At 29.8% G+C, this 66,222-nt stretch overlaps 4 protein-coding genes, 1 long non-coding RNA gene and 2 pseudogenes across 6 annotated transcripts; all 7 read left to right on the top strand.

Annotated features, from left to right (window-relative positions):
* The first annotated feature begins 13,678 nt into the window (after positions 1-13,678).
* LOC129316719 (ent-kaurene synthase, chloroplastic-like) lies at positions 13,679-18,630 on the top strand. The gene is made up of 15 exons (XM_054961112.1): positions 13,679-13,771; positions 13,926-13,981; positions 14,085-14,370; positions 14,697-14,877; positions 14,968-15,188; positions 15,290-15,410; positions 15,507-15,604; positions 15,706-15,932; positions 16,349-16,461; positions 16,562-16,659; positions 16,759-16,789; positions 16,827-17,042; positions 17,141-17,282; positions 17,365-17,607; positions 18,114-18,630. Exons 1-15 carry the CDS (start codon positions 13,717-13,719, stop codon positions 18,423-18,425), a joined length of 2,400 nt encoding a protein of 799 aa, XP_054817087.1. The 5' UTR covers positions 13,679-13,716; the 3' UTR covers positions 18,426-18,630.
* An 896-nt stretch (positions 18,631-19,526) lies between these two features.
* LOC129314873 (cytochrome P450 71D10-like) lies at positions 19,527-21,286 on the top strand (annotated as a pseudogene).
* A 5,483-nt stretch (positions 21,287-26,769) lies between these two features.
* LOC129316348 (cytochrome P450 71D10-like) lies at positions 26,770-29,349 on the top strand (annotated as a pseudogene).
* Positions 29,350-32,376: 3,027 nt separating this feature from the next.
* On the top strand, positions 32,377-38,674 carry LOC129316718 (ent-kaurene synthase 5, chloroplastic-like). The gene is made up of 4 exons (XM_054961111.1): positions 32,377-32,426; positions 32,581-32,636; positions 32,740-33,025; positions 38,520-38,674. Exons 1-4 carry the CDS (start codon positions 32,384-32,386, stop codon positions 38,672-38,674), a joined length of 540 nt encoding a protein of 179 aa, XP_054817086.1. The 5' UTR covers positions 32,377-32,383.
* A 1,004-nt stretch (positions 38,675-39,678) lies between these two features.
* Positions 39,679-43,019, top strand: LOC129315662 (uncharacterized). The gene is made up of 8 exons (XR_008594553.1): positions 39,679-39,798; positions 39,895-39,992; positions 40,094-40,322; positions 40,811-40,923; positions 41,024-41,122; positions 41,290-41,506; positions 41,605-42,071; positions 42,579-43,019. It is a non-coding gene; the product is annotated as an uncharacterized LOC129315662 (long non-coding RNA).
* Positions 43,020-44,299: 1,280 nt separating this feature from the next.
* Positions 44,300-48,006, top strand: LOC129315660 (cytochrome P450 71D10-like). Of its 2 annotated transcripts, none has more exons than XM_054959546.1 (3): positions 44,300-45,236; positions 45,328-45,911; positions 47,855-48,006. In XM_054959546.1, exons 1-3 carry the CDS (start codon positions 44,358-44,360, stop codon positions 47,865-47,867), a joined length of 1,476 nt encoding a protein of 491 aa, XP_054815521.1. In that variant the 5' UTR covers positions 44,300-44,357; the 3' UTR covers positions 47,868-48,006. The 2 variants fall into 2 exon arrangements, with proteins under 2 accessions (XP_054815521.1, XP_054815520.1); XM_054959545.1 differs by lacking the exon at positions 47,855-48,006 and adding an exon at positions 46,279-47,020.
* A 12,630-nt stretch (positions 48,007-60,636) lies between these two features.
* On the top strand, positions 60,637-63,332 carry LOC129315661 (cytochrome P450 71D10-like). The gene is made up of 2 exons (XM_054959547.1): positions 60,637-61,578; positions 62,471-63,332. The coding sequence occupies exons 1-2, from the start codon at positions 60,682-60,684 to the stop codon at positions 63,080-63,082; spliced, it is 1,509 nt and encodes a 502-aa protein (XP_054815522.1). The 5' UTR covers positions 60,637-60,681; the 3' UTR covers positions 63,083-63,332.
* Positions 63,333-66,222: the final 2,890 nt, after the last annotated feature.

The following is a 66,222-nucleotide window of genomic DNA, read 5'->3' as shown; positions in this document are numbered from 1 at the left end:
GGAGGATTAGATTGATAAATGATGGATTATCATGTAATAGAACAAAACGTCATCCGCCTCGATTAAATTAATTTGAATCCAATCAGTTGATGGTGGTAAAAAAAAAAAATGCAACCAGTTGATATGTGATTTAATTTTATGATTTAGTCAAAGTTTATCACAATGGCAAGTGATATGAATTTTTGTACTTTATGATTGTTTTAATCAAACTACTAATAAGTTTTTTGTTTTGGCTAGACATGTTTTTATATTAATTTTAAGGAATGAGTTGTATTATTCATTGTTTAGGTACCTAATTTTTCTCCTTCAAAATTGAATATTGATGCATTGATTTTGATTAAATGTGTTGTCTATTACAATTAACTATAACATTTAATAATCAACGTGATTTGACCTATTTAAGAAATGAAAGAGTCCATATGATCGACTTGGTACAGTTCAATGGAATTGGAATAAATAACATTGACCTTAAAATTACTAAATTTCACATGGCCAACTAGCCATATCATAATTACTAAATTTCACATGGCCAACTAGCCATATCATCCTCATCATGCTTATTGTCAGTGGAATTAGCTTAGTTTATAAAGTTAGATAAGATTTCTACACTAGTACTTGAAATGGAGTAGTTATATAATAGGGGTAAAATTTCAATAAAAACTCCTTCACTATTAGAGTGTAAAAAAAGTTCCACATCTAAAAAATTAAAAAATTGATCATGATATATAAAGCTTAGAAAGCATATAATCAAATGGCTTAAGCTATTTTTATAAAGTATACTATCCTTAAGCATACTTAATATAATAAATCTAACGTAGTATCATGAGCCATTTGATTGGGGACCAAAAAGAAAGAAAGAAAGAAAGAAAAAGGAAAAAAATAAAAGAAATGAAAGATGGCAAAAAATACAACAAGAAGTTTTAAAAAAAAAAGAAAAGAAAAGAGAGAAGAAGAAGAAAAAAGGAAAAGAAATTGAATAGACCTAAGACTAAAAAAGTACAAGCCTAGACAAGAAGAAAAAAATAAAAAAAATAGAGAGAAAAAACAAAAAAAAACAGAGAGAAAAAAATAGTAGAGAGAATATTAGAGTATAAAAAAAAATCTCATATCTAAAAGATTAAAAAATAAATTATGATATATAAAGCTTAGAAAGTATATAATCAAATGGCTTAAACTATTTTAGTAGAGTATACCATCCCTATGCATACTTAATATAATAAAGCTAACATTCACCACACTTATTTAAATTCAAAATTTTTAAATTTTTAAAATTACATTGCAATTTACAGGTATTGATTTCATATTAAATTTTTAAGAGAAATAATAAAATTACCTCTCATTTAGATTAATATCAAAATTTTTCTACTTCACTTGTTCATTGTCCTATTTCACTTATTAATTTACTTATGAAATGTTGTTAATTGCCTTACTTAAGTTGTTTTCATTTAGATTTTTAAATCATCTTAAAACAACTTGTAGATTCTTATACTATAGTATATGGTATTCATTTACTTATAGATTATTATTTATTATCCTACTTTACTTGTTCGTTATCTCATTTTACTTGTTCATTACCAGACTTTCACTTGCTTTTCTTCTAAAAAAATAAACAAGCGAAGTAGGACAATTAATAATATTTTATAAATAAATAAATAATGAAGTAGGTCAATTAACAAGTGAAGTAGGATAGTTTTAATATTAATTTAAATAAAGGCAATTCTGTCATTTTTTAAAAAAAATTTAAGATCAAATTAATACCTTTATATTGCAATGAAATTTTCAAAAATTTAAAAAATTTAAATTTAAATAAGTGTGATTAAGGAGTCTTTATTAAAATTATCCCTATAATAGATGTGTTAATTATTTTTACACAAGTTATTTAACTGGCATTATAAAAAGGATCACACTTGCCTTTTCTACAAGGAATTCTCCCCCCCCCCTCTCTATACACACTTTATATACCTCCATACCGCAATAATAATATAAGATATTTTTTTAAATTCTCCTAAATTTCAAATATAGGACATTAAATAATTATTATAATTATTTTCTAACTGTATTCCTACTTTATTTATTATTCTTTTTGAAAATATATTGCATTAAAATATTTCAATTGTCATTATAAAAGTATTTATATAAAACATTTAATGAGGATATAATTCAAAAGATATAAAAAAATTTAAGAAATTAAGGTTTTATTTAACTTTTTTTGAAAACTATAATATAGTTATTGATGTCTTATACTGTGATCCAGTTTAGGGTATATGTTTATCATCATAAATCATTCTTCTATAATTTTCAGGAAATAAACCTTTTTGTTACATCGAAAGGGTTTAAGCTTTATCCACGATCACACACTTGTCACGTATAGAATAACTTTTTGACATATACTAAAAAGTTTGGTAAGGTGAGGTAGGTACATTATACAAGACTAATGTTGTTAGCTAGGTTTATATATTAACCATTGACCTTCATTTTATCCCTTAAACATGATTTAAACATGTTTTATTAAATGAAAATATATTGCAGAAATATTTATATCAATGTTTGTATCACTATAATCATTCAGGTTTAAGATAGATTTTTCGGAGATCAGATCTTGCTTTTGTAAACACGTCTTAGATTTGAACACAATTTTCAATGCTTAAATTGTTATGTATAATTACATTTTTTTAAAAAATTATGCATTTAGTAGTAATTATAATTTTGACTGTGACTAAACTTAAAAAATTATTTATCATATTAAAATTTTGCATTTAGCCATGGTCATAGTTTTATTAAAGTTGTCAAAACTCGTAAGTTTAGATAAATTTACAAAGTAAAATAGAATCGTAACACATAGACTCATGACATAAAATTATAGCTTTTTAAATTTTATTATTAAAATAATTATCTAAATTTATGGTTTGGTCTTGTCTAGGGCAGGAATTAGACTTATTTTTTTTAATAAAAAAAATTATAGGTGGAATTTGAAAATGATTCTTCGATGTTATTAAAGTTGGTATTACTATAATCATACTATATTTAAGATGTAGATATTTGATGATGTGGTCTTGCTATGATAAATAGGATAGGTTTGAACACGATTTTTAACACTTACAACGCTTAAAAAAATATTATACGTGCCATTTTGTCGCGGGTATGATTTTGACCTTAGTCGCGGTTATGATTTTGACCAAGTCTAAGTTTACTAAAAAATTATGCATTTGGCCGTGGTCATGATTTTGAGTTTTTGACAACATATTTGGATTTTTTTAAAAAATACATTTAAACAATATTATATCAAAATCATTCTCTATATATCGAAACCGTAACAGAGAGGGGCCTCTCGGCAGATGAATGTTAATGTCTTTTAATAAAAAGATCAATTAATTAAAATGAAAACAACTTACAAAGCATAAGTATGAGGAATCATAAACGGGAAAGGATTTTTTTTTTTTTTTGGAAACATTAAAGAAAACGGCACCAAAATTAGTAAACTGATGTCAATCACGAAAGACGGGGTGAAATGATGATTTTACAAGAGACAATTGCATAGCTTAGTTTTGTAGCAGACAAAAAAAAAAATCACAATGATCACAACAATCGATAATTCTTTAAATTAAACTGTGATATTCCTTAGATCAACAAGGTTCTAATGTAGACTAAAATGAAAGAGTTAGGCTAGATGGACAAAGGGATTACAAGTAAAGCTTGTGATAGAATTTGAATTGATATATAAGATAACAGTATAATAAGCGCTAAAGCTAGAAAAACAGGCTAGTCAGGGTTGAGCCTAAAAAGCTTGTTTACTCTTTAAGACCATCAATTTTAAAGCCCGGCCATCAAACATGAAGTTGGCCCTGCAAATTTCGAGCCCTTTTATCTAATTTTAATCTCCTCCTTTTAAGGTTTTATTTTAAACCCATTTCAATCCAGAGTCCACCAACTCAAAGTCTCAAATCAATGAAATTTCAGCAAAACATAGTAAATTATTACAAACTAAACATCTAAATAAACTAAAACAAACACAAATGAAATGGCAGCAAGCAAATAATTGTGAAACATTTTAGATTTAGATTTATTGTATACAATTTTGAAGTAAATCTTCCTTAAAACTTAAAAAAAAAAAACAATCCAAAAAATTAGACAAAGCGTACGCGTGTGTATATAGCAAGAACTGTTTCTCTACACTCAGAATATGAATTAATTACTTAATTATATTTAACTTCTGCAATCGTACAACGAGCAAACAGAAGCCCCAATATGGATTTGAATTTAGTAAGTATTATAAATCCACTCATTCAATGAGTGTCTCAATTACAGATATTAGATTTCATCAATAGTTAAAATATCAAGATATATTTTTTTAAAAATTCAAAATAATTAACATTATTAGAACACTCCTTATTTGTGACGTCCCCTCAAAAAATTTGATATTTGATGTTTTTTTAGTATTATATGACAAAAATAATTGATAATTATTCGATTAAATCAAACTATTGTTACTATGTTACATAAGACAATCATTGAGTGAGAAATTAGATTTTATTATAAAGATGTAATAGTTATATAATTAATTTGTTAGTTATTCAATATATAATTACGATTTTTAGGGTTCTTCACGATAAATTTTAATCCATTTAATTAAGGCATTACTTTTTAGTATAACTTTTACTAATAATGATATAGTAGCTATCTTAAAGATAATTATATAACTTAAAAAATTATTTATTATATAGAAAATTCATCCATTGAGCTGTGATCATGCTTTTGAGTTTTGACTAAAGTTGAATGCGTTTAAAATTTGAGGAAAATTCATTATAATTCACATCAATACTGTGGTACCATGTTTCCCACTTCTTTTTCTTTATAGGTGAGGTTGTGGGATCAAACCCAAGGGGTGCACATTACACTAAACCCTTGAGAATTCAATCATTAGGAAGGTTGTATTACCAACGTATCCTATCTTGAGTAAATTAAGTTTAAAAGAGTCTCACTCTTTGCACCATTAAGAAAAACCTAGGGGTAAACTTTGAGAAGAGGGAAGGCAAACAGTCTCACGTTGCACGAGTAGATTTATGTATGTCTAGATAGAGGTAGATTAATTATAATTAATCCATACACAATATATATATATATATATATATATTTTTAACTAAGATTAAAGTCATGAATTTGGAACTTGATTGGCCGCATCAAACAAGTCAGGCATTAAAGATTGGATCTAATTAAATATTAGACTATTAATGAAGAAGTGCATTGATGATCTCAGTATGAAAATATAAGATATTTTAATAAAAATAAAGTTGTATTAATGATGCTTTTCTAATATTATCAATCCCCTTATATTATCTCTCTCTTTAATATTTTTTATAAATGAACTATTAAATGAACAGTATTTTTTGAAAATTTATATTTTTACTTTGGAAAAATATTCAATGAATTTTATTAATATATGGGTAAGATGATTCCTAGAATCTTGCAGTATTTAACAAATTACATTAAATATTGAATGTGATTATGAACTCCACATGTGATTAGGAGATTAGCAGAATTTAAATGTTGGAGTCAGCATGGAAACCACACCGGCAGATCTACTTGTATAGGTAATATGGTGATTCAATATATACATATACATATAATATATGTGTGTATGCATAATGTCACATTTAATAATTTCATTCAAATTTCTGGTAATGACCTAACAAAACAACGAAGAAAACCCAAAAAACAAAAAAAAAAAAACCAACAAACAAAGAAAGAAAGAGAAAACTTATAAGCAGCTGACGCGATGATATTATTAATTATATTGGGTGTGACATTGCCACACAATAATGTTAAACAAAACATACGCACTTATGACTTACTCCCACGCGTCTCATTTATAAAAAATATTTTAAAAAGTTTATTTAATATTATTTATAAGTTATGATATAATTTTTTATATAATATTTAAAAAATATTTTTAAAATTATCCTTTATTAAAAAAAAGTTACATGACATCACTTTTTAAATTTATTACAGAAAATTATGTTTAAAATTTTATATATTTTTATTTATTATATTTTTTATATTAATATTACTAAAATTGATAGAAATGACTTAGGATCAAAGGAGTATGGACTGTGGTATCGTGTAGGAGCATTCGCTCTGTACTAGGCGCCTTTATGGTGGAAGCTGACTCGAAGGAGAAAATTGTTATTATAACTTTTTGGGGCCAAAAAGCATCGAATTAAAGTAATTGAGCCGAACCAGTCAATCGTTGAATAGCAAATTATTATTATATTTTTATTATTGTCTTATTAGAATAAAGAGAACTACTTGACTAAAGAGAATTAGAGCAATTGTATATTAGTCATGGTAGAGAGAGGATGCTACATGACATGACGTCCTTCAGTGATTCAACTCTTTGGCGCTATATTGGTGCTCTGCATTTTCACCCACCTAAAATAAAAAAAAATTAAATTATACAAAACTTTTCTTAACTTTAAACTATATAATAACCCTTTTAACATTTAAAATTTAATAATAAACTTTCTTGAACTTTTAATTTTATACAAATAACATCTGGTCATCAATTATATACCTTCTTAGATTTTATTTTTTGTGCATTTAATTCTCTCAAACTTTCATTGATATATAAATAACCCCATTAAATTTTAAGTTATTTGTAAATAATTAATGTATAAAATTAATTATATAGAATTATATGCATCAATATAGGAGTTGATGAGGTTGATTGTAAAGTTTTAAAGATTAAGAAGGTTATATATTCATGATTCAAAGTTTCAAGGAATAATGTATAATTTAGCAACCAAAAAAAACTATATTATGGGCCCTCTTGTTTTTATGAAAAAAATTGCTAATTTTTTTATGAAAATTTACTTTGTTAGTTTTCATGATATTTTTTAAAATTTTTGAAAATAATTAGAATCCAAAAGGTAAATTTTTGATTATTTGAAAAAGTTGCTTTGAGTAACTTGTGATACTGCAATAGTTAAAAGAGGGTACTTTAAAAAGGTAGAATACATAAAAATATAATAAAATTTTAAATAATATAATAATAAATTATTTTTATAAAATAAAAATCAAGCAAGACATTATAAAATTTAAAAATAAAAAAGTAATAATTATTTTTTATTATCGTATCCAATCATAAAATAATGTTTACTTTTTATACAATTTTTATAAAAAAATGTCTTTTTATAAAATTTTTAAACCATCTAAAAATTATTAATTTTTCATTTTAAACAAATGAGCCCTATATACTTTTAATCTAGATTCTTTATAATTAAATTGTAACTCCACCTGATATATAATTATAAGATATTTTACAAAAATAAAAAAGTGTTCCTATTTAGAGGATGTTAAACAAAAAGAAAAAAATAATTTTTTCAGTTTTATCATTTAATTTGAGAAAACAGTTGCACGAATAACAAATTGACTCATTATATCTTCATTTAATAATAAGAGTAAAATTGAATTGAGGTATTTTTTTTTTCAACAAATGATATAATAACTTTTGTTAAAAAGTATATCAAACAGCTTGGAAGTAAAACAAGTGGCAATATATGTATTATATATAAAGGTTGACATGAATGGGCAACAAAAGTAATGCTCCCTCTGTTCTTCACCTCAATTTATAAAAAAAAAATATTTTTAAATAATTTAATATTTTAAAATATAAGACATTTTAATATAAATAAATTTTAATCAATCATACTTTTCTTTACCTTGAATTTTAATCAATCACACTTATTTTAATATTACTTTTCTCTTCTTATTAAATTTTCACTCTTAACTTGTTGTTGACACATGAAGTTGCCCAATGATTATTAAGTCAAGGATTGCTGGAGGAATTTATTCACAGATAAGTACCAAATGATTATGAAATTATATATGCTACAGGATCAAAAAACTAAAATGTAATTAATTTTTAGTGTGAGAAGACAAAACTACCCTCAATTTTTTTTTTAAAATAAACTCTTTAACCACTGACCAACAAGGGAGGTAGACTATTTTTTTTTTTTTAAGGTGGCCAAGGTAGGATTTGAATCTACATTCTCTTGACTACTAAAATGATTGCTAGCCACTAGGTTAACAAATTCTTTCAATTATATAATACAAATTTTTATATATATACTGAACTCTATTTTTATTTTTCATACCAACATTTATCAAAAGCTCAATAATTATTTGTCATTTTATAGTTGACCACTTGTTAAACTACTAATAAAACTTGTTAAAAAATTTGATATGCATTGATTTTTATAAATTTTTACTTATTTTTATTACCAGAAATGACAAGTTTTTATTAGTAATTTAACAAGTAACCATTTGTGAAATGACAAATCCTGTTTCTAACTTTGAAAATTTCTCTTGATAACTTGACAAAAAAATTTTAGCAAAATAATAAGTTCCTATGAGCTTTTGACATGTAAGCTTTTGATAATAAAAACAAGTAAACATTTATAAGAAAACACCATATTATATTTCTTTGACAAGTCTCTATTAATAATTTAACAAGTAACCATTTGTAAAATGATAAATTTCGTTACTATCTTTAAAAATTTCTCTTGGTAACTTGACAAGAAAATTTTAGCATAATAACAAGTTCTCATGAGCTTTTAACATGTAAAATTTTAGTAATAAAAATAAGTAAATTTATAAAAAATACTCCATATTAAATTTCTTTATAAAGAGAAATTTTTTTGTCAAGTTATCAAAAGAATTTTTTAAAGTCAGTAATGGAACTTATTATCTCACAAATTATTACTTGTTAAATTAGTAATGGGACCTTGTCATTCCTGATAATAAAAATAAGTAAACATTTATAAAAATCAATGATTGAATTTTATAACAAATCCTATTAGTAATTCAATAAGTAGTCATTTATAAAATGATAAGTAACTATTGAGCTTTTAGTAAATGTTAGTATAGAAAGTAAAAACAGAGTTAAATATATATATATATATATATATATTTGCATTATATTGGTGGCCAAGAAGATGTAGATTTAAACTTCACCTTAGACACTTAAAAAAAAAAAAACAGTTTGCCTCTCTCACCAGTCCAGTGATCAACGCCAGAGCTCTGGCGATGGTCTGGCTATCATTGTTGAAGCTTAGATGACCACTCCGATGAGGTGCTCCGACCACCGACATCGGAGCTCCGACTGTCGATAGTTGAGAAGTTTTTCTTTTTTTAAAAAAAAATTGAGAGATAGTTTATCTTTTCATACTAAAAATTAATTATATTTTAATTCCTTATTCTTCCAACAGTTCTTGACTGTAATTTTCCCTTATGTTTTTGCCCCCGGTGACGGAGGAGAGCAGGAGAGACACCTGATCCCGTTTTCGGGATCACTGATAGATATGCTCAACTCTAAATGGGAAAATGTTAAAAAGTTCTGAAAGTCTATGATTGAATGTCATTACTTGTTTTATTTTATTTTATCATGCAGAGCAGTCAAAGATGGCGGCTCTTTGATTACTTTATATTTTTGAAACCCGCGACTAATTGGACACGATTCATTGTATTTTAATTCGTCTGCTTCCCATGAAATATCAATTAACTACTCTTGTAATTATAGCAATGTATACATACTTTCATCCTCCCAATTTATACGCCGTTTTTAAAATAAAAAATATAAAATATTTTAATAAAAATAAAATTTTATCAACAAATTTTTTTAATATTAGCATTTACATTATATTCTCTCTCTTTGATATTTTTTATAAATGAAGTATTAATAAAAAAATTTAATTTTAATTTTAAAAAATAAAATACATTTAATGAGTTTTATTAGTATGTACAATTTTATCTAAAAATATTTTATAATTTGAAATGGAGGATGTTATTAAAGCTTAATCTTATAATTGAAAAATTATTATCATAATAAATATAAGTAACATGGTGCAGTTATATAATAATACAAGTGTTATAAAAAAATAATAATATAAGTTTCAGAAAACAATATAAAATGCATTAAATTAGTCCAATAACCATGAAAAATACAATTCTCATAAATTATGAATAAGGTTTTTGAATATTTTGAAATATGATTCATTCACAAAATTAATTAGAGGTGATTTTTTTCTTTTTATCTATAGAAAAAATATATTATTAAAATACTTTGCGTAAACTGATCCACAAATATATTTCCTATAACTAACTAAATAATTTTAACCTTTACTTAATTGAATCAAATCCATACACATACATCCATCATATCTCTCCCCCTTTCATAATAATTCCTTTCCTTTCTTGGTGGGTAGAGAAATCAAGATGATATTTACATATTGCTTTTTTGTTATCCTAACAAGTGTGCTTTTTTGTAAGAGACATTTCAACATGGTTAGTTCAATTTCGTATCTTTGCAAACAAGTCTTTATTACTAGGGTTTCTTGCACGAAGTGAATGTAAACCCAAACTTTTATTGTAGAGGAGTATTTGATTCTTTATGATATCCAAAAAAATTTATAGCATATGTTTGATCTGTTTTGAGCAAATAATTATATTTTTTTTCATGTTTTTATCCACAATAGTATATCAATGATATACAATTGTATTTCACTAATAAACCATATTAATAAAAACTTATCAACACCATGTAACCTTTAAGATATAAGGATGTTTAATCTTGTTATTTCTTATGATGAAAAATAAAATTTATTAATTTAGGTATTTGATTTTTGTTATAACCTAAGATGTCCAGTTTATGAATTGTGTTTGATATGTTTTGAACAAATGATTATATTTTTTTTATATTACTAATCTACGATAGTATATCAGTTATCTACACACTGATAAACCATATTAATGAAAACTTATCAACACCATTTGATTTTGTAGATATGCGAATGCTTAATCTTATTTTTTTTTTTTGGAAAGAGGGTCAAATGAAGCTCTCTTCCATCTTTGAGTTTTTAAAAGAAGGATTTTGTGCAAAAAAATGTATTTTTAAAAAAGTCATATTATTTGTAAAGAGAATAGTTTTATCATATAAAGCTTAATTAAATATTAGAATGATCATAATACAAAATATAACAAATATTAAGCTATTGATTATGTTTAGTTCTATAAAATAGGTTAACCCCTGTAAAATGTGATAAATAATTATTTTTAAATAAACTAGCAATTTAATAATTACATCAATAATAAAAAAAAAGTAAAATAATTCACTTATTTTGCTTTGATGGGCCCCACCCCTATATGGCTATTTTATCTTCCCTGTGACATCCATTACGCTGCTATTACTAGGGGTGAGCAAAACCGAATCGAAATTGAAAATTGAACTGAATCAAATCAAATTTTGTTTATTTGATTCAGTCTATTCGGTTTTTTAGTTTGATTCAGTTTTTTTTTAATGAAAATTTTGGTTGATCGGTTCGATTTGATCTGAGAATTTAAGAATCAAATAAACCGAACTAACTGAATTATTCATATTTTTTCTTTCATATTTTTAAAAATATGAATTAATTCTCATCTAGGTGAGTAAGAAACATCTTTCTACTACTTGCAGTAATAGTATTTTTTGACTTAATGTGATGTTCTAATTTTTTATTTCTATAATTTAGTTTTTAGTGCAATAGTACTGAGTCTTATGGTACTGATGTTCTAATTTTTTATTTCTATAAATTATGGTATAAGATTATTATTATGTTGTTGGGCTTTCAACATCAAGAAACAAAAATTAGATAGAAGAATATATGAACAACTAAATTTCATAGACCCAAATCAAAGCCCATAAATCAAATAGACCGATCAAATTGAATTATTAAAATTTGGTTTAATTATATATTTCGATTTGATTCAATTCAATCCAAATTTTTTATATAATTTGGTCTATTGGTTTTAAAAAAATTAAAACTGAACCGACCAAATTGACCAAATGCTTATCCCTAGCTATTACCATAGAACGCAGGCGGTGCCTGTATAGTGCACACCCCGGCAGTTAATTTTATGAATAAAACTAACAATTTTTAGGGCCATTGGAACTTTGATTTGATCATGTCATGGTTAAACGGCACAAAATATGAACTGATATATATATATATATATATATATAATGTCATGAGTTAAACGGCACTCCTTTTTCGAACCCAAAAAAGTACTATCTTTTCCATTAAAAAACCATAATCTATAATTTAATTTGGAAAAAATTAATTTGCAGGTTCTTGTAGTTTTTTTACAATTTTAAATTAGATCCTATAGCTTATTTGTTTTAGTCAAGCCCTTATAGCTTGACTAATTAAATACACTAATCTCTAAATGTTAAAATTATTAATGAATAATTAACTTTTCTATAACAAGAACACTTTTAAAACTTATAAAATGTTTGATTTAATATTTCTGCTAAAAAGTAAAAATAAATTTTTATTTAATACCATTCTTACACTTTTATTAAATTTCTTATAAAAATTCTATATGCATAATCAAATTATTTATAAAATATAACCTAATTATATACATTTTGATTTATAAAAATTATTTAATTAATTCTAAAGTTTTGTAATATTTTATTAAATGTATAAAAGTTCTTAATTTCATTTTTAAAAAGAAATATTTTAGTATTTTAATCTTTAGGGATTAATATATTTAATTAATCAAATTATAAAGGGCTTGATTAAAATAAAATAAATTACAGCAATCTAAGTTAAAATAAAATAAAATTAAAATTGAGAAAATCTATTAAGACTTGAAGACTAATTCTCCCATCTAATTTTTATCACAAAATATGAATTAGATGAATGTTACCATCATTTAATATATATATATATATATATATTATGAATTGTTTTGTGTGTGTGTGAGATAAATAGATTTTGAGCATAATATATTTTCTTAGGAGAATTTTAGTTAAGGACTAGGAAAAATATTTAATTTCAAGTGGGTTTAAGAATATTTTGAAATTTTAATTTAGTTTAGAGGAGAAAAGTCAAAAAAATTTTAATGGTGAAAATATCAAAATACCCTTAACGTATTATGTAAAATTATTAATTGTTAATTTTTTTACTACACTTATTAATTTATCATTATTATTTATAAATTGCATCCATTTATCAGACAATCAGTAATATCAGTTGTAAATTTACTTATTAATTTATTAACATTAATTGTAAATTATAAGACCTGTCAGTAATTTACAATTGATGTTAGTAAATTAAAAGATCTATCAGTAATTCACAACTGATATTAGTAAATTAACAAGTAAAGTTAGCAATTTAGCAACTGATATTGTTGTTTATAATTGAAAAATTGATATCAAGTTTTATATAATTATTAACATGTCAACTTATATAATTTATAACTCAAATTTATAAATTAAAAAATAAAGTAAGAAAATTAACAACTAATAATTTTGCATAATAAATGAAGGGTATTTTAATTTTTTCACTGTCAAGGTTTTTTTAACTCTTTTTCTCTAGATTAAAGTGAAATTTTAGAATTTTTTTAAACTCATATAAAATTAAGTCTCTTTCTTGATTCTTAATTAAAATTCTCCGTAGTTTCTTCAAATCAAACACGTACGACTCGTTACGTAACAATAACCAACCATTTTTTAACCTAGCAAGTTGGCCATATAATATCATACGAACTAGATTTTACAGATAAATTTAAAAAAACATGAAAAAGTCAACAAGACAGCGAACACTTTTCACGGAAAATTAACACTATCATCTCTTTTATATCAAATGATGCTTTTGGCTGTAAGCTCCATAGCTCATAGGCATGAACACCACGATGTCTCTTTCACATCCCCTCTTTCAGACTTCCGTCGCCCCAGGTATGAATCTCTGTGCTTTCGTGTTCATGCTCAGATTAATTATTGAACTCTCTTCTTTCTTTCTGCATGACTTCAATTCTTTTCAACCTCCACTGCACTTTCTCGTGCTTTCTGCAATTTTGCATATTAATCTCTTTATGTTTTGTTGTTGCAGCAACCGCGGCTGTACTCACCAACGCAGAGAATAAAGTTCAGAGCAAACCAAATATTGTATATATCCACTTTTAACTTCTCTTTCGTAATTATTATTAATATCTGTGAATATATTTCTTATGACAGCAACGAGAACTTCAATAAAAAAAAATAATTGCAGGTGTTTGAGGTTAAGAAAGAGAGAATAAAAAAGATGTTCAATAAAGTCAACCTTTCTGTATCAACTTATGATACAGCTTGGGTGGCAATGATCCCATCACCTTCTTCTCCAGAAGCTCCTTTGTTTCCTCAGTCTTTGAACTGGTTATTAGAGAATCAACAGAATGATGGATCATGGAGTCTTCCTCATCGTCACGAGTTGCTCACCAAAGATTCTCTTCTATCTACCTTGGCCTGTGTCCTTGCTCTTAAGCGATGGGGTGTCGGCGAACAGCAAACTAATAAAGGTACTATTTGTATATGATTCATCTAGATTTGATTGGCTCACCAAAGAATCGCCGAAGAGTGTTTGAACTTTGAATTTTATCGAGAAATATTTCATGTTAAACTCAGAGAGATAAGAAGATAAGTGTGGGCTCCGGTACTCTTGAGGGACCCACCACCACTTTGTCCCCAGCCCTCCCTAACTTCAATTGCCTCTCATCAGCAGTATTTATCTTTTGTAGATTACGTTTGTTTAAATTGGTTTTACGTAATTTGCTAGTTAATATATATCAGTTGAACCCGTTTGAGTTAATTAAGTAACTAGAGACTGTTTTGCGTGTTGTTGAAGGACTTGAATATATTGAGTCAAACATTGGTTCAGCTTACGACGGTAAACAATATTCTCCAATTGGATTTGATATTATATTCTCTTACTTGATTGAGGAAGCCCAAAAATTGGACCTCAATCTTTCTCTTGGAGGGGAACGTCTAGAACCACTCATCCAAAAGAGAGAACTGGAACTTATAAGGTGTGTGGGTGGGTGGGGGTGTGTGCGTGTGTAAGCTCTCAGAAATTATATGTTTATGAATTAGTATGCTTCTTTGAACTCAACATGTAGGGGCTGGGCTGGAAGCAATTCAGAAGGATGGAAAGCATATTTAACTTATATTTCAGAAGGATTGGGAAGGTTTCAAGATTGGGAAATGGCTATGAAATATCAAAGAAAGAATGGGTCGTTATTTAACTCGCCAGCTGCTACTGCAACTGCTTTTATTCATCTTAATAATACACAATGTTTTGATTATCTACTTTCATTGGTAGATAAATTTGGAAATGCTGGTTTGTCTTTTTTCAATACTATTATGATTTTTTTTTCTCATCAATCCTATCCATACTAATGCATGTTGTGCGTATGTGTATAAATTTATAAATTTTCTCAGTTCCAACGTTGTATCCTTTTGATGTGCACGCCCGAATCTATATGGTTGATAGTCTAGAAAAATTAGGGATTGATTTTCATTTCCAAGAGGAAATCCAGACAGTATTGGATCAAACATACAGGTAATAATTAAGCATATCTGAATATCAGATGTTTATATAAATTATAAGCTTGATAAAATTTAAGTTATATATTTCTATTTTGTTTACTACAAGCAGATTGTGGCAGCAGCAGGAGGATGATATATTTTTGGAACCCACCACATGTGCTATGGCATTTCGCTTACTACGCTTGCATGGATATGATATTTCTTCAGGTTTCGTGATATTTCTAACATATCAATGCTATGTATGGAGGAAAATTATTTGAGAGAGAAATAATCTGATAATTAATTCATCAATTATTTGTTTTGATTAGAGGCACTAAGTCGATTTTCAGAAGACAAATTCTGTAACACCCTACAAGGATATTTGAGGGATGTTGATTCTGTTTTGGAGTTACATAAGGCTTCCCAGATTGTTCTTCATTCCACAAATGATTCAGTTCTGCACGAGCTATACTCTTGGACCAGACTCTTCCTGGACAAATATTGGTCCTCGTCATCAACAACTGATCATAAACGTTTTAATTATATTGACCATGAGGTATAGTAATTAATAATATCTCAAAATCAATTTTGGTAAATCCAAATCTCCATGAGTGCTTAAGTCATCTTATTAAATGAGTATCTCAATTATAATTATTAAATTTCATCAAAATTTAAAAATTATGAAGACATATTTTCTTTTAAAATTTAAAACAATCTTCATGATCAAATTAAAGCACTCCTTATATATATTATCTCTTTCAAAATTTGAGGTTCATTATATTAAAAAAAATTTCATATTATTCGATTTAATTTAAATGATTATTATTTTATCACGTAAGAAACTCATTGAATAAATAGGCTTAAGCCACTTATCACAAGGGCTAAACTTGGACCTCTACCCACTATCTATATATTTATATATATGTATATGTGTATTATCCTGAATTCAAAATTTTGTGTTTGATATTGCAGTTACCTTTTGCGGTGCGGTATCCGCATCATACGTATTTGGATTGTATATTAAACCAAAGATCTATAAAGCATTACAATGTGGATCAGAAGAGAACTCTGAAAACTTCTTACAGGTAAAATTTTTCTGGCGTTCTTCCTTAATTACTCTCAATTCCCCTTTCTCTCCCTGTTATAACTGGTCCACTTCGAATTATTTGGCTGTTGTTTTCTCAGTTGTTTGAATCTAGCAAATAAGGAATTTCTCGAGTTAGCAGTGGAGAACTTCAATCACTGCCAATCGGTATTCATGAAGAATTCAAGCAATATCAGAGGTGATCACATAGATTTCCATCCTCAATAACTGCTGCTATTCATGAAAATTACACCATGAATCGCTTATCGAACTTGTAATCTCACTTACCTTATAAGAGTCCCTTGCATGACAAATTTCTTTCATTTTCCGTTCCAAGTTGAGCTAACAAAACATAATAACAATCAGGTGGTTTAGGGAGAGTGGGATGGACAAATTAGAGTTTCCGAGAGCAAAAGTAGCGTATTGCTACATAGTAGCCCTTGTAGGAAATGGCTCGCCTGAACTGAGCAAGGCTCGTCTATCATGGGCAAAGAGCGGACTCGCCTTAGGAATTGTTGATGATTTCTTTGATGTTTGGGGCTCTCAAGAGGAACAGATCAACCTTTTACACCTCATGGAGAAGTAATGCGATTCGTTCTCATTTTTCAATCTGTATTAAGCCCATTGATTATCTCTGCAAATATAAGATTACATATGTAACTATTATCATTGATCAACAGATGGGACGTAGATGTGAGCACAGAATGTTGTTCTGAGACTGTTAAGATATTATTCTTAGCACTGAAGGGAATCATTTGTGAGGTTGCAGACCAAGCATTTAAGGTTCAAGGACGAAGTGTGTTGTGCCACGTGATTCAGCTTGTAAGACAATTTATCATCAATCATATAAATTTGCTATTGTACATGTTGTAATTTGAATCATAAGAGTTGATGCTTGTTGCAGTGGGCGGAAGTGTTGAGAACATTTTCAAAGGAAGCAGAGTGGGGGAGAACCAATCACGTGCCAACGTTGGAGGAATATTTGCCCAATTCAATAAAATCATTTGCTATTGGAATACTCATCCCAGGACTGTATCTTGTGGGACCTAAACTTTCGGAAGAGATCATTCAAAGTGCTGAGTTTAATCAACTCTTCGAGGCCCTTAGCCTTGCTGGGCGTCTCCTCAATGATATCAATGGCTACCAAGTGAGTCTCTTCTTCTTTTCCTCTGCGTCCTAATAATGTCACTGGTCATAACTTGAAAAAAAGCTGGTATTGAAATTCGGTAAGTGCCCCTAATCATCTCACACCAAGTGTTCCACGTAGCGCTGTACCAACCGTCAATTCAATCCAGTGGTTGTCAGAAATGTAAGCATAACATACAGGAAAAACACCAGATTACAATTCAATCTGTAATTTAGATGACTGAATGGAAATAATTGAAATGCATATTTACAAAACCATTATTTGAGTCACCATGTTATTTATTTTTTGTCAAACATGAATTTTCAAGTGTATGCTGACAAAATCCTATGGTTACAGTGTGAACACTCACGGAATATGAAGATTTGAGACATTGATAAAATCCAAATTCAAAAAGTTGCAAGTTAAAATTGGATAAAGTTGAGCTAACAGAAGTCAATAACATACTGGGGAATTCAATATATCCAGGGCACTTTTAAGACAAATTCTCAAATAAACTTTTTTCGCAGAGGGAAAAAGAACAAGGAAAGTTCAACTCAATAACGGTTGAACTCATGCATGGGTCGGGGACTATGGGTGAAGAAGAGATCATAGAGAAGCTGCAGAGAATGGTGGATGAGAAGAGAAAAGAACTGTTGAGATTAGTTGTGAAGGAAGAAGGAAGCATAGTGCCAAGAAATGTGAAGCATTTGTTTTGGAATTGGTGCAAATTGTTTCACCTGTTTTACAAGAAGGACGATGTAGTGCATGCCACCGAGCTAGCAGACGAGTTTTCCACCATCAATGATCTATTAATGGGCAATCCCATTCTTCTGAAATAAGTCAATTTTTTCCTTTCCTTCAAGGAAACGAACTGAATCTGAGGTCGAATTTTATCAATGAACAACTTTATTTATGTTATTAGGTGATCAATTGGATCCCAAAAACTTTTCAGGATATGGGGATACTTCTAGGCTTTTAACAAAATACTTACAAATTATGGATCAAATTCTTATTAATTAAATCAATATTTATTGCTGGACTTCATTTATGTCATTAAATATGAATGACTTGAATATGTTACTTATTTAGAGACTCATGACTCGTAAAAATTTGATGGATCATGGCCTTTCATTTTCACTGGGCTTGGGCTTTAGATATTGTGTGCTGGATGATCAACTTTAATTTTGGGCTAGACTGTGGTGAGTCATAGATTTGAATGACGAATAATTGTATTAGCCTTTAAAAGTACAGTAACCTCAACTTGATACCAACAAAAATAAAAAAAGAGAAACCTCAGAGTCAACAAAAGAGATTATTACCTGTGCAAATATACCCAAAAAAAAAAGTCATGTTAACAAATAATTAAATAATAATATTTAATTTATTACTTATATATATTGATGATTATTGATTTATTTATTTGTTTAGATTAATATCATATATTGGAAAAAATTATTCTTTTTCCTTCATTTTTATCTCAAGTTAGTTTAGATGGCTCTTATCCCAGTTAATTAGTGTACCTAATCAATTAATTGAACTAACTCATTGTACATTTTCAAAAAATGGAAATTTTATTGAATATTTAACCAGAAAATTTTGAAAAAATAATCGAGGATCAGAAATATATTTATAATGAATTGAGCATACGATGACGGAATTTTTCATTTATAACACCGTTTATTAATTATTGTCGAGTCAAATACTCAACTCTATAGAATAGAAATTCGAAAAGAAAACAAATGTGTATAATAGAAAACTAGATTATACGTGGCCATGCTAATTTTTTCAGTAACTTATTTTAATGGTTTAGTCAAATTCCTTTGCATCCTCCACCAATTTTAAAATATATATATATTTTTTTCATTTGGTCGATGGATTATCATTATTATGAAAGATTCTCTTCCACAAGCATGCACGACAAGCATTCTAATTGAATTTTCTTCCTGCACAGAAGGTTGGGATTGAACTTCCAACAATAAAGCATTCTAATAACCTAGACGAAAAACTAACATCGCACTTCTGTACGTAACCATGGAGATTCAGATCTTCTTCTTCACTTTGTTTTGCTTCCTTCTTATGATATACAGGGGATCAAATCCCAAGAAATCCTTCAAAAACCTAACCCTACCTCCACGGCCATGGAAGTTACCTCTTATAGGGAACATCCACCAAATTGTAGGGTCACTGCCCCATCACTCCTTGTGAAATTTGGCAAACAAATACGGACCCTTAATGCACCTTCAGCTTGGAGAGACATCTAATATCATTGTCTCTTCCTCTGAAATTGCCAAACAGATCTTCACAACACACGACCTTATCTTCTCCAATAGACCCCGTCTTCTTGCTGCTGAGATCATCACTTACGGTAGCATAGACATTGGATTTTCCCCCCATGGAAACCACTGGAGGCAACTTCGAAAAATCTGTACTTTAGAGCTTTTAACTGCAAAGCGTGTTCGGTCCTTCAGGTTCATAAGGGAAGAGGAAGTATCTGCACTTGTCAAAGACATATGCTCTAATGAAGGGTCAATCATAAATCTGAGTGAGAAAATTTTCACAACCACTGATTCCATAATTGCAAGAGCAGCTTTTGGTAACAAATCTAGACGTCAAGAAGCTTTCATATCTGCTCTGAAGGAAATAATGAAGGTGACTGGTGGTTTCTCAATTGTTGATCTCTTTCCTTCCGTCAAAGTGCTTCAAGTGATTACTGGGATGAGAGCTAAAGTTGAAAGGGTCCACAAGTTTGAATGATGGAATATTGGAGGAAATCATCAAGGATCACAAAGAAAGAAAAGAGACAAGTAGTGGGAATAATAAGGAGAATCTGCTCGATGTTCTTCTCAAGATTCAACAGGAAAATGATTTAGAACTTCCCTTAACTCACAAGCACATTAAAGCTCATTCTGGTGAGTGCGTGCCATTTTTTTTATTTATTATATGCTTCTTAAAATTGTACAGTTTTTTCAATTTGTTTAAAGATATTTTAACCCATTTTTAGGATGTGTTCATTGCTGGATTTGAGTTATCATCAACTACTCTAAAATGGGCCATGACAGAATTGATGAAGAAAGCTCAAGCTGAGGTTAGAAGAATCTTCCATGGAAAAGCATGTGTGCATGAAAGTGAGATTCACCAATTAAAATACTTAAACTTAGTTGTGAGAGAAACCCCAAGATTGCACCCTCCTGGGGTGTTGTTACTTCAACAAGAAAACATTGAGAGAGGTGTGATCAATGAATATAAGATACTTGAAAAGACTAAAATCATTGTCAATGGATGGGCACAATAGGAAGAGATCCCAAGTTTTGGGATGAAGCAGAGACCTTCAAGCCAAAGAGATTTGTGGATAATCCAATTGATTTTAGAGGAACAAATAATTTTGATTATATATCATTTGGTGCTGGAAGGACAATTTGTCCTGGAATTAACTTTGCTATACCGAACATTGATCTTCCACTTGCTAATTTGCTGTATCATTTTGACTGGAAGCTGCCAAATGGAATGACTCATGAAGAATTTGAGATGTCTGAGACATTTGGCGCTGGCGTGAGAAGAAAGGAGAATCTTAGGTTAATCCCTGTTAGTTATCAGTGCTAGTACCTGTTATTTTTGCTTCCATGATTTGTCTCATCACTTCGATCTTGTTAACTAGTTGTGATGTGAACATCCATATTTTCAGTTAATGGTGTAATGTTATAAAAACGATAATTGCTTTTGTTAATTTAATCGCTCATTTCCTAGAGCCAATATTCAAAGTTAATGTGAATTGGGTCCAAATGATAGATGTTTGAACTTTTATAATCATTATTTGCGCTATTAACTTGTTAACAATTGAGAAATTATATTGATTATAATATTAAGAAAACTTAGAGAGTTAAAACTTGGATATTTAGCATCATTATTTCTAATCAAGCCAAAAATTAATTAGTCACTTATTTTGATTTGATTGAAAAATATATTCACTACAAAAAATTACTAAAATAGAGATGAAAATTAAAGATAGCCTAATTATCATCTCTAATAGAGACTAATTATATTTTTAGAGACAAATTTAATTTTAAAATATAATGAGAAATTTAGAGATGACTTATATACATCTTTAAAAAAAAGTGTCACAAATCCATCTTGGCTTCTGTTATTATTCATTGAAAATTTAATTTTTAAAGATTAAAATTTTAAAGACAAGTTTAGAGATGAATAAATTCATCCATAAATTAACCATCTCCAAGTTTGTCTCTAATATTAATTTTACATTTTTTTAAATTTAGAAATTGAATTTGAAACAGATTTTTTTTTTATGAATTTAGAGTCAAAAATTTAACCATCTCTAATTCCCTCTCTATATTTTTTAAAATTTCATAATTTTATTTTTATTAATTTAGAGATGGCATTAGAGATAACTGAAATAAATATATTAGAGATAAAATTATTTTTATTTCTTAATGCATCTATAATTCAAAGTAAAGATAGATTTAGAAATAGAGTCATATTTTTAATTTTGAATTATCAATTATTTTAGTACATGTTTGAAATATATTAAGATGAATATTAATTTTAAAAAATTAGAAAATTTTTTTATCATTGTTTAATGAGCTTCCCATTCAATGAAAACAATGAAAATTCAATGTTTGTGTTGAAAAACATTTATCTTCAAAATTTATAAAGTGTTTGAAAGTATTTTGCATGTCATTTAAATCTTTCTCTTCTCTTTTCCCTTTTCCTTTAAGTTTAACTATTCTTATTTTCTAAATTTCTATTTAATATTTATTAATTTATTCTACAACCATAATTGATTGAATTTTTTTATCTTTTTTGTGTTATTCATATTTTTCTTCAATAATTTTAAATTTTTACTAAATAACAAAATTGTCTTGAAAGAAGTCACAAACAATATTTTATAACAACATATTAAAAAAATAAAATAAAATCAAAGCTCCAAAAAATTTATGAAATTGAATATAAAGAATAATTAATAAAAATATATTTAAAATGATTATAATTAATAATATTGGTACGACTAGAATTAATTATCTTTGTACAAAATATAATTTTTGATACTCTCTATATGTGTGTGTGTGTGTGTGTGTGTGTGTGTGTGTGTGAATAATGTTCATTTTTAGCATAGGAAGGAGAAAAGAAAAATAAATTTTGAAGTGTAAAAGAAAATAATTATTTTATTGATATATAGTGTAACTTAAAATTATATAAATAAAATAATACTTAATTTATGATAAATAGAATAAAATATTAACATATTTATATTATATTTATAAGATTTTAAATTTGTTCCATATTACATAAATTTCATAAAAAATAATTTTTTAAAAATAAATTTTAAATAAAAAATCATAAAATATATTTAAATTAAATATTTAATTTAAATATTTTGTATTTTAAAAGTTATCAGTATTCATTAAAAAATTAAAAAAATTCAAAATGATAATTAACAAAATTTATATGATCAAAATTACTTTTTATTAAAATAATTTTAAAAATATTTAAAAAATTGTAGATAAAATTTATTTGTACGACAAGAATGTGAAACATTGAATATTTATTCATTAATTTTTGAGAATAATATGGAGAAAATAAAAGTAAAAGATATTTAATATAAACTAAAACAATAAATATTTTTAAATAAATTATATTCTTAATTTTTTTATTTTAAAAATAATATTTTTATATCAAAAATTTGCTTCATTTTAACTTTATTTTCCTAAAAAAATAATATTTTACTAAAAAATAATATAAATAGTCATATAAATAAATTTATCATATTAATAATTGAAAATAAAATATAATATATGTATATCTTTTTAATAATATATTATTATATATATGTGTATGTAATTAAATAACATAAATTTAATTTCATATATAATAATTATAGGTGTATTTTATTTTAATTGGTAAATAAAAAAGATTTAAAGCTTAGAAGGTAGGAGGTTAAGAGATTAAATTTTTACTTTTGACATATTTTATAACAAATATGTAATGCATCATGTGATGACAGCTAACATGGCATGAGGTGGTGACACAATGTGTGACGTGGCACACATGAGCAATGAGTTGGCATGTGTAGTTGCACACGTAGTTGATCAGGTGTCAAGTGACATGGCATCTAATGAAATATATGATAAAGGTCTATAAAAAAACTTGAATAAAGTACAGGATTTAAAGTTATATTTTCCTCTATTGTATCAAACTATATGGTTCTAGGTTTAAAGAAATTGTATAAAAGTTCTTAAAAAACTTTTCATAAACAAAGTTTTAAGTTATTTTCATACAAGATTTGAATTTATGACTTGGTTGATTATGAAGCAAACCTTATCAATTATATCAATCTTTATAAGTCAACTTGGTACCTTTTCTACTAGGCTATACTCCCTCCTATACCCTGTTTAATTTATAAGATATTAAACCAAATCAAATGAATTAAGAAAATTAATTAAAGTCAATTGATATACCTCTTTATTCTCCCCCCCCCCCCCCGAACCCATCAGATAATATAGTTAAAAAAAACTTATTTTATAAGTCATGCTGGAGTTATAAGGATGGTATATATAATTAAACAAGAAAGTTCTCTTATTTGATTGAAGCAGCACTTAAATCACGAAATTGACTAATTTGATCTTTTGAAGGGAACATTTGAGGCTCTGAGCAGCTTCAATTTGACTTATCATATAAATAATTCAAAAGCTCGTTGAATTCAATCAGTCATTTGTCCACTGTGAAATAAATAAGTCACTAGACTCATACAAGTAATTCACTATTTTCATGTTTGAAGGAGACATTTGAACAGCTTCATCAGCTTGACTAGCCAATTAATTAATTCAAAACTGAAACTTCCAAGATTTCAATTCAATCAGTGTTTAAAGCATTAATTGTCTTAGTAAAAACAATATTCAATTCAATACTCCATCCACATGATATGGCCCACAAGTTAAGGCATCGTTTTTTCCTTTAATATTAATAAGTCAACAGTCAACTAAAAGACATGAGGCATCTATAATCAATGTTGAATAACAAATAAAATAAAATAATTTAAAAGTAAACTATTTCGAGGAACTTGGACCTACAACAATAAAATTAAACCATATATATACTTTCAATCAATTCAATTTTTTTTGTATGAATAAAAAATTCAAAATTAAATTTTGCCTTTTCATTACGCCAAGACCAAGAGAATCCATCAATACAACAATCAGTGACAATAGACAATAGATTAAGTCTATTTTTGAAGGAAAAAAATTAAATCGTTCTAAAATGGCGGACTATGTGAAAGAAATTTGACTAGACTCCCAAAAATAAGAACAAATTGGGAGAAAATATTTTTAAGCCATGGAATTAGTTTCCCTAGCTATCTCTAAAAAATTTCACTAAATCAAAAGCCCATCAACAAAATTAGAGGAATTTTGAAAAGAAACGGGGGAAAAAAAAATCCGATCACACATGTCGTAAGAAGAATTGGCTTGCACTGAGTTCGCATATGTGTCTAGGGATATATATGGTATTTCACATCTTAAAAGTACATCTTTTCGCAATTTAATCCCTTTTTTGGTAGAATTTTTAACCCCTTTTCCATTTTCCTTTCTATACTGAAATAGTAAAATCCGAACCATATGCTAGTTGGGCCTTATAACTTGGGCCCAAGATAAAGAACAACAAAATTACAACAGAGCAACCCACTGAAAACAATTGGGCCTCACATAACAGGCCTGGTAGCTCATTATCCTAATTGGGCTCGTGTGATGAGGATCTATTATATGTATAGACAATGACGTTTCAAGTTTCAAATGTTGTGACAAATGGAGGTTGGTCTGAGTGATAAGTGGCTTCATTTTACTTAAACAAGTTTCAAATTGGAGTCTTGTATATGCAGAAACCCCCTTGAGAGACTCACCCACCATGGCAGGGTGCGCGACACGAGTTGAATCTAGATTAGTCAGGGCGAAGCTCTAAATACTAGGCGGGCAACTAAAAAAAATGTTGTGTATAGTGGTCTGTCATGATTGGAGTATAAAACAATAATATCTTAACAAGAAGCAATTTTTCAAACAATGCTATGTGTAGACTTGGAAAAATATAATGGTTACATACATGCCAATGGTGATAACAACAAATAACTGTATATAGACTGCATTACTCTTAGTCAGTGATTTATTCATACCATAGCCAACAGATTTAAAGTGATCTCATGATTTTAATGTTGTGGAGGGCGTATTTTTCTTCCTGGAGGTTATATACTTTATATTTATATTTTAATATTAACCTACTCTTGAAAAATTGAATTAAGTTAACAGATAACTGATAGCAAGGTTATGTTGCTGAAGGTTCCAACTTGAGACTTTTTCGTTGGTGCACGTCACATGATGGATCGATAAGATTGACTAAAGCTCATATGCTGAACAATAATCAAATATACTTCTTCGGCCACTTTATATAAGATAAGAATAAAAAAATATAACATTTTCTAAAAATCTTGCTTGATAAAAAAAATATAGGAAATTTAGTAGGTTTATATATATTTTTTTAATTATATCCTTAATTTATTATATTTCACTCAAATAATTATTGAGAGTATTTTTGAATAAGTTAACTAATATATTTATTCTGCTCAAAGGTGCATGATTAGAAAGACTTGAATTTTTTTTTAAATTCTCATTTTACCCCTCGTCTTTATTAACTTAGATTCTTGCAAGTTGTGACTATAAATTTATGACTCTCTTTTTTCACTCATTACGAATTAAAACTAGAGGTGAAAAAGGAAAAAAAATATTTTTATAGAAATAAGAATTTTATCGATATGCAAATTATCGTTAAAAAATGTTTATATTTTAAATTAAAGGAAGTATATTGTGATTCTAATTAACTTCACGTTTATTCAGCGATGTTAGTTATATTATAGTCTTACAATTGTTTAAAAAAAAGGTAACTTTCTAATCTTACCATCCTTTACAATTAATAACTATAAACAATACACATTATTGATTACCAGAATTTCGGAATGCTGACCCACAATATTACTACTTACGAGCACGTCACGTTCAGTTGAAAAGAAAAGAAGCTATATTAAACAATGTATTTGAAAATCATTCCTGTCATGTTAATGCAGATTCTATAAATCTAAGTAGATATACGCGGCACCGATATATATCTAAATCCATCTACCCTGGAAAACATGTTAACATCTCACTTCTCTGTAAATCATGGAGATTCTTCAGATCTTCCTCTACATCACCTTGTTTTGCTTGCTTCTTCTGATATACAAGCGATCCAATTCTGAGAAGAGACCAGAAAAAACCCTACCCCTACCCCCAGGGCCATGGAAGTTACCCCTTATAGGGAACGTCCATCAAATTGTAGGAGCTCTACCCCATCATGCCTTCAGAAAATTGTCTGACAAATATGGACCCTTAATGCACCTTCAGCTTGGAGAGACATCCAATGTTATTGTCTCTTCCTCAGAAATAGCCAAAGAGATTTTCAAAACCCATGACCTTATCATGTCCAATAGGCCTGATATTCTCGCTGCCCAGATCATCACTTACAATAACATAGACATTGGATTTTCCCCACATGGAAGCCATTGGAGGAACCTTCGAAAAATATGTACTTTAGAGCTTTTAACAGCAAAGCGTGTTCGATCGTTCAGGTTCATAAGGGAAGAGGAGGTATCTGTGCTTGTCAAAGATGTATTGTCTGCTTCAGGGTCAGTCATAAATCTGAGTGAGAAAATTTTCTCAACCATAACTTCTATAGTTGCAAGAGCAGCTTTTGGTAGGAAGTCTGGAAATGGAGATCAAGAGGCTTTCTTATCTACACTGGACGATGTGACGAAAATGGTGGGAGGTTTTTCAATTGTTGATCTCTTTCCTTCTATCGAAGTGCTTCAAAGGATTACAGGAATGAAAGCTAGGCTTGGAAGGGTTCACAAATTGAATGATCAAGTACTGGAAAACATCATTAGGAGTCACAAAGAAAGCAAAGCCAGTGGCGATGAGAATAATGAAGAGAATCTTGTTGATGTTCTTCTAAAGATTCAAGAGGGAAAAGATGATCAAGAATTTCGCTTGACTCACGACCACGTCAAAGCCGTCATTCTGGTAAGGAGCATGCATAAAAGTTTATTATATGAGCATTCATGATTTTTTTTTTCTGGCTAGTATGAATTTTTTGTCTTCTATGGAGTTTCTAAAATTAGTCGTTTACAAGAGTTTACAATAATATATAAGAATATAGATTTACTAATGGGGTCAGTGTTAATCTTTTTCGAATTCGAGCCCAATTATGCACAGACTTGTTCATGTTCTGTCTGAGTCTTACGGGTCAAAACATTTTTTTAGGCCTTAGTCTTATATTTGGTCCCAGACCTTGCTGCAGGTAGGCCTTTTTTGTTTCTTTGTTTATTCTTGCTGCTCTAATACCATGTTGACTTTATGAGCTTGAGATTGTGCATATATATCCATTTCACCAACATGCTTATGCTTTTTAGCCAGTTGCAAGATGGCTTCTCTGTCATTCATTACTTTTTTAATCATTTTTTGTTATGGGACTTTTATCATTATTTTATTCACTAATGAATAACCATAAGAAAAAGACTGATCTCCACTTTCATTATCATTATTAGAATAAAATTCTTATAACCAAAAAAGTTTTTCCATTGTTGGAAGTAATCAGTCATACAGAACTGAAAGTTAAGATACATCTTGTCATATGATTATATCTATATATATATATATATATAGATATCGTTAGGTTTTGAACACTTTATCGGTTTTAAGGTTATGAACCGAAGGGATGAAAACTTCATATACTTGCCCCGTACAAGATCGAACTACCTATTACAGATAATCAATAGAGAAAATATTGCTTCTCAAAGTGAGCATCTGACGGTAATACATCATATAATATGTATACTCCTAAAAACCTATTTTCAGGATATGTTCATTGGTGGATCTGAGACATCGTCAACTACCCTAGAGTGGGCAATGGCTGAATTGATGAAGAATCCACAAGTGATGGAAAAGGCTCAAGCTGAGATCAGAATGCTGTACAAGGGAAAAGACTTTGTGGATGAAAGTGAAATTCGCCAATTGAAATATTTAAATTCAATTGTGAAAGAAACCTTAAGGCTTCACCCTCCTGGAGTTTTGCTACTTCCAAGGGAAAGCACTGAGAGATGCGTGATTAATGGATGAGATACCTAAAAAAACTAGAATCATGGTCAATGGATGGGCAATAGGAAGGGATCCTAAATATTGAGATGAGGCTGAGACATTCAAGCCAGAACGGTTTTTGGATAACCCAATTGATTTCAGAGGAGCAAACATGGATTATATACCATTTGGTGCTGGAAGGAGAATCTGTCCTGGAATGAACTTTGCTATATCCAGCATTGAGCTCCCACTTGCTAATTTGTTGTATCAGTTTGATTGGAAGCTGCCAAATGGAATGACTCCTGAAAAGTTTGACATGTCTGAGACATTTGCGGCAAGTGTGAGAAGAACCGAGAATCTCCAGCTTATCCCAATTAGTCATCAACCCTAGTTCTATATAATTGCCTCAATGATGTCTCACGTTGCCTCTTAATCCATTTACCCTAAATAAAAGTGCTTGAGCTACTTGTTCCGCCTTTTTTGTTTAGTTCATGTTTGCTGTAAACTTTCCTGATGGCAAAGAATAAATGGTATGGTCCAATGTTCAGATATTGAACTTGTGGTTTGTTGAAGCTTTATACAAGAAGCTTTTTTTTTTTTTTTTTTTGGTGGGGGGGAGGGTGGGAACTGCAACTTGTTTCCTTCGTAGAATCAGCTGTAAATGAATGATGTAATATGTAACCTAGTGAAAGAGTCATACAGTTTGTCTTAATTACATCTATCTCTCTTATATTTTTATAATCTTTGTGAATTTTCCTTATAGTTACAAAATACAAATATCTTTTCTATTTCTAAATTTTATTTTTATCTACCTGACTATTAGTTTCACCGCTAAATTATATGTTTTGGACCAAAATACTTATCTTTAAATATTGTCTAATTAGCCAAAAAAATTAATGCATATATTTTTGCTTTTTGAATTTTTTGTTATGCAAATGGATTCATTTAGTATTAAAAAAAATAAATGCATAAATTGATTAAAATAATATTTCAAACAAGTAGTTAAAAAAATAATGAAATAAGAATTTTTTTGCCAAAAATAAAACAATAATTTAATTAATAAATTACTTAATATAATTTGTGATGATTTTTCTTTAAATTTTATTAATTTTAATACAAAAATTTTAAATTGTTTATTTAAATATTTTAATTATTTAAAGTTTTTAAAATTAAGGAAGAGAGAGTAGAATATTAGATTATAAAGACAAATTACTAATGCCAACCTTAAAATATATTATTTTATTTTTACTTTTCATGCAAATATTTATTAGGAGCTTACTTGTTAAAAAATTTAAAATACACTGATTTTTATAAGTGTTTATTTTTTTTTTATGATCAAAGTTTACATGTGAAAATCTTATATGAACTTGTTATTTCACTAAAATTTACTTGTCAAATTATTAAGAGAAACTTTCAAAGCTAGTAACAAGATATTTCACAAATAATTACTTATTAAATTATTAATAAAGACTTATTTGTCAAATTATCAAGAGAAATTTTTAAAGCTAATAACATGACTTGTCATTTCATAAATAATTACTTGTTAAATTATTAATGGAGACTTATTAAAGAAATTTAATATGGAGTAATTTTTATAAATGTTTACTTTTTTTATTACTAAAATTTTATATGTCAAAAGCTTATGTGAACTTATTATTTTGCTAAAATTTACTTATCAAATTATTAAGAGAAATTTTTGAATCTAGTAATGGGACTTGTAAAAGAAATTTAATATGGAGTGATTTTTATGAACGTTTATTTATTTTTATTATTAAAATTTTAAATGTTAAAAGCTTATATGAATGTGCTATTTTTTTAAAATTTACTTGTCAAATTATTAAGAGAAATTTAAGCTAGTAATAGGACTTATCACTTCACAAATAATTACTTGTTAAATTATTAATAGAGATTTGTTTATCAAATTATCAAAAAATTTTTAAAGCTAGTAGTAAAATTTATCATTTCACAAATAGTTACTTATTAAAAAATATTTATAAAAACCAGTTTTTATTAAATATTTTAACAAATCCAATCAGTAATTTAACAAATAATCACTTATAAAATGATAAGTAATCATTAAGCTTCCAATAGGTATTGACATGGAAAATAAAAAATATTGACATGGAAAATAAAAAACAAAGTTAAAAATATATATAAAAATTTGTATTATATAATTAAAAAAATTATTAACCTAGTGACTAACTATCTTTTTGGCCTCAAAGGGCTTGGCCACCTTAAAAAAATTTAATTTGTGTCCCTCATAGAATTGGTGGCCGGATTGCTTGCCTAAACTCTAGCAGGATGGTCTGGTCATAGGTACCAAAGCTCTAGTAGCCAGTGATAGTTGGAGGATTTTATTTCTAATGAGAGATAGTTATATCTTTTTATACTAAAAATTAATTATATTTTAATTCCTTGATCTTACATAGTAAATTTAGATTTGTTTTTTAATCTTTCTTCGTAAATAAAATGCTTTAGAGATCTGTCACTATAACTTTCTCATTTCTTTTTAATTTTTACTAAGTAATGATAACGATAGATATGGTGGTACTGGTAGTGGTACTAGAGAGTAGAGACTACGTTGGCCCAAAAAAAGAAAAAGAGAGAGTAGAGACTATGGAAAGGTATGCGTGGGTGCATAGGACCCATATCATACTTCCATTAATTTGAGCAGGGATTATCGTGCAATTATTATCATTTTTTTCCGTACCTTCAGTACCCAAATTTATTTTTTTTCATATAAAAAAAATTGGACTTCAAAATCCAAAATATAATATCCTAAAAAATTTAACTTAAGATTAATTGAGTTATTAAATATAAATTAGATAGTTGAGAGTTAACTTGAAATTAAAAGATAATGTATGGATAGCTAATGGGTCTATTAAATCCTAATTAGAGCTTAAAATTAGACCATAGATGGTATTGAGTCACATTTGAGCCAAGTTAGATGGGCCATGTTCACAACCTTAATTTTTGGTCTTTGACTATAGCCAAAAGTTTCTTGATTGCGATCAAAACTCAATTTTTAAATATTTAAATTCACATTTCAACTCAAAAAATTAGAAAATTAAGTGGGAGTTTGAAGGTGAATAAGGAGAGCTCTATTAGAATTTGTTGTGAGTGTACAATTGAGTCTATTTATAGCTTATAATCACTTTAATAAGTGTCTACAACCTCTTCTCTTTCTCTCTTATACATTTCCATCACTGTTTGTGAGTAGTTTTTTGGAAGTTTGAAAATGAATTGTGGTTTTGCTTAAAATTCTGACTTTAATGAGATTAATAGGTGTTAATTTAAATATCTAATCTTTGGATTATGATGTTATCGATGTTTTAGGATTTAATAGTAGGGTTTGGAGTAAATACTAAAGCTAATTAGTTAAGCTAAGGAGGTTCTGAGTTACTAGTATTGTTAATTAGACTAATTAGAGTCTAAATGAACTAATAAAATTTAAAAATGAATTTGGTTGTGGGTAGAAGACCACAATGTGATTTTTGAATTGAAGGTTTAATTAGAGTTAATTAAAGATAATTAGTAATATTAAACTATGTAATTTATATTAACACTATCATCTCTTTTATATCAAATGATGCTTTTGGCTGTAAACTCCATAGCTCATAGGCATGAACACCACGATGTCTCTTTCACATCCCCTCTTTCAGACTTCCGTCGCCCCAGGTATGAATCTCTGTGCTTTCGTGTTCATGCTCAGATTAATTATTGAACTCTCTTCTTTCTTTCTGCATGACTTCAATTCTTTTCAACCTCCACTGCACTTTCTCGTGCTTTCTGCAATTTTGCATATTAATCTCTTTATGTTTTGTTGTTGCAGCAACCGCGGCTGTACTCACCAACGCAGAGAATAAAGTTCAGAGCAAACCAAATATTGTATATATCCACTTTTAACTTCTCTTTCGTAATTATTATTAATATCTGTGAATATATTTCTTATGACAGCAACGAGAACTTCAATAAAAAAAAATAATTGCAGGTGTTTGAGGTTAAGAAAGAGAGAATAAAAAAGATGTTCAATAAAGTCAACCTTTCTGTATCAACTTATAATACAGCTTGGGTGGTAATGATCCCATCACCTTCTTCTCCAGAAGCTCCTTTGTTTCCTCGGTCTCTGAACTGGTTATTAGAGAATCAACAGAATGATGGATCATGGAGTCTTCCTCATCGTCACGAGTTACTCACCAAAGATTCTCTTCTATCTACCTTGGCCTGTGTCCTTGCTCTTAAGCGATGGGGTGTCGGCGAACAGCAAACTAATAAAGGTACTATTTATATATGATTCATCTAGATTTGATTGTCTCACCAAAGAATCGCTGAAGAGTGTTTGAACTTTAAATTTTATCGAGAAATATTTCATGTTAAACTCAGAGATAAGAAGATAAGTGTGGGCTCCGATACTCCCGAGGGAACCACCACCACTTTGTACCCAGCCCTCTCTAACTTCAATTGCCTCTCATCAGTAGTATTTATCTTTTGTAGATTAGGTGTCATGCTCTAAAAATAAAAGATAACTAATATAAAATGTGAACTATATCATATATTTTTTAAGTTTTAAATTAACAAAATCTTTTCATTAATAAAATATAATTATGTTTATATTGATTTATAATATGCACGATCATTTACTTATTAATCAAAACTTCATTATTTTATTTTATTATTTTTTTAAAATTTTGACAGAACATTCTCTATAAATATAATCTTCCTAAATTTTGCAATATAATATTTCAAGCACATTATTTAAATCAATCAGGAGCTCAGTCCCCTTTCAATCAGAAGACAGAACATATAGCAAATTAAAGGTTCTAGCCATAACTTATGTTTCCAAAGCATAATACACAGACTTTAGAATTTACTTCACAAAAAAAGGCAGTTCCAAAATAAGTATTCACCAAGCATAGCTATCAATCCCTCTATGATCGGTAGGAAGTTTATGTAATGACCTAAATTTTTTTAAAGGTAATGTAAATTAATTTTTCTCTCAATTGATATTTTATTTAAGTTAGTTTTATAATAAGTAAAGAGCAGTAATTTAAAGGAATTTATCTTAAATTTTTAAAGATCAAAGTTTGAATTTTACTAAAAAAAAATATAGTTCTATTTTGTTTTAAATTATGAAAAAAGTTTGTACCTTTTCTTATAATTGTTTCTTGTGTCATTTCCCATAGTTTTTCCAATTATTATTATTATTATTATTATCATTATTTTGCTCAGAATTTATATCACTTACGCGAAAACAGAGCACTCGTCCAATCCATTTCCTTCTTCTCGTTCACCGACACGAACGCTCTGTGCTTGTGTTTTGGCTAAATTGTGGACTTTATTTTCCTTTAACCATGTGAAATGCATAGATAAGAATTGGGACTTATCTGTGGTTGAGATTAATTTTCTATTAAAGCATTTATATATATAGGAGTTTGAAGGATTTAAATATTTTCATTGTAAATTTTGGGAGTTAGAATTGATGAGGGAAAAGTTGGTAAGACTTGATGTCTATGAAGTGTTCAATAAAATGCTTGTTAGAAAGAATTTTATTTGAATATGTATTTTGGAATTTAACTAACTCACATATAAGACGTATATTTAATTTAATGTTAATGATTTTTGAACCTAACTTGAATATTGTAAAGAAATTTAACAATGAAGCATGGCGGAGATATGTGTGTAGTTAGTTGAATGTTGAAAAAGTTTATTGTGTGGTTTGGAAATAATGTACACTGGGTGTCCTAAAAAAAATTTAATTTAATGGAGTAATTAGTAATGGCTATTGAGCAATTTTTATGTGTAAAGTCTTAGTTCAAAAATTTCAAATCTATTATAGTTGGGGTTGATAATGTTGGAAAAAAATTCTTGAACTTATTCAGTGTCAATGAAGACTTTGATATATTTTATAGGGTATTTAAAAAAGAGAAAATTCAGTTGAAGTTATATGAGGTGAACTTTGAATCTTGAAAACATTTCAGGTAAGTGAATAATGTTCCAGTCAATTTATGTATCAGAATTTTTTTTATCAAAATATTATTTTTAATAATTTAAAAATATTTATATATTTTTCTTGCTTTAGCTACTTTTGTTAATTAAATTGCTTTACTTCTTGGAGTCATGACTTTTATGTTTCAGAATAACGAAAATACTTTTACAAATTCTAGTAATCCTTTAATTGATAAAATCAACTATAAAAATTAGTCAACGATTTATGATATATTAATTATGACTTTTTATATTCAAATAAATTTATGTTCTTATACATTTTATGTCAGTTTGATAATTGGAAGAGAAATTACATTTTTAAAAGTGATAATTTTCTTGCATATTTGAAAATGAATTTAAAAAGGGATTGTATATAAAACACTGGTTACTAATGACAATTTCCTTAGCCTTTGGCGTGCCATGATCAATGATTAGCTAGTTTGACTTTCGTGAGTTCTATTCTCATGTTTGATATTCATGGGTCTCGTACCTACGTCTGTTTCGTGACTTCCACCACGTCTGATTACTTATCCTCATAGATTGTGTATCCACATTTGTTTTATAACTTCGACCACATTTGGTTACTTACTCTCGTGGATTGTGTGTCTACATTTATTAATTGTTCTGACAAATCCTTATAAATATGAATTTGATTATTTAATGATTTTATATCCCATTGATTTTAATTAATAATCTATTTTTAATTACTTATTTTGTTTAACTGCTTCCTTGAAATTAAGTGATAAGAATAGTTGTTATGGTAACTTAATGGTTTAAGATTTTATTTAAAGTTATATTAAATCTTTTATTCTAATTTTATTTGAATTTTTATGGATTGTTGTCTTTTTAATTTACATAATTATTTTTAAATTTTTTATTCATATTTAATTATTTGTTATTGGGACATTATTTATTGAAAATAATTTTGATCCAAATAGTGTAACCAATGCTGAACCTTTTGTTTATGAGTGTTGAGGGAATTTATTATTGACCAGAATTGAAGAACCTAAAGTTGAAGTTTTTTATGTAAAATTAAAATTTGAGTTATGGAATTTTGTTTTTTGTAAATTTATATTTAGGTATTTTACATAATCTATAACTAAGTTTTTTATTTTGTTGCTTATTTTGTTTCCTGACTGGAAAGAGTTGAGCTCTTGATTAAAATAATTTTTTGTACAAAATATTGTGTTGTAGAGTTTTTGAGAGACCTTATTTACAGGAAAGGTTCTACCCAAATTTTTACAAAAATATTAAAAATTTTATTAAGATGAAAATGATCATACATGTTATAAATCAATATAAATATAACTATGTTTTAGTAAATAGAAAAAAAATCTTTCAATTTAAGGCTTGAGGGATGTGCGATATGGTTTACATCTCGTGCCAGTCACCCTCAATTTTTGAGACGTGACAGTTTAGCTTCAACTAATATATTTGAGATTAAAATAATTTTTTAATAAATAACATCCCCAATGATATAGTTTAAAAGAAAAAAATAATAAACTTGCTATTATATAAAATAATTGAAAGAAAAATAATTCAATATAATAACTTATTAAATCTATAGATAATTATGTAAATGAATTAAAATTACTTAATTCTAATATGTAAAGGAGAACAATTTACTCTTTGAATAAAAGTAGTACACTTACTAACTGAAACCATTAAAATTTTTAAATAAACAAGCTGATTAAAAATTTAAAATTTAACAGAACAAGAAACAAACGTGGACATACAATCCATAATGGTAAGTAACCAAATATGATTTATGTCACCAAGACAAATGTAGACATATAATTTACGAGGGTAAGTAATTAAACGTAGTCGAAGCCACAAAACAAACATAGACACACAATTCACGATAATAATGCTAACCAAACGCGACTCGAGCCATGAAAATAAACGTGAGTATGAGACGCACAAATAATAAATATGATAACAAAGTTTATAAAAATTAAACTAATCATTGACCATGGCGCGTTAAGGGTTAATGAAATTACTATTAGTAATCACTTGTTTCTATATAAAGTCTCCTTTAAATTTATTTTTAAACATGCGAGAAAATCATCACTTTCAAAGTAAAATTTTCCCTTCTCAATATCAAACTCGCATGAACCATTTAAAACATCAATCCTTTCAAATATGAAAATTCACAACCAATTATTCATAAATTTTTCACCAATTTTCATAATTGTCTTTATAAAAAAATTATTAGAATTTATAAAAGCATTTTCATCAATCTTATAAATATATATATCATGACAACTTCAAGAACTAAAGAAATTTAATTAATAACTATAATCAAAACATAAATTAAAAATTGTAAATTGTCAAACATAATATTTGATAAGAGAAAGTTTGTGAATATATAAATTAATTAGGATGTTATCCATTTACATGATTTTATAATATAAAAATAAAATAATTTAATTAACACGATAACTAATATTAATCATAGTTGTTAATAAGAATAACATACATAAAAATATAACAATTTCAATGAAACACTTCTATTGATAAGTTAATTGGGGTGTTATTTACTTGTCGGATTCCAAATTTCAAATATTTTATTTCTTCAATTCATATCAAGATCTTTTCGTTCCACACATTCTATAAAGATATGAATAAATAAAAATTTTAATAAATTTTTTATAAATTATAAAGACTTCTTTCCACCCTTAATACAATTTCAACCAACCACCATCATTTAAAATTTCAAGATTAAAATTCATGCTTTAGAGTTTGTCAAAGTATTATTATTTATATTACTAATTTCTTTCATATTTCTTTAGACATGCCAACCTATTTATTTGAAATATAATTCTCTCTTACGCTTAGCATTAAACACCTTAATTACATTATTTTTAACCATTCGATGTAAATTTTCTAACCTTCCATCACTATCTAACAATTTATTAATAATTATACAATTTTCAAGAGTTTAAATAGTTTATAAACAGTTTCACAAGCCAATTTCTACACAATAGCAAGTTCAATTTATAAAATAATAGCATTCAAAATTTTTGAAAATTCAAAATCAAGCAACTCTCCCTAAACAAACAATTCCTCAAATCGGCACCAAGATTAAAAATTTTTAATATTAAGCTCTACCTTCATATCTCATCCCACAATTTCTACAACGCTTGTACAGCATCAATACATTACTTATTTCAACAAGCCAAGTTCGTTCCTTCTCCAAAATCAATCTAATTTAAACACAACCGAAGCCCACACTACTTTTTCAATAGACTAGAATTCTAGCTTGCTTAAACCGCACTATAACTACTGTCAAATAAATTCACACAGCACATGGAACGGGAAAGACGTAGAAATTTCACACTAATCACTTCTCACACATAAACACACAGATTCAGCAAAGAGGAACAAATTACAATCTCAACCACTAAAACATACGAACGCGGGGAATTCAACGAGGAGAAGAATTCTAAGCTTCTGCCCTGAATTAACAACGACGGAGAAGGTAAAAAGAAAGAAGTAGTCAACATAAATAGGGGAGGAGGAAGATCAGTAACCAAATACAGCACCCACAGCCATACCGAACAGTGAGAGCGATAGCAACGCAAGGAAGGAGAAAACTTTCGAGCACCCATGCTACAACACGAACTGAGAATAGAGAAGGAGCACCATCAATCTGATGCAGAACTAGAAAAGAACCAACAGAACCAAGAGGGAGGAACTCGCGACTTATTCCTCAAAAATAGCAAGTTCACGGCAAGCACAGGGCAGGGGAGGATGAATGGCCTCTGTTCGGATAATAATTGGCAGAGCAGTGGCGGAACGCGGCAATCCTGAGCACTGACGCCGGTGATAAGCGGTGGATAGAGAAGGAAGAAGCCGGAGGAGTGCACGATGCGGAAGAAGAAGAAAAACAGAGAAGAGAATCACGCAAGCTCTCTCCCTCTCCCCGCTCTGATCTGTAGCTCACCGACAAAAGGAGAATGAAGAAAATAAAATAAAAAGGTTAGTGAAAAAATTACAAACAAAGACCCGTCAAATTTTATTTTCATTATCATTATTAATATATTTTACAATAAAAGGCAAAGGCACTTTCTCCATAAAAAATAAATAAATAGAATTAACATTTGATTTAAGTAAGATTTAAACTCTAAATCTTCATATAAATACCTAATATAAATTTTATTGAGCTACTACTTCTCATTTGTCTTAAAATTAAAATAAATAAATTAAATATTAAATGAGAAAAAATTTATTAAATTTTAAAATTTTAGATCATTACATTAGGTTTGTTTAAATCGGTTTTTTTTTGTAATTTGCTAGTTAATTAAGTAACTAGAGAATGTTTTGCATGTTGTTGAAGGACTTGAATATATTAGAGTCAAACATTGGTTCAGCTGTCGACGATAAACAATAGTCTCCAATTGGATTTGATATTATATTCTCTCACTTGATTGAGGAAGCCCAAAAATTCGACCTCAATCTTTCTCTTGGAGGGGAACGTCTACAGTCACTCATCCAAAAGAGGAACTTAAAAAAGTGTAAGAGAGTGTGCGTGTGCGTGCGCGCGCGCGCGCGTCTGTGAGCTTTCAGAAATTATATGTTTATGAATTAATAGGCTTCTTTGAGCTCAACATGTAGAGGCTGCGCTGGAAGAAATTCAGAAGGATGGAAAGCATATTTAACTTATATTTCAGAAGGATTGGGAAGGTTTCAAGATTGGGAAATGGCTGTGAAATATCAAAGAAAGAATGGGTCGTTATTTAACTCGCCAGCTGCTACTGCAACTGCTTTTACTCATCTTAATAATACACAATGTTTTGATTATCTACTTTCACTGGTAGATAAATTTGGAAATGCTGGTTTGTCTTTTTTCAATACTATTATGATTTTTTTCTCATCTTCAATCCTATCCATACTAATGCATGTTGTGCGTGCGTGTATAAATTTATAAATTTTCTCAGTTCCAACGTTGTATCCTTTTGATGTGTGTGTACGCCCTAATCTATATGGTTGATAGTCTAGAAAAATTGGGGATTGATTATCATTTCCAAGAGGAAATCCAGACAGTATTGGATCAAACATACAGGTAATAATTAAGCATATCTAAATATCAGATCTTTATACAGATTCCATGCTTGATAAAATTAAAGTTATATATTTCTATTTTGTTTACTACAAGCAGATTGTGGCAGCAGCAGGAGGATGATATATGTTTGGAACCCACCACATGTGCTGTGGCATTTCACTTACTAAGCTCGCATGGATATGATGTTTCTTCAGGTTTCGTGATATTTCAAACATATCAATGCTATGTATGGAGGGAAATTATTTCACAGAGAGATAATCTGATAATTAATTAATCAATTATTTGTTTTGATTAGAGGCACTAAGTCAATTTTCAGAAGACAAATTCTGCAACACCCTACAGGGATATTTGAAGGATGTTGATTCTGCTTTGGAGTTACATAAGGCTTCCCAGATTGTTCTTCATTCCACAAATGATTCAGTTCTGCACGAACTATATACTCTTGGACCAGACTCTTCCCGGACAAATATTGGTCCTCGTCATCAACACCTGATCATAAACCTCTTAATTATATTGACCATGAGGTATAGTAATTAGTAATATCTCAAAATCAATTTTGGTAAATCCAAATCTCCATGAGTGCTTAAGTCATCTTATTAAATGAGTGTCTCAATTATAATTATTAGATTTCGCCAGTGCTTAAAAATTATAAAGACGTATCTTCTTCTAAAAATTTATGCATACGTATGTGATATTAAAAATTTGAGATTCATTGTATTAAAAAAATTTTCTTTCAAAAATTAAAGCACTGCATAGATATGTTATCTCTTTCAAAAATTTGGAATTCATTGTATTAAAAAATTTCTCATAACCATTCAATTTAATTTAAATGATTGGTATTATGTCATGTAAGAAACTCATTGAATAAACTCATTGAATAGATGGGCTTAAGGCACTTATCACATTCAAATTTGAAGGGTTAAACCTGGACCTCTACCCACTGTCTATATCTGTGTGTGTGTGTGTACATGTATATTATTCTGAATCCAAAATTTTGTGTTTGATATTCCAGTTACGTTTTGCTGTGCGGTAGCCTCATCATACGTATTTGGATTGTATATTAAACAGAAGATCTATAGAGCATTAAAATGTGGATCAGAAGAGAACTCTGAAAACTTCTTACAGGTAAACTTTTTCTGTCCTTCTTCCTCAATTACTCTCAATTCCTCTTTCTCTCCCTGCTATAACTGGTCCACTTCCAATTATTTGGCTCTTGTTTTCGCAGTTGTTTGAATCTAGCAAATAAGGAATTTCTCGAGCTAGCGGTGGAAAACTTCATTCATCGCCAATCGGTAATTCATGAAGAATTCAAGCAATATCAGAGGTGATCACGTGGATTTCCATCCTCAATAACTGCTTCTATTCGTGAAAATTCCACCATGAATCGCTCATCGAACTTATAATCTCACTTATCTTATAAGAATCCCTTGCATGACAAATTTCTTTCATTTTCCGTTCCAAGTTGAGCTAATAAAACATAATAACAATCAGGTGGTTTAGGGAGAGTGGGATGGACAAATTGGAGTTTCCGAGAGCTAAAGTAGCGTATTGCTACATAATAGCCCTTGTAGGAAATGGCTCGCCTGAACTGAGCGAGGCTCGTCTGTCATGGGCAAAGAGCGGACTCAGCTTAGGAATTGTTGATGATTTCTTTGATGTTTGGGGCTCTCAAAGAGGAACAGATCAACCTTTTACACCTCATGGAGAAGTAATGCGATTCGTTCTCATTTTTCACTCTGGATTAATACCATTGATTATCTCTGCAAATATAAGATTATATATGTAACTATTATCGTTGATCTGCAGATGGGACGTAGATGTGAGGGCAGAATGTTGTTCTGAGACTGTCAAGATATTATTCTTACCGCTGAAGGGAATCATTTGTGAGGTTGCAGACCAAGCATTTAAGGTTCAAGGACGAAGTGTGTTGTGCCACGTGCTTCAGCTTGTGAGACAATTTATCATCAATCATATAAATTTGCTATCGAACATATTGTAACTTGAATCATAAGAGTTGATGCTTGTTGCGGTGGGCGGAAGTGTTGAGAACATTTTCAAAGGAAGCAGAGTGGGGGAGAACCAAGCAGGTGCCAACGTGGGAGGAATATTTGCCCAATTCAATAAAATCATTTGCTATTGGAATACTCATCCCAGGGCTGTATCTTGTGGGACCTAAGCTTTCAGAAGAGATCATTCAAAGTGCTGAGTTCAATCAACTCTTCGAGGCCCTTGGCTTTTCTGGGCGTCTCCTCAATGATATCAATGGCTACCAAGTGAGTCTCTTCTTCTTTTCCTATGCCTCCTAATAATGTCATTGGTCACGACTTGAAAAAAAGCTGGTATTGAAATTGAGTGAGTGCCCCAAATCATCTCACACTAAGTGTTCCACGTAGCGCTGCACCAATCGTCAATTCAATCCAGTGGTTGTCAGAAATGTAAGCATAACATGCAGGAAAAACACCAGATTACAATTCAATCCAGTAATTTAGATGACTGCATGGAAATAATTGAAATGCATATTTACAAAGCCATTATTTAACTCACCATTTTATTTATTTTTTGTCAAACATGAATTTTCAAGTGTATGCTGTCGAAATCCTACGGTTACAACGTGAACACTCACTGAATATGAAGATTTGAGAAATTGATAAAATCCAAATTCACAAAGTTGCATGTTAAAATTGGATAAAGTTGAGCTAACAGAAGTCAATAATATACTTGCGAATTCAATATATCCAGGGCACTTTTAAGACAAATTCCCAAATAAACTTTTTTCGCAGAGGGAAAAAGAACAAGGAAAGTTCAACTCAATAACGGTTGAACTCATGCATGGGTCAGGGGCTATGGGTGAAGAAGAGATCATAGAGAAGCTGCAGAGAATGGTGGATGAGAAGAGAAAACAACTGTTGAGATTAGTTGTGAAGGAAGAAGGAAGCATAGTGCCAAGAAATGTGAAGCATTTGTTTTGGAATTGGTGCAAATTGTTTCACCTGTTTTACAAGAAGGACGATGTAGCGCATGCCACCGAGCTAGCAGACGAGTTTTCCACCACCAATGATCTATTAATGAGCAATCCCATTCTTCTGAAATAAGTCAATTTTTTTCCCCTTTCCGTCAAGGAAATGAACTGAATCTGAGATCGTATTTTATCAATGAACAAATTTATTTATGCTACTAGGTGATCAATTGTATCCCAAAAAAACTTATCAGGATATGAAGATATTTCCAGGCTTTTATGAAAATACTTACAAATTATAAATCAAATTCTTATTAATTAAATAAATATTTATCACTGAACTTCATTTATGTCATTAAATATGAATAACCCAAATATGTTACTTATTTAGAGACTCGCGAGTTATAAGGTAAGAATTTGGTGGATGATAGCTCTTTTTTTTTTTGGTATAAACTATTTGATATCCTAAGTATTCTGAGTTTATTGCCCGTCCTAGACTAATTCAAACCCCCTACGAGGAGATCTTACGCTGGTAGCGAGGTATTGACAGGACAACCTTTTTGAGGCTACATTAATTATCACGTCTGTTACTTTTTAAGGTTCGAACCTTCACCTTGAAGAATGTAGATAGTGACTCTTGCCAACTCTATCGAGCGTCCGTTGATTGGATGATAGCTTTTTATTTTCACTAGCTAGGCTTGGGCTTTAGATATTAGTGTGCTAGATGATCCACTTTAATTTTGGGCTAGATTGTGGTGAGTCATTGATTAGAATGACTAATACTTGTATTAGGCTTTTAAAAGTAAAGTACCTCAACTTTATCCCAAAAAAAAATAGTAATAAAAAAGCAACCTCAACACGAATCAACAAAAAAGATCATTGCCTGCACAAATATACCTAAAAAAAATGTCATGCTAATTAATAATTAAATAATAATATTTAGTTCATTGCTTATATATATATTGATGATTATTGATTTCTTTATATGTTTGGATTAGTATCATATATTGGAAAAAATTCTTTTTCCTTTATTTGTATCTCATGTTATTTTAGATGGCTCTTATCCCAGTTAATTTGTGTACCAAATCAATTAATTGAACTAACTCATTGTACTTTTTGAAAAATGGAAATTTTATTGAATATTTAACCAGAAAATTTTGAACATAAATCGTACGATGACCGAAATTTTCATTTATAACACCGTTTATTAATTATTGTCGAGTCAAACACTCAATTCTGTGGAATAGAAATTCGAACAAAAAACAAATCTGTATAATAGAAAACTAAATTATACGTGGCCGTGCTAATTTTAACAGTAACTTTTCTTAATGGTTTAGTCAAATTCCTTTGCATCCTCCACCAATTTTAAAATATTTATTTTTCATTTGGTCGATGGATTATTATTATTATTATTATTATTATTATTATTATTATTATTATTATTATTATTATTATTATTATGAAAGATTCTCGTCCACAAGCTTGCACGATAAGCATTCTAATTGAATTTTCTTCCTGCACGGAAGGTTAGGATTGAACTTCCACTAATAAAGCATTCTAATAACCTAGACGAAAAACTAACATCGCACTTCTGTACGTAACCATGGAGATTCAGATCTTCTTCTTCACTTTGTTTTGCTTTCTTCTTCTGATCTACAAGCGATCAAATCCCAAGAAATCCTTCAAAAACCTAACCCTGCCTCCGGGGCCACGGAAGTTACCTCTTATAGGGAACATCCACCAAATTGTAGGGTCACTGCCCCATCACTCCTTGAGAAACTTGGCAAACAAATACGGACCCTTAATGCACCTTCAGCTTGGAGAGACATCTAATATCATTGTCTCTTCCTCTGAAATTGCCAAACAGATCTTCACAACACACGACCTTATCTTCTCCAATAGACCCCATCTTCTTGCTGCTGAGATCATCACTTACAGTAACATAGACATTGGATTTTCCCCCCATGGAAACCATTGGAGGCAACTTCGAAAAATCTGTACTTTAGAGCTTTTAACAGCAAAGCGTGTTCGGTCCTTCAGGTTCATAAGGGAAGAGGAAGTCTCTGCACTTGTCAAAGACATATGCTCTAATGAAGGGTCAATCATAAATCTGAGTGAGAAAATTTTCACAACCACTAATTCCATAATTGCAAGAGCAGCTTTTGGTAACAAATCTAGACATCAAGAAGCTTTCATATCTGCTCTGAAGGAAATAATGAAGGTGATGGGTGGTTTCTCAATTGTTGATCTCTTTCCTTCTGCCAAAGTGCTTCAAGTGATTACTGGGATGAGAGCTAAAGTTGAAAGGGTCCACAAGTTGAATGATGGAATATTGGAGGAAATCATCAAGGATAACAAAGAAAGAAAAGAGACAAGTAGTGCGAATAATGAGGAGAATCTGCTCGATGTTCTTCTCAAGATTCAACAGGAAAATGATTTAGAACTTCCGTTAACTCACAAGCACATTAAAGCCGTCATTCTCGTGAGTGTGTGTCATATGTTTATTTATTATAAGGTTATTAAAATTGTACAGTTTTACCAATTTGTTTAATGAGATTTTAACCCATTTTCAGGATATGTTCATTGCTGGATCTGAGTCGTCATCCACTACTCTAGAGTGGGCCATGGCAGAATTGATGAAGAACCCAAAGGTGATGAAGAAAGCACAAGCTGAGGTCAGAAGAATCTACCATGGAAAAGGATGTGTGGATGAAGGTGAGATTGACCAATTGAAATACTTAGACTCAATTGTGAGAGAAACTCTTAGATTGCACCCTCCTGGGGTGTTGTTACTTCCACGAGAAAACACTGTAAGATGTGTGATCAATGGATATGAGATACCTGAAAAGACGAAAATCATTGTCAATGGATGGGCAATAGGAAGAGATCCCAAGTTTTGGGATGAAGCAGAGACCTTCAAGCCAGAGAGATTCATGGATAATCCAATTGATTTTAGAGGAACAAACTTTGATTATATACCATTTGGTGCTGGAAGAAGAATCTGTCCTGGAATTAACTTCGCTATACCTAACATTGAGCTTCCGCTTGCTAATTTGCTGTATCATTTTGATTGGAAGCTGCCAAATGGAATGACTCATGAAGAATTTGACATGTCTGAGACATTTGGCGCTGGTGTAAGAAGAAAGGAGAATCTTAGGTTAATCCCTGTTATTTATCAGTGCTAGTACCTGTTATTATTGCTTCCATGATCTTGTTAACTAGATATGATGTGAATATCCAGATTTTCAGTTACTGGTATAATGTTTTAAAAAATGATAATTGTTTTTGTTTATTTAATCGCTCATTTTCTAGAGATAATGTTCAAAATTAATTTGAACTCGATCCAAATGATCGATGTTTAAACATTTATAAATCATTATTCGGGCTATTAACTTGTTAACAATTGAGAAATTATATTGATTATAAGATTAAGAAAACTTAGATAGTTGTATATTTAGCATCATTATTTCTAATCAAGTCAAAAGTTCACTTATTTTGATTTGATTGAGAAAAAATGTGTACAGAAGGGCAGTGATGATAGTGGTAGTTGATGGTGGTAACGATGGTAGTAGCAACTTGAGGTGAAAGCAATGATGACTGGTGACAATGGTGCGGCTAAAGGAGGCATTGGTGACAGCTAGTGATGTTGGTGGTTCGGCTATGGTGATGATAGTATCATGGTCTAGATTGTTGTGGTGGTGGTTGGTAGTAGAGGTAACGTGGCCGATGATGGTGACAGGGACTAGCTAGTGATAGTGGTGGCATTAGTAGTTAGTGATATACAATGGAACATGGTTGCCTATGAAATTAATAATGTGATTTTTGAGTTGTTGGAGATGGATAATCATTGATAAAATATTGAATGCTAGTATTTTATGAGCAGATTAGAAATGATGTAAGTTTGGTGCCTTGATTAAGTGCTAGTGTGTTTTTTTTTTTTTCAAAAGTTTGAAATGTATTATAGCTTAATATTGGTGGTGAGTGAGGTTGGAAAAGGAATTATTGTGATGGTTGAGCATTGAATAAAATCTTAATATAATTTATAGGGAGTTGGGAAGAGAACAAATTTGATTAAAGTTAAGAGGATAAATTTGAATTATGAAAATGACAGGTAAGTGGATAGCATCTCAATTGATATTTCATTAAAATCTCCTTTATTCAAATATTACATTTTTATGCAAATTTTTTTACGATAGCAATATGATTATGAGATATTTTGTTGATTAAATTACTTTATTTTGTGAAATTATTTTATTAGAATTGATCATTTTAGTTAATCAGTAAATATAAGTTTGAATTCTAATTGTGGGATTTCATTTTGGAAATTATTGAATTGTTATGGAAAAACGATTCATGCGAGTTCGACATTAAAAAGAAAAATTTGATGAATAGTGATCAATTTCTCGCATGTTTGAGAATGGTTTTAAAAAGGAATTTTATACAGAACACTGGTTGCTAATGGCAATTCTATTAGCCCTTGACACGCTATGGTATACCTCGCTAGCAGGGTGTTCATAGGAGGTGCTAGCCGCGTGCGATGACCAACGCATGTGAAATGAAAGAATGGTTATTTGTGAGCATAGTACTCACGTTTGTTTCGTGGCTCTCACCGCATTTGGTTTGTATTGCCCTCGTGGACTGTGTGTCCACGTTTGTTTCATGGTTTCAGCTGCGTTTGGTTACTTACCTTCATGGACTGCATGTCCACGTTTGTTTTTGTGGCATAAGCCATGTTTGGTTATTTACCCTCGTGGATTGTGTGTCCACATTGTTAATTATTCTGATAAGTCCTTATAAATATGAATTTGATTATTTAATGATTTCATATCCCATTGATTTTAATTAGCAATATATTTTTAATTATTTATTTTGCTTATTTGCTTCCTTGAAATTAAGTTATAACAATATTTGATATGATAATTTAATAGTTCAAGATTTCATTTAAAGTTAAATAGAATCGTTTTATTCCGCATTTATTTGAATCCTTATGGAGATCGCTGTCTTTTTAACTTACATTATTGTTTTTTTTAACTTTTCTTTTATTCATATTTAATTATTTATTATTGGGACGTTATTCACTAAAAATTATTTTGTTTTCAGATTTATTAGTTGACTATGATCGTACTGCTTACCTTTGAAGGGCATACATCTATTTTGGGTGGAGTTTTGCCTAGCATTATCTCCTTTTAATTTCAATATTTGAACTCATGTATTTTATTTTGGAAGTAAGGTTAGTTGCTCCACGTAGCCTATGATTAGGTTTCTAATTTGATATATGTTATCTACTAGTTGGAAGGAGTTAAGCTCCTGATTGATATTATATTCTATGTAAAATTATTGAGTTATAGAATTTTAGGAGATTCCATTCTTAGGGGAGATTTTGTCAGAATTTTTACAAAAATATTAAGGCTTTATTTAAAAGAAAAGTATTTTTAAAATAAAACATTTCTTGAATTAGACTTAAGGGATGTGTGCTTAGGTGCATATCCCATGTCAGTCACTCTCATATTGCTGGGCGTGACACTTGTAGCTAGGTTGTATTGAATCACTTATAATTTTAATGTGTATAAGAGTATCATGATGTAAAAGCTTAAGTACAATACATTACATGCACCAATAAAGTGATAAGCCCTTAATATATATATATATATATATATATTGTATCAAACAATATACATATTTCTAGATTTAAAAAATTTTTATAAAAGTTCTTAGAAAACTTTCATAAAAAAATTTTTAAATTATATTTATAACAAGATTTAAACTTACAACTTTGTTGGTTATGAATCAAACTTTATTAGAGCTGGCAATATGAGTTGAGCCCCTAACCTTCAAAAAAATGGTGGATTAGGTTAGAGAAAATATGTTCAATTAGATGTGGGGTGGTTTAGTTTGTATCGCATAGCTTGAACTTCAGTGAGCTCTCATGAGTTGGCGGGTGATTCCATTTATATTTCAAAAAAATAGACTAAAAAAAAATAAATAAATGAGATTTAGTTTAAAGTAAAGTATTTAGAGCAAGCATGCATAGAATTACAATCTAAATACTTGACACTTTTACATATATTTAATTCAAGTTTTAATTATGGCAGAAAATAATAAAAACACCCCGCTTATATATTTAAATGTGATATAATATAATATGAATGTGATCGAGACAAGATTGAATAAAATATTTTATTATACTCTACTTCATTCATATAATAACTTATTTAAATTATCTTGTTCGCAAAATAGTGCTAGTAAGCTGGCAAATTAAAAAGTTTAATTATCATTTTTATTTTAAAAAAATAAATATATTTATAAAGTGCTAAATATATATTATATTATCATGTTAATTTGAACATAAATGTAAAAAAATAGATATAGAGATAAGAACGTTTAGGTGATATGAACTGAATATATTATGAGTAATAATTTAATAGTCACAGTTTAAATCATTATGATTTTTTTAAAAAAAAGAATTGATATTTTAATTGGGGCATCAATTTTGTAGTAAAAATGTCAAAATAAGATGAAGAGAAAAGGGAATAGACAGAGCATTTTTATTAATTTATATTTGTATAATAATAATCAACATTATAAAAGACTAGAGAATAAAATGATTGCAATATTAAATTAGTTTATATAAGCATGGCTTGATTACAATGAAGGACTTTTATTGTTATTTGGATAATTAGTTTTTAGAAAAAATATATGATTTTTTTTACTGTAAAAAAATTATAAAAAGAAATAAATTTGTAATGTTTAAAATTTTAAAAAATATGTTTTTATTGTTGAGTTGGCGGGTTGCAAGTTGGTAAAATTACAGCTTACATAAAATGTGAGTTATATTAACCTGCTTTGCCAAACCTACAACCCATTATGGGCCAACCTACAACCTGCAAGCTGATCCATATTATTAGCTCTAAATCTTATCATCAATTATATCAACCTTTATTAGTCAATTTGGTACCTTTTCTACGAGGCTATATATACTTCCTCCTATACCCGTTTAATTTATAAGATATTAAACCAAATCAAATGAATTAAGAAATTAATTAAAGTCGCTTGACATAACTCTTTATTCTCCCCTCCCCCCTCTCTGAACCCATCAGCTGATATATACTTAAAAAATAATAGTTTTATAAATAGTACCGGAGCTATAAGGGTGGAATAATTAAACAAGAAAGTTCTCTAATTTGACTGAAGCAGCACTTAAATCACACTATTGACTAAATTGGTTTTTTGAAGGGAACATTTGAGGCCCTCAGCATCTTCAATTTGACTAATCATATAAACAATTCAAAAGCTCGATTGAGTTCAATCAATCATTTGTCTACTGTGAAATAAATAAGTCAGCAGACTCATACAACCAGTTCACTGTTTTCATGCATGTTTGAAGGAGACATTTGAACAGCTTCATCAACTTGACTAGCCAGTTAATTAATTCAAAACTGAAACTTCCATGATTTCGGATTCAATCAGTTTTTAAAGCATTAATTGTCTTACTATGAAGAATAATCAATTCAATACTCCATCCACACACATGATATGACCCACAAGTTTAGGAATTTTTTTTTTAAAATATTAATAAGTCAACAGTCAGCTAAAAGACACGAGGCATCTAAAATCAATGTTGAATAAAAAAATAAAATATAATAATTTAAAAGTAAACTATTTCGAGAAACTTGGACTAACCATAAAATTAAACCATTTACATACTTTCAATCAATTCAATTTTTTTTTTTTTGGTATGACTAAAAAATTCAAATTAAATTTAGCGTTTTCGTTACGCCAAGGCCGAGAGAACCCATCAATACAACAATCAATGACAAACCTATTTTCGAAGGAAAAAAATTAAATCGTTCTATAAATGCGGACCATGTGAAAGAAATTTGACTAGACTTCCAAAAAAGACAGAGAGAGAGAGAGAGAGAGAGAGAGAGAGAGAGAGAATATTTTGGGAAAAAATATTTTTAAGCCTTGTAATTAGTTTCCCTGGCTATCTCTAAAAACTTTGACTAAATCAAACGCTCATCAACAAAATTAGAGGAATTTTGAAGAGAAACAGGGGGGAAAAAATCCAATCACACATGTTGTAAGAAGAATTGGCTTGCACTGAGCTAGCATATGCGTCTACGGACATATATAATATTGCACATCTTAAAAGTACATTTTTTCCTCAATTTAACCCTTGGGTAGAATTTAAAAAAATGATAATAAAATTTCTCCGAATTATGTATATGATAATTTAGTTTTGAAATATCATAATACCAATAAAAATTTAGGAACATCTTTGTCAATAACTTTTTAAGGAAAAGGCCATTTTACTCTTATTGACAAATTATAATTTTTTATTCAATTTTTATGATTCTTTAAAGAAAAGTTGTAATTTTTAAATAAAATTGTAAATAGAGTTTTTTATTTTGAGAACTTATTTTTTAATAATAGAAATTATATTTGATAAATTGTGATTTTTTTATTCAATTCTTACGATTTACAAAACAAATTATTATTCCTTAAATAAAAGTTGTGATTGAAGCTCATTTTTTATAACATAAATTATACTTGATAAGTTATAATTTCTTATTCAACTCTTATAATTTACAAAACAAAAGTTGTGATTCCTTAAATAAAAACTATAATTGGATCTTGTTATTTTTAGTAAGGCTAAAATGATCTTTTTTCTAAAAAAAAATTATTGAGAAAGAGGTCCTTAAAGACTTCATTAGTATTATGATATTTTGAGAGATTAAATTATCATTTATATAATTTGAAGAAATTTTATTATTATTTTTTCAATTACCCTTTTTGCATTCCATTCCATTGTGAAATAGTAAAATCTAAACCACATATAGTTGGGCCTTATAACTTGGGCCCAAGATAACAAATAATAAAATAACACCAGAGCAACCCACGGAAAACAATTGGACCTCACATAACTGGCCTGGTAACTCATTATCTTAATTGGACTCGTACGATAAAGATCTATTATCTATCAATTGAAAAAATATGGCACACTCGCTCCCCTCTGGAAACCTCTCTCTCCAACCTCGTCGCCCGCAAACCGTAAGGAGGATGACCTCCTTGCTCACAGCTCAAAAAAGATTAAAAACGTTGAAAGTGTTAAGGAAGTTAACTTCCTTCAACAACACTGGCCGAAACTGGGCATGAATGAGCCAGAGAAGGTTACTAATAAGCCCACCTTTGCTGATAAGCTTAAGGGCACAAACAAAGGGGATGACTTTTCGAATGAAGAATCAAAGACTGAGGAAGGGCACAACTCAGAAGACGACCTTCGGGGTACTGCTACTTCCGAACCTAAAGTGCCAGACTTTGACGCCATTGAAGATCCAAAATGAAATTTTCCTACCTTTGTCTTCTCCTCAAAGGTTAGGAAACGACTTTACAAGGCTTGGAAGTGAGCTGTAATAGTTAAACTGCTTGACAGACCTATTGGTTTCAAGGCTTTAGAATCTAGACTCCAAGGTATGTGGGCAAAAAAAGGAGTGATCAGACTTATAAACATTGGCCATGGCTACTTTATTGTCAAACTGTCGAATAAGGAAGATTATTTTCATGCTCTAATTAGTGGTCCTTGGATGATCTATGACCACTATCTCACTGTTAGACCATGGGAGCTGAAATTTAAGCCTCAAAGTACTACTAATGACAAAGTTGCAAAGTTGCTTGCTGGGTTAGAGTGCCAAAGGTCTTCTTGGAATATTATGATAATGAGGCTCTCACCTATATAGGTAACAAGATTAGCCAAACAATTAAAGTTGACACCCACACTTCTTGTCAACTTAGAGGCCATTTTGTAAGAATTTGCGTCTTAGTTGATCTCAGTAATAAGCTAATGTCTGGATTTCACTTGGATAGGGAAGATTATTATCTAGAATCTGAAGGCTTATGCATGCTTTGCACAGGTTGTGGAATTTATGGCCATAGAGTGGAAGTTTCTCCAACAAAGCAATCGCATGCTCATCCTGAAGACAAAATAGAGCATACTAATACTCCTACAGATCAGCTAGTAAGAGGGGATAAAAAAGATATTTCTTCCCCTGAGCAATGGTCCGTGGTCTAGAAACAGCGTTGCCAACGTAGAGGGAAGGAGAAAGTTGAACTTCCTTATCGAGATCCTACTGGTTCTCGGTTCGGAGCTCTTGCCGTTGAAGATGATGCGCATAAAGGAGATAATACCGAATCAGTACAATGCATGCAGGAAGAGGCACATTCTGACATCGTGGGCTAACTGTGCAGAAATAAACAAAAAAGGGCAAAAAGGAAATAATCCTAAGAGCATGAAGGAAGACATTAATTGGGATGTCATAGCTGCGCACAATATAGTGGTACAGCAAATATCATCTTAGCAAGAGCAAAATGAGAAAGAAAAACAGCTCTATGACCTTGTACAGGAAACTTTGTCTTAACAACAGGGGCTAAATGAGTATGCACAACAGGGGCTTTCACGTAGAAGAGCAGAAAAGAGAACAAGAGAAGTAGTGGGGCAATACGTGAAAAGCAATGAAGTTTTAATGCTAACTTGGGAAGGTAGTGACTGTGCTCATAATAAGGAGACCCAAGATATAGGGGACCACTCCAAACCCACATCAGATGACATAGTTGTTTGTAAAGAAAACTTGGACCCAGGTGATTATATAGGGCCATCCCAGCATGGCCCAATATCAAGTGACCAATCTTTGAATTCCATGGTTCCAGAAACCCAATTTTCATCTGGGTTTTAATGTGTCTTGGCCTCCTATCTAAAGTTATTTTGATGGTTAAGCTTCTTTTTTGGAACATAAGAGGCGTCTGCGGGAAGGGCCTTTTCAGACACTTAAAATTGGTCACTGATGGGCCCAAACCTAACATTATAGCTTTAGCTGATACTAAATGTGACAATGAAGCACGTTTATCTTCTCTTCGCCATCTCAATTTTGATTCTCTTAAAATTAACCCAAGTATTGGATGCTCAGGTAGGATTCTTATTGCCTGGAAGAGTAATGATCTTTAAGTTTCCCTAATCTAAATAGACAGATAATTCATTCACTTCCATTGCTCCTCTAATTACCAACCCCTTGTTATTACTGTCGTCTATGCCCTTCCACACTCTAATTTTTGAGAATCACTGTGGAATAAGTTATACTGTATGGCCCCCAATATTAGAGATCCTTGGTTAATATTAGGGGACTTTAATGATATCTCTTCAAGTTTCCGAGCGCACAGGTGGATCAACTGGCTCTAGTTCAAGAATAAGATGGTTCCAAGACTAAATTCAGAGCTGTGCGTTCACAGATCTAGGGAGTATAGGTCCTAAATTCACTTGGAAAGGGCCTCGTTTTTCGGGTTTCAATCGCCTTTATGAACATTTAGATCGAGCACTCGCTAATACATCTTTCTTTATTGAATTTAAGATTGCACAGTTAAGGTACTCCCTAGAACTAATTTTTCAGATCATAACCACCCTTTATTTTTCCAGTCTTGTAAGTACCAGGTTGTCACTCTTGCCAATAAACCTTTTCGCTTTGAGGCAATATGGTTATCTCATCACTCATTTAGCTCTTTTCTTAAAGAACAATGGGCTACTCATAATACCCTTTCCTTGAACTTGGAAAATCTCAAAAGCTCTCTTCTTGTTTGGAGTAAGAATGTTTTTGGTCTAGTAGAACAAAAGAAAAAATGAGCTCTAGCAAGACTAAATAATATTCAAAAATCCAAGTCTTATCCCTACTCTAATTTCCTGACAAATCTTGAACTGGAATTGCATATGGAATTAGAGGAAATTCTAAGGCTAGAAGAAACTAAATGGTTCCAGAAGGCTCGCACAGAATGGATTTCTAAAAGGGATCGTAACACCCGTTATTATCACCTAAAAACAACTATAAGGAAAAGGAGAAATTGAGTTTTGGCTTTGAAAGATGTATCAGGCAATTGGATCGAGGATACTGTTGCTTTACAAAAATTAGTTTTTAACTATTTTAAAGAGTTTTACCAATAGGAGGTTCCTGATTATGTGTTTTTATCTACCAACACATCTTTGCCCAGGAGCAACTCTATTTTTTTTTGATTCTTTAGCCTCTCCTCCTGCTTATGAGGAAATTAAGAGAGCTATTTTCTCTATGGGTCCATATAAAGCCCCAGGCTATGATGGCTTTTCTCCTATCTTCTTTCAATCAAATTGGGATTTAGTAGGTCCTTTGTTATGTACTTTTATTATTGATGTTTTTAATGGCAGGGCCTCTATTGCTGAAGCTAATAAAACCTTGATATCCTTGATTCCTAAAAGAGATAACCCTTCTCTTGTGAGTCACTTCAGACTAATTTCCCTCTGCTCAGTGCACTACAAATGCATAACAAAGATATTAAATCAACGACTTAAGCGAGTTATGAATGATTTGATCTCCCCTTTTCAATCTAGCATTATCCCAGGGAGACAAATCTAAGACAACATCATCATTGGGCAAGAGATATTACATGTTATGAAGAGAGCTAAGGGTAGAAAAGGTAAAGGATTCTTTGCTATGAAAGTGGACTTGAAAAAAGCTTTTGACCGCATCAGATGGGATTTTCTCCAACAGGTTCTTTATGATGCTGGAATGAATTCTAAATTTATTTAATTAATCTTCAACTATATTTCCACTGTTTCTTATAGTGTTCTTTGGAATGGTGAGCACTCTAACTTCTTTAATCCCGCTAGAGGACTCCGACAAGGAGATCCTATTTCACCCTCTCTCTTTGTCTTATGCATGGATAGATTATCTCACTTAATTAGTGATGTTGTTAATGATGGAAGTTGGAAACCCATATTTATTTCCTCCTCAGGCCCTACAGTGTCTCACCTTATGTTTGTTGATAATATCCTCTTGTTTGGTGAAGCTACTGAAGCACAAGTTACTACTATGATAAATTACTTACAAAAATTTTATTATGCCTCAGGCGAGAAAATCAACTTCTTTAAGTCATCTCTTTTCTTCTCCAAGAATGTACCGGCTATAATTAAAGGGAAAATTAAATCTGTCACTGGGATGCATATTTCTGCTGATATAAGCCACTATTTGGGGTTTCCTATTGCTACCCGATCAAAGCCCAGATAACGTTTTCAGTATATCTTAGAGATAGTGAAGAGTAAGTTGGAAAATTGGAAAGCTAATTGTCTCTCTACTGCTGGACGAATCACTTTAGCAAAATCTATGTTGAGCTCTACTCTCCTGTATCCAATGCAAGTCTCTAAAATATCTGTCACCATTTGTAATGAAATTGAAAAAATATAGAGGAACTTCATTTAGGGAGGCTCTTATGGACACAGTTTTCATCCTCTAAATTGGCATAGTGTCTCTCTTCCTAAGGACTATGGTGGTCTTGGTTTCAAAAAACTCTTCTCTATAAACATAGCTTATGGTGTTAAATTGGCATAGAAGCTAATCTCTGGGGTGAAAGGATTATGGGCAGACATCCTTCTACACAAGTACATGCTTTAAAATGATAGTGATCTTTTAAAAGCTAAAAAAGGAGACTCTCAACTTTAGTACTTCATTTGCCAACAAAGTGATTTAATTAAAGAAGGCACTAAATGGCAAATTCACAATGGAGAAAATGTTTCCTTCTTTGATGATTTCTGGCTTATCCCTGGGACAAAATTGAAAGATCTATGTACAAGGCCCTTATCTCTTAGGGAAGAAGAAAGCAAAGTTGCTGATTGAGTGGCTTATGGTTCTTGGGATTTTGTTAATTTAGCAAATGTTCTTCCCAGTAACATAATCCTCAAAATAATTGCTGTCATTCCACCTTCCCAAAGAGCTGGTAATGACATCATGTCCTGGAATGCCTTTTCTAATGGCATTTTACTCTCAAAAGTGTGTATTTCCTTATAGAAAAGATCCCTCCAAATTTATATTCTCCCACTTTTAAACTAATCTGGAAGTGGAGAGGAGTGGAAAGAATTCGCCTTTTTCTATGGATGATCTTCCACAATCGGCTACCGACAAATCTGTGGTGTAGCTCTTGGGCTCTTTCTTTGCTACTCTGCAATTGGTGTAACTCAGATGAAGAAAATATTCTCCATATTTTAAGGGACTGTAAGTATGCTCACTGCTTCTGATTGTAAACGGTCTACCATAATTATCAAACAATCTTTTTTTTCTTATCCTCTCAAGGAATTGGTTCATGCTAATTTGACTTGTAATGTGGGACTCCATATTGATTCTGATTAGGAGATTTTTTGAGGTGTTTCTGTTTGGCATTTTTGGAAATGGAGAAATAATTTTATTTTTTATGCTAGTTTTCATAAGCCTTATGACCCTGTGTCCCATCTTATGGCTGTTTGGAAATCCTTCTCTACCACCTATTTTTCCACCTCAAATGTGAAGAATGAGCCTTCTTTATGGCTCCCTCCTCCATGTGGCTAGATTAAAATTAATGTTGACGGTGCTGTTTCTCAAGTTGACTCTAATAGTGGATGTGGTGGTGCTCTAAGAGATTATCTGTGCTCTTGGATTGCTGTTCTCCTTTTATCTGGGCTAATATTCTCCTCTTGAAGCTGATGCTTGGGCTTGCCTAAAAGGACTTAATCTTGCTTGGGATATGGGCTACAAGAGTGTTATTCTTGAAACTGGTTGTAAGGCCTTAATTGACATTTTGGAATTTAAACCTGATGAACTCTCTCCTCACAACCAAGTTGTGCTCGAGGTCTCTAAGTTGTTGAAGAACAATTGGATGGTCAAGTCTAATCACATTTCTAGATCTAGAAATAGAGTGGCTAATAGACTTGCCAAAGAAGCTCTCCTTGTTTCTTCTTTTTTTAGCACTACTCCTTCCTTTGTGAAGGACTTAGTTCTTTATGATTGTATGGGATTTCAATCCCCCTCTTTGTCCTAACTATTTAATACATCAGGCCTGGCCCTCCTTTTTACCAAAAAAAAATTGACAAAATATAAATGAGGATTTTAAATAATAGTGATTAGATCTAGCAAAATAAGTTAGTCCCTCATAACTTGATGAATCAAAATTTGAATCCTCACTAAGAGAAGTGACATCATTTAGTATTTAATAGTTTCTCGTATGGAACTGCCTTCAATAAAAGATATAGGTGGGTAACTAAAAAAACTAGGACTTCAAACAAAATGAAATGAAATCGAATTCACTAGTTTTGAAAAAAGAGGAAGTATTGGATTTTCTACTAAGACCTCCATAAATCATAATTTAATTATGGTTTATTATGAATCTTTAATCATATTGAACTGTACTAACAAGATTATGATGAGGGTAAAAATTGAAATCCATATATTATATACTATAAAGTCTAAAAGGGCTAAACAGATATAATTGCTATATAATATTAAAGACAATAAAATTTTAGTCCTTCAAATTTATCTCCATTATTAATTTGATCTCTCAAATTTATTTTTAATCAATTTGGTCGCTTAAGTTTATTTTAATTATTAATTTTATCCTTATAATTTAAATAAGAGTCAACACTATTAAAATCTGCTCACATTAATAATAAAATATTGATAAAAACCATATAGATTAATGAAAAGTATAATTATTTAAATAAAAAACTCAGAAATTTTAAATAATAAAATAATAAAATGCAATATAAGGGATTAAATTAATTAAATTAATAAAAATTAAAATGATTTGAGGATTAATTTTTTTTTTCACTTAGCTACATATAAATATCAAATCATAAAAAATACTTTTTACATTATATTAATTTAAAAGTGAATTTATGTTTTAGAACCTAAAAGATTTACATGATAATTAAAAAAAACTCAAAAAATTAAATTAATAAAAATTAAATTTGAGAAACTAAATCGATAGTTAAAAAAATTAAAGAAACCAAAAGTTTCATTGTCCTTATTATTAAAAAAAATAAAGTTATGGGACCATGATAACTACTGTTCCCCCGTCCTCACCAGTCACCACTGCTCTAAGTTCGAGAATTAATTATTCAACTCTTGTTAAACGTTGCCTAACTTCCATGTAACAAATTTCTTGGTCAATTATATATGCATAGGCAATGATGTTTTAACTTTCAAGTGTTGTGTATAGACTATAATGGTCTATCGTGATTGGAGTATAAAACAATAATATCTTGAGAGGAAGCAAATTTTCAAACCATGCTAAGTGTAGACTTGAAAAAATATAATGGTTCTGTATATGCCAATGGTCATAACAACAAATTACTATGTATGACTGCATTATTCTTAGTCAGTGATTTATTCATACCATAGCCAACAGATTTAAAGTGATCTCATGATTTCAAATACTATATCTTACTTACAAGTTGCTTTGCGGAGGGCGTATTTTTCTTCCTGGAGGTTATATACTTTATGTTTATATTTTAATATTAATCTACTCCTGAAAACTTGATTTAAGTTAACAGACTTGACCCAAAAAACTGATCGATAGAGAGGTCATGCTGTTGAAGATTTCAACTTGAGACTTTTTCGTTGGTGCAAGTCACAAGATGGATCGACAAGATTGACTGAAGCTCATCTGTTAAACAATAATCAAAGATACTTCTTTGGTACTTGATATTGTGTGTGTTTGGATACGCTCATAAGCGATTTTTTTACTCAAAAAAATCATTTTTCTAAATTGGTATCCAAACACATGAAAAACCATTTAATCGATTTTTTTTTGTTAAAATCGATTTTTCTCAAAAGCTGGCAAGTCGAGCTTTTGCGGCTAATCAATCAAAAAGTGTTGGGGAAAATTGTAAAGAAAGACTCAAGAAAAAATTATTAAAAAAAAGCTCAAAATTTAATAAAAATAAAATCAATAATATATTTTACTTCTTAAATAAAATATAACAACTTTAATAATATTAGATATAAATTTATTAATAATTTAATTTTGAAATGAAATATCCTTCATGGTAATTTATATAATTAAAATTGATTTTGAATAAATTATCCAAACATCTTTAATTTTATTAAATTTAATTTTAAAAAAAACAGTATCCAAACAAGTTACATTATAATATAATTAATTATAATTAAAATTTATTATTTAATTAATTATTTTTATAATTCATTACATCCAACTGAAATTCAAACAAGCACATACTCTCTTTGAATTACAATACATAACATTTTTTAAAAATCTTACTTAGTAAAAATATAAGATAATTGGTAAGTTTTATATATATATATATATATATTTAATCATACTGTTCATTTATTATCTTCCACTTAAGTAATTAATGAGTGTGTTTTTGAATAAGTTAAATAATATATATTTATTCCACTCAAAGGTGTATGATTTGAAAGATTTGAATTTTTTAAAAAAAATCAACATTTTTTATAAATGTAAATTAGTTAGTAATGGCAATCTCTCTCAAATATAAAATATAAGCATTTTTTCTAAATTAATATTGGTCTAAAATATAAACAACTTAGTATTTGTAAAAAAAATTCTTATTTTACTCCTTGTATTTATTAATTTAGATTCTTATGACTACAGATTTTTGACCTTTTTTTCACTCATCATAAATTGAAACTAGGGGTGAAAAAACATATTTTTATGGAAATAAAAATTTTATTGATATGTTGATTATTGTTAAAAACTATTTATTTTGGACTGAAGGGAGTATACTGTGATTAGGAAGAAGTAACTAATTAACTTCACGTTTAGTAAGCAATGTTAGTTATATTATAGCCTTGAAATTGTAAAAAAAAAAAGGTAACTTTCTAATTTTACCATCCTTTACAATTAATAACTAAACAATATATACTGTTGATTGCCAGAATTTCCAAATGCTGACCTACAATATTATTACTTACTAGTACGTCACATTAAGTTGAAAAAAAAGAAGATATGATTAAACAATGTATTAAAGAAGCATCCTGTCATATTAATCCAGATTCTACGCGGCACTCATATATATCTAAATCCATCCACCCCGGAAAACATATTAACATCTCTCTTCTCTGTAAATCATGGAGATTTTTCAGATCGTCCTCTACATCACCTTGTTTTGCTTGCTTCTTCTGATATACAAGCGATCCAATTCTGAGAAGAAACCACAAAAAAGCCTACCCCTACCCCCAGGGCCATGGAAGTTACCTCTTATTGGGAACGTCCATCAAATTGTAGGAGCTCTACCCCATCATGCCTTCAGAAAATTGTCAGACAAATATGGACCCTTAATGCACCTTCAGCTTGGAGAGACATCCAATGTTATTGTCTCTTCCTCAGAAATAGCCAAAGAGATCTTCAAAACCCATGACCTTATCATGTCCAATAGGCCTGATATTCTCGCTGCCCAGATCATCACTTACAATAACATAGACATTGGATTTTCCCCACATGGAAGCCATTGGAGGAACCTTCGAAAAATATGTACTTTAGAGCTTTTAACAGCAAAGCGTGTTCGATCTTTCAGGTTCATAAGGGAAGAGGAGGTATCTGTGCTTGTCAAAGATGTATTGTCTGCTTCAGGGTCAGTCATAAATCTGAGTGAGAAAATTTTCTCAACCATAACTTCTATAGTTGCAAGAGCAGCTTTTGGTAGGAAGTCTGGAAATGGAGATCAAGAGGCTTTCTTATCTACACTGGACGATGTGACGAAAATGGTGGGAGGTTTTTCAATTGTTGATCTCTTTCCTTCTATCGAAGTGCTTCAAAGGATTACAGGAATGAAAGCTAGGCTTGAAAGGGTTCACAAATTGAATGATCAAGTATTGGAAAACATCATTAGGAGTCACAAAGAAAGAAAAGCCAGTGGCGATGAGAATAATGAAGAGAATCTTGTTGATGTTCTTCTAAAGATTCAAGAGGGAAAAGATGATCAAGAATTTCGCTTAACTCACGACCACGTCAAAGCCGTCATTCTGGTAAGGATTGCATATATAAAAGTTTATGTATTAGATTGATGATTTTTTCCCCCCTAACTAGTATGATTTTTTGGTTTTTTATGGAGTTTTTAAAATGAGTCGTTTACAAGAGTTTAGAATAATATATAAGTATATAGATTTTAATAATGGGGTCAGTGTTAATCTTTTTCGAATTCGAGCCCAATTCTATGCAGAGACTTGTTCATGTTCTCTCTGAGTCTTACTGGTCAAAACATTTTTTTTAGGCATTAGTCTTATATTAGGTCCCAGATCTTGCTGGAGGAAGGCCTTTTAGGTTTCTTTGTTTATTGTTGCTGCTCTAATACCATTTTGACTTTATGAGCTTGAGATTGGGCATATCCATTTCACCAAGATGCTTATGCTTTTTAGTCAGTGACGAGAAGATGGCTTCTCTGTCATTCATTGTTTTTTTGATCATTTTTCCTTATGGGACTTTTATCAGTACTTGTCTCCAACGGGCAACAGCTAGACATGGCTAGTTATTATATTCACCAAGGATTAACAAGAAGAAAAAGACTGATCTCCATTTCATTATCATTATTAGAATAAACTATGATTCTTATTACCAAATTAAAAGTTTTTCCATTGTTGGAAGTCATCAGTCATACTGAACCGAAAGTTAAGATACATCTTGTCATATGATCACACACACACACACACACACATACACACACACACACACAGTTAGGTTTTGAAAACTTTATAGGTTTTGAAAGTTATGAACCAAAGTGATGGAAACTTCATATACTTGCCCTGTACAAAATCGAACTACCTGTCGCAGAAAATCACTAGAGAAAATATTGCTTCTCAAAGTGAGCGTCCGACAGTAATTCGTCATATACTATATGTACTCCTAAAAACTTATTTTCAGGATATGTTCATTGCTGGATCTGAGACATCATCAACTACTCTAGAGTGGGCAATGGCTGAATTGATGAAGAATCCACAGGTGATGGAGAAGGCTCAAGTTGAGATCAGAATGTTCTACAAGGGAAAAGACTTCGTGGATGAAAGTGAAATTCACCAATTGAAATACTTAAACTCAATTGTGAAAGAAACCTTAAGGCTTCACCCACCTGGAGTTTTGCTACTTCCAAGGGAGAGCACTGAGAGATGCGTGATTAATGGATATGAGATACCTAAAAAAACCAGAATTATGGTCAATGGATGGGCAATAGGAAGAGATCCTAAATATTGGGATGAAGCTGAGACATTCAAGCCTGAGCGATTTTTGGATAACCCAATTGATTTTAGAGGAGCAAACATGGATTATATACCATTTGGTGCTGGAAGAAGAATCTGTCCTGGAATTAACTTTGCTATATCCAGTATTGAGCTCCCACTTGCTAATTTGTTGTATCATTTTGATTGGAAGTTACCAAATGGAATGACTCCTGAAAAGTTTGACATGTCTGAGACATTTGCTGCAAGTGTGAGAAGAACCGAGAATCTCCAGCTAATCCCAATTAGTCATCAACGCTAGTTCTATATAATTGCCTCAATGATGTCCCACGTTGCCTCGTAATCCCTTTACTCTAAATAAAAGTGCTTGAGCTACTTGTTCCACCTTTTTTGTTTAGTTCATGTTTGTTGTGAACTTTCCTGATGGTAAAGAACAAATGATATGGTCCAATGTTCAGAGAAGAGAATGAACTTGTGGTTTGTTGAAGCTTTGTAATATGTAACCCTGCAATTGAGTCACTACAGTTTGTCCTCCAATAGTTTAAAACGTTTACACCTGTAATTTAACAAGTATATAACCCCTATAGTAAGTAATACAGTGATACGTTGAGTATCTTTTCTCCGAGAACTACTTGGTTCCAAAATTGCAAAACATGATTGAGTATTAATTTCATGCGTTGATCACTAAAGTTGAACAAAACACATCTTGAGACAGATTATACAACTATAAAAGTTAAGCTAAAATAAATTATCATCCTCATAGTCTTTTAAGTTCTAAAACATAAATTGAGTCTTAAGTTAATCTAATGTATAAATTATATTAATGACTTAACATCAATGATTTCAAAACCAAACCGAACCGAATGGTTTGACTGGTTGGATCATTAGTTGGTCCTTGTTTTGACTCTATTTGAACTGCAAAACCATTTTAGCTTTTGAACTGGATTGGGTCGCTCTAAACCAGTGGTTAGCTATGAACAGTTAGAAAACCATATACTAGAGCTGTTTTGTGAAAATCAGATGGCACATTTTTTTCACTTTTTTCCAATTTTAACCCTAACAAAAACCTCCCTCACTATTTGAACACTTTGAGAAGGTGAAAAAGAATTTGGTTTGTGCACTTTGTTCTAATTTTAATCTTATATCAAATTAATACCTTCTGTTTTCATTTTTTTGGGAAAACTTTTTTGATAAATTATTTTCATTCTCTTTGTATGCCTTAATCTAAATAAATATTTAAGTTAAAAAAATTTAAATTAGTATGGGGGATATTTGTTGTGAGTGGTATTAATTCACTTGATGTTATATTGTATCATGAGGCTTATTAACTCATAATTAACTTAGAATATTTTGCTTTATTTTCAAATTATGTAGCAATTTTATATTTATATTATTATATATATAATAATTTTCAACTTAATTATTTCATCATTGGTTCGGCTGTGGGTCCAATCAATTGGACTATGTAAGCCGTGATTTGTTAGCATTTTCGGTTCAACGTCTAGTTCGATTCTAAAAGCATTGCTTCACACACACACACACACATATATGTATAGCTAAATGAGAACAAATTAGTTCTCAAATCAATTTAATTTTTATTAATCTATTATTCTTCACGCTACACCTTGTTCTTTTATTTATTTTAAAAAATTGAGTCTGTTTTTATCTAAATAATTATATTTCTTTTCATCAAGTTACATGAATTTTAATAATATTATCTATTTTTTAATACTAATCATAAAATTTATAATTAAGATAAATTTAAGCGACTAAATCAATAAAAAATAAATTTAAAGACTAAATCTGATAACCGAAAAAATTTGAAAATTTAAAAATTTTCATTATCTCTTAAATTATTGCATAAAAATGTTTCTGCTTCAAGAAAATGACATTGACCAATAAATAAACAAATAAATAAATTAACCCAGGCGCCCAGGTCTATATTGGCTACTAGAATCAACAAGTCATCGACGATCGGACGGTGGACATTTTGCAATGACTGGCAACCATAAACCATTGATGCAGGGTTTTGGAGGGGCATTTTTGTCTATCCAATTTTTAAGGTATTTTTTCAAAATGTCATTAATAATAATATTTTTTAAAATTTTTTAATTAAAAGTGTAATTAATACTAGTAATACTTTCTAATTGAAATACTTAGGTCCTAACAAAAATTTACTATCAAAAAGTCTCATAAAATACTTTTAAGTTATAAATGCATATTGTTCAGTTATAAATACTCTTTATTAAGTTATAAATGTATAGAATTTAATACTTAAAAGTACTTTGTAAATATCATGAATCTCTTAATAATAAATTTTTTTTGTGAGATGTAGATGTAATTTAAAAAAAAAAAACTGCAGCAACTCAGCCGCATGAATTACGTGGATAGCGGGAAGAAAAGCAGCAAGAAATTCGTGATAACTGAAGTAAAAAAAAAAAAACATTAAAATAATATTTTCCTTGAAGTGGGACGATTTCATAGACTTCGTTCTTGACTAGCTATCACAATTTTATCCAAAAAAAACAAAAAAAGACTAGCCATCATAATTTTGTTTCTTTTTTATTTTTACTAAGTAATGATAATGATAACGATTGATATGGTGGCAATGGTGGCGGTACTAGAGATTAGAGACTATGGAAAAGTATGCGGGGGTATGCATAGGATTCATATCGTACTTCCATTAATTTGACCAGAGATTGGCGTGCAATTGTTTTTATTTTTATCAGTGCTTTCACTACCCAAATTTATTTATTTTTTTTCATATCGAAAAACTTTGACTTGAAAATCCAGAACAAATAAACCTTTTAAAAATAGATAAACACATATAAAAGGGTGAGATTTAATATCAAAAAATAATATCAATGTGTTGTGTCCACCACATCCCTCAACTTACTTCTTTCTATCAAAGTAACTTTCTGTTTTCACTGTACTTGGCTTCATAAGGAAATCAAAATAGAGAGAAGAAAAAATATGAGGAGAGAAAAGAAAACTGAATTGATGTAATTTTTTCTCTTTGTATTTGGTTAAGCGAGAGAAAATGAGATGAAGGAAAAAATTGTTAATTCTATATAGATAATAATATCTTTATTATTTGTAGAAAAATATTTTTATGTAATAAAATTAAATATTTTAACATATTATTTATATAATTTTTATTATATATCATTTATCAAATAAAAATAATTATGAATTCTTTTATCCAATATTAGCTAAAAATTATTTTGTAAAAATTTAAATTTTTTATTTCTTAAATTATTAAATATAATATATTTATATAAATTTTAAAGTGGTGAAAAAATTAAGACAAAAATGGAGGGGGGCAATAAGCATAAAACGAACATATTCATGATTAAATTTGAAAATTAAATTTTCTTTTTAAAATATTTTTATATTTGAAAAGAGAAGTTCGATATACAAAAATGTGAATTTCATTCTTTT

Source organism: Prosopis cineraria, unplaced genomic scaffold (assembly GCF_029017545.1).
Source record: "Prosopis cineraria cultivar Desert tree isolate PC_DT_omini unplaced genomic scaffold, ASM2901754v1 PC7, whole genome shotgun sequence".
Classification (NCBI taxonomy): Eukaryota; Viridiplantae; Streptophyta; class Magnoliopsida; order Fabales; family Fabaceae; genus Prosopis; species Prosopis cineraria.
The sequence above is the reverse complement of the archived record's forward strand: the minus strand, read 5'-3'. Positions and strand labels throughout refer to the sequence as shown.

What these genes read in the sequence shown, in the direction of transcription:
- LOC129315660 (XM_054959545.1), top strand. Translation starts at nt 44,358, where the DNA reads ATGGAGATTCAGATCTTCTTCTTCACTTTGTTTTGCTTTCTTCTTCTG. An exon ending in ACATTAAAGCCGTCATTCTC is followed by an intron (nt 45,237 to 45,327) that starts GTGAGTGTGTGT and finishes ACCCATTTTCAG; the next exon opens with GATATGTTCATTGCTGGATC. An exon ending in AGAAGAAAGGAGAATCTTAG is followed by an intron (nt 45,912 to 46,278) that starts GTTAATCCCTGT and finishes AAATGTGTACAG; the next exon opens with AAGGGCAGTGATGATAGTGG.
- LOC129316719 (XM_054961112.1), top strand. Translation starts at nt 13,717, where the DNA reads ATGAACACCACGATGTCTCTTTCACATCCCCTCTTTCAGACTTCCGTC. An exon ending in AGATAAATTTGGAAATGCTG is followed by an intron (nt 15,189 to 15,289) that starts GTTTGTCTTTTT and finishes AAATTTTCTCAG; the next exon opens with TTCCAACGTTGTATCCTTTT. An exon ending in ACAAATTTCTTTCATTTTCC is followed by an intron (nt 16,790 to 16,826) that starts GTTCCAAGTTGA and finishes AATAACAATCAG; the next exon opens with GTGGTTTAGGGAGAGTGGGA.
- LOC129316718 (XM_054961111.1), top strand. Translation starts at nt 32,384, where the DNA reads ATGTCTCTTTCACATCCCCTCTTTCAGACTTCCGTCGCCCCAG. An exon ending in TCAGACTTCCGTCGCCCCAG is followed by an intron (nt 32,427 to 32,580) that starts GTATGAATCTCT and finishes TTGTTGTTGCAG; the next exon opens with CAACCGCGGCTGTACTCACC. An exon ending in TTCAGAGCAAACCAAATATT is followed by an intron (nt 32,637 to 32,739) that starts GTATATATCCAC and finishes AAATAATTGCAG; the next exon opens with GTGTTTGAGGTTAAGAAAGA.
- LOC129315661 (XM_054959547.1), top strand. Translation starts at nt 60,682, where the DNA reads ATGGAGATTTTTCAGATCGTCCTCTACATCACCTTGTTTTGCTTGCTT. An exon ending in ACGTCAAAGCCGTCATTCTG is followed by an intron (nt 61,579 to 62,470) that starts GTAAGGATTGCA and finishes ACTTATTTTCAG; the next exon opens with GATATGTTCATTGCTGGATC.